Source organism: Glycine soja, chromosome 6 (assembly GCF_004193775.1).
Source record: "Glycine soja cultivar W05 chromosome 6, ASM419377v2, whole genome shotgun sequence".
Classification (NCBI taxonomy): Eukaryota; Viridiplantae; Streptophyta; class Magnoliopsida; order Fabales; family Fabaceae; genus Glycine; species Glycine soja.
This window is the reverse complement of record NC_041007.1, coordinates 37,893,838-37,965,926: the sequence shown is the minus strand read 5'-3', so window position 1 is coordinate 37,965,926 and position 72,089 is coordinate 37,893,838. Positions and strand designations below refer to the sequence as shown.

General features: G+C 34.0%; 6 protein-coding genes and 1 long non-coding RNA gene across 7 annotated transcripts; 2 read left to right on the top strand and 5 right to left on the bottom strand.

The window, feature by feature from the left end:
* Positions 1–8,761: 8,761 nt before the first annotated feature.
* Positions 8,762–9,293, top strand: LOC114416191 (pleckstrin homology domain-containing protein 1-like). Its single transcript, XM_028381057.1, has one exon. The coding sequence runs from the start codon at positions 8,772–8,774 to the stop codon at positions 9,291–9,293; it is 522 nt and encodes a 173-aa protein (XP_028236858.1). The 5' UTR covers positions 8,762–8,771.
* A 161-nt stretch (positions 9,294–9,454) lies between these two features.
* LOC114414281 lies at positions 9,455–10,121 on the top strand. Its single transcript, XR_003667173.1, has 2 exons — positions 9,455–9,711; positions 9,813–10,121. It is a non-coding gene; the product is annotated as an uncharacterized LOC114414281 (long non-coding RNA).
* A 15,245-nt stretch (positions 10,122–25,366) lies between these two features.
* On the bottom strand, positions 25,367–28,641 carry LOC114416886 (thioredoxin-like). Its single transcript, XM_028381927.1, has 2 exons — positions 28,313–28,641; positions 25,367–25,924 (listed from the first exon to the last, which is right to left on the bottom strand). Exons 1-2 carry the CDS (start codon positions 28,524–28,526, stop codon positions 25,611–25,613), a joined length of 528 nt encoding a protein of 175 aa, XP_028237728.1. The 5' UTR covers positions 28,527–28,641; the 3' UTR covers positions 25,367–25,610.
* A 6,485-nt stretch (positions 28,642–35,126) lies between these two features.
* LOC114416885 (3-deoxy-manno-octulosonate cytidylyltransferase, mitochondrial-like) lies at positions 35,127–39,321 on the bottom strand. Its single transcript, XM_028381926.1, has 8 exons — positions 38,920–39,321; positions 37,926–37,971; positions 37,216–37,302; positions 37,005–37,129; positions 36,564–36,703; positions 36,391–36,442; positions 36,160–36,270; positions 35,127–35,542 (listed from the first exon to the last, which is right to left on the bottom strand). The coding sequence occupies exons 1-8, from the start codon at positions 39,181–39,183 to the stop codon at positions 35,450–35,452; spliced, it is 918 nt and encodes a 305-aa protein (XP_028237727.1). The 5' UTR covers positions 39,184–39,321; the 3' UTR covers positions 35,127–35,449.
* Positions 39,322–46,367: 7,046 nt separating this feature from the next.
* Positions 46,368–48,862, bottom strand: LOC114416190. The gene is made up of 5 exons (XM_028381056.1): positions 48,653–48,862; positions 48,407–48,556; positions 47,656–48,262; positions 47,441–47,551; positions 46,368–47,206 (listed from the first exon to the last, which is right to left on the bottom strand). Exons 1-5 carry the CDS (start codon positions 48,860–48,862, stop codon positions 46,368–46,370), a joined length of 1,917 nt encoding a protein of 638 aa, XP_028236857.1.
* Positions 48,863–57,660: 8,798 nt separating this feature from the next.
* LOC114416884 (nucleolar transcription factor 1-B-like) lies at positions 57,661–58,277 on the bottom strand. The gene has a single exon (XM_028381924.1). The coding sequence runs from the start codon at positions 58,214–58,216 to the stop codon at positions 57,839–57,841; it is 378 nt and encodes a 125-aa protein (XP_028237725.1). The 5' UTR covers positions 58,217–58,277; the 3' UTR covers positions 57,661–57,838.
* A 2,370-nt stretch (positions 58,278–60,647) lies between these two features.
* On the bottom strand, positions 60,648–63,395 carry LOC114416189. The gene has a single exon (XM_028381055.1). The coding sequence runs from the start codon at positions 63,393–63,395 to the stop codon at positions 60,648–60,650; it is 2,748 nt and encodes a 915-aa protein (XP_028236856.1).
* Between the last annotated feature and the right edge of the window lie 8,694 nt (positions 63,396–72,089).

Below are 72,089 nucleotides of genomic sequence, written 5' to 3'. Positions count from 1 at the left end.
TCCTGTCCCAACAAGGACTTCCCATTGCTTTCTTTAGCAAGCCATTTACTTCCAAGCTTTTGCGATCATTGACGGCGATCACCACGGCGGTGCGTAAGTGGCACCAGTATTTGCTTGGCCACCATTTCACGATCCTCACTGACCACCGTAGCCTCAAGGAGTTGCTGGGTCAAGTGACTCAAACCCCAGAACAACATATGTACATGGCTAGATTAATGAGTTATGATTACGATATTCAATATCGTTCCGGTGCCAGCAATCAAGCAGCTGATGCTTTATCTCGATTACCAGATCAACAACCTTCAATGGCAATGTTACTTTCAGTCCCTTGCCTATCCTTTCTCAAGGAGCTGCGTGCTCAATTGGACGCGAATGAAGAATATGGTCAACTCCGCCGAAATATTCTGCTGACCCCTCACAATTACTCAGATTTTTCAGTCACCCAAAATCTTGTTCTCCATAAGAATCGCATTTGGATTCCTCGTGATTTGCCAATCATCACGACCCTTCTCTAGGAATTCCATGCCACGCCTACTGGTGGTCACGCAGGGGTCACCAAGACAACAGCTCGCTTGACTGAAAACTTCTATTGGCCTCGGCTAAGAGATGATGTTGCTCGATTTGTGGCTAACTGCAGGGATTGCCAAGTCACGAAATATGAAGCTAAGAAAACCGCGGGGCTGCTATGTCCTTTGCCCATCCCATATCGGTCGTGGGATGATTTATCGTTGGACTTTATTGTCGGGCTGTCAGCGTATAAAGGGCATACCGTGATACTTGTAGTGGTGGACCGTTTTTCGAAAGACATTTACTTAGGGATGTTGCCCATGGCACACACGGCTAATATGGTAGCATCTCTTTTCATGAACAATGTGGTCAAACTTCATGGCTTCCCTCGCAGCCTCGTCTTTGATCGTTCATAAGCCAATTTTGGCGAGAACTCTTTCGTTTGAGTGGGACCCTGTTGCGATTAAGCTTCGCTTACCATCCTCAGAGTGATGGTTAGACTGAGATGCTAAACCGCGTCATCGAGCAGTACTTGCGCGCCTTTGTGCATAGCCAGCAGGGCACATGGGGCAAATATCTTCCTTGGGTGGAATGGTCTCATAATTCCGCATGGTCTACAAGCACTGGTTCCACCCTATATGAAATCACGTATGGCCGAAAACCGTTTACGTTCCCGGAGTATCTCGCCGAAACTTCTAAGATTGATGCAGTGGATGCGTTGTTGGTAGATAGAGAGATGACATTTCAAGCAATACGCAAGAAACTTGCTAAGGCCCAGGAATCAATGAAGAAATATGCAGATGCCAAGCGTAGGGATGAGGTCTATCAACCCAATGATTGGGTCCAGGTCAAACTTCGACCATATCGTCAGTCCACTGCCAAAAGCTCTGCAACACGTGTGGCGAAATTGGCTAAGCGCTTTTATGGCCCCTTTAAGGTGTTAGAACGTATCGGGGCAACAACTTACAAGTTGTAGCTACCAGAAGGAACCAAAATACACTCAGTCTTCCATTGTTCGTTGCTCAAACCATTCACGAGACCACCAACCCAGCCAGAGTGCCCTGCTCTACCTCGCCAATTTGTGGATGGTCAACCTGTGATCACACCCCTTGTTATTCTCAGTTGCCACGAAATTCCAGGGTCAACACCAGTGGCTTGGGAAGTGCTCGTCCAATGCCATGGTCTATCACCTGACGAAACATCATGGGAGAATTGGAGCCAATTATGTCAAGATTATCACCTTCAGGACAAGGTGAATTTTCAAGGGGCCGAGGATGTTATGAGCAAACCTAGGATGCCAGAAACACAGGAAGCACCAGCATCAATGGTGCAGAGAGGAGAAGGGACCAAGAGAAGAGTGGTAAAGCCTGTATACCTGGCTGACTATGTGTAAGGGGCAAAATTGAAAGATAGAATTAACAGAATCAGCCCAAATCCTGCTTGTAGTGGTTGCTCCCTCATAGACAATCATATGAAAACAAAAAAACCATTATTAGATTCCTTTGGATAGAATTATACAATTCTGTTAAGAGGAATTCCTCTATATATAGCTATGTAAATAATGAAGCAGGATATGAGAAATAATATTTTTCCTTCTTACCTCTTGCATTTTCCTTTTCTTCTTGGAGGTTGTTGTCCTCGAAGCCAGCACAGGGTACCCACCCTAATAGGGGAGAAAATAGTGTGTTGGTGGACTTAAGTGTGGATAAAATTATTTAGAAAACAATGAGATAGCTATATATTAAGACTTACTAAATAATTTGAGTATCTAGAAACAATATACGATGGCTCAAAAATTTTCCAACTCCCAAAATTCAAAACTCGTGTACTATGAAAGAGTCTGATTAATATTTTAATCATCAGTATCATTAGAATAAGGTAATCTTTTTCAGGAAAATAACATAATTAGTAAAGAATAATATAATAAAATCCTTACATTTTTCTTAACTGGTAACTCACATTCACAGTGTATTCTTGCAATGTTAGTGTACGACGTAGTCCAATGATAAGGTATATACGACTCATGGATAGGTATTCTAGAAACGAATTGGGAAGAACTTGAAAGTTTATGTAGATGGTATTGTGGTAAAGTCCAATGAAACAGGGAATCATGTTGATCACTTAGCAAAGATATTTAAAGAAATCCGAAAACATAGCATATGATTGAACTGCGTAAAATGTGTATTATGCGTATGTGGTGGAAATTCGTGGGCTTCATATGTTAACCCATAGGGGAATTTAAGCAAATCCTAACAAATGCCAAGTTGTGATCCATAAGAGAAGTCCGAGAAATGTCAAAGCCGTTCAAAGGTTAGCATGCCACCTACCTCTTTATCTCATTTCCTTCAATTTCAAGATTGGCCAAGAAATCCAAGCCAATCCTGGACCTCTTAAAAAGGTCAAACTAGGAAGTACTCAAAAGCATGGGCATTAGAGAACTTTTATTCGATAGATATTGTTGGAACCCAACGTAGCTATTGAGGAATGTATGCAAGTTTCTGTAGCAAACAAGGAATGGATGATCAACATCCTCAAATACTTGACCGAACACACTTTTTCAGAAGACAAAATGAAGGCCAAGAAACTGAAAACTTAGGTTTCTCGATGTACTATCATTGTGGGAGAACTATATCGAATGGGTTTATCTACTTGTTTACTCAAATGCCTAAACAAGGAACAAGCCGAGTATGTCAAGAAAGAGTTTCATGAAGGAATATGTGAGATGCACTTTGGAGGTTGCACAATGGCCACCCAAGTACTCTTAGTGGACTATTATTGGCCCACTTTTGAGATCAGATTGTGCCGAGTATTTAAGAAATTCCTTTCATGCTATAAACATAACCTCATTCACCAACCAACTGATGAGCTTAGTAGGATTGACTCTCCATGGCCATTTGTCATCTGTGGAATGAACATACTCGGTCCATGTCCAATTGCAAAGGGATAATGCAATTTTTTGCTAGTCGTGAGCGACTACTTCACAAAATGGATAGAAGTAAAACCATTGGCTACCATATCGGCACAAAATGTACAAAAATTTCTATGGGAAAACATTATTACTCGCTTTGGCATTCCTTATGTTGTTATAACTGACAATGGGTTTCAATTTATAGATAGAAAGTTAAACGAGTTCATGAGGGGACTCAACATTTAGCATAGGGTAACGTCGACCAAACACCCTCAAACAAACGAGCATGTTGAATATGCTAACAAGGTAATTCTTAGCGAACTAAATAAATGGCTCAACGCGTCCAAAGGGGCATGGATGAAGACTTAATCGATGTGTTATAGGCATATTATTGTACACAACAATCATCAACCAAAGAAACTCCCTTTTGGATGACTAATGGAGTTGATGCCATGATTCCTATGCGAGTGGGAGAACCATCCTTTCATCGGCAAAACTTGGTTGAATTAAGTTGACAATAGTGACTCCATGAAAATCGAACTTGATGATTTCGTTGAAGAGATTAGAGATCGAGTTGTTGTCACGATTGAGCATGCAAACAAAGGATTACCTGAAGAATTAATTTGAAAGTGAACCCAACAGAATTCTGAGAGACACTTGGTATGGAGAGTGCAAGGTGAAGGCAGAAAATACACGAGAAGAAAATTTGGCACCAAACTGGAACGAACCATATAGAATTCGGCAAAATGTTAAGAATGGGGCTTACAAGGTTGAAGAGTTATTAGGAAAAGTCATTCTAGAACATGCAACTTAGTTGTCCTTAAATTTTATTATTTGATGCTGTACTCTTTTTCCAAACTTGATTTTTTATCTTTATAAAAGCGTAAAAAGATTTTTGCTGAGGTTGGTTTTAATGAGACATGCCATGAAATTCATCAATGCAATACAATTATTGCAAAAATCTATACTTGTGGCTATTAAAAGTTATATTGCAAACTAATTAAAAATAACCTTAATTATAAATTTTAAAATAATTATTACATAAATCAATAAACTTACCACAAATATTGGATAACATATAAAAATATTTTATATTGTTAATATATTTTAATTATCTTTTTATGTTACTAAACACTTTTCTTACATTTTGATATTCTAATATATCTATAAATTATTTAATTAATATATTTTTTTAATGTTTTTTACAATATTGAGCAGTTAATCCTAATTAATTAACTATCAACATATGGTTGGTTTAAGTAGAATTACACTTGAATTCATTAAGTATGATGTCATATTCGAGTCTATTTAGTTGGAAGGAAATGCCCCATTAAAAATTTCTTTACAAAGATTAGTTTTCAATAAAGCCTATAGATATTCTTAACCAATAATTAAAATGGTTACCCTAAATATCCTAACTAACTTTTCCTGGTAATTTTTTGGCCAGATAAAATGATAGTATTAATGGAATTAACTTTGGAGAAAAAAATTATATTAGTTAATTTAATATTGTACATAGCTAGTATGAAAAAAAAAACAATAATATATAAACAAACAAAAAAAGATATTTACTATTTTTGTTTTGTTTTACATGAGAAGCACTCTTATTCAAGTTGTGTAGGACTACTATGGGTGATAATATTCTTCTTAACTTGGAGTATTAAACGTAGGTACATACCAAAGACTAAAACTCAAGATCAGTGGTCTGGAAAACCTTGTGCTAATTAATCTATGCATTCGTTGGCAATTAATTTTTTAGAAGCTATAATTAAATTACGAACTCATTGTTTTTAAATTGTCTTAAATATGGTTTTAACCCTTAAATTTGAGATAATTTTGCTTTGGTACGGTGCTTCAATTTTAAAATTAATCTTTTTAATTCTTGTAATTTTAAAAAAAAATTATCCAAATACAAGCAAAATTAATACTTTAAAGAAAAACATACATGTGATAATATTAATTAATAAGAATACAAAATTAAAGTGAGTTGTAACATACGTGAATTGTAATTCATTAGCAATATAAAAGGGTCTTTTCTTAAATTATAGAAATTAAAAATATCAATTTTAAGTTTGTTAAGAGACCAAAAACACATGTTTCAAATTTGAGACTTAACAATTATTTAAGTTGGCCTATGTAGCCAAATGATCCATTAATATTTGATTATAATTCAAATTATTAATGAATTGAACACAATATTCTAAAGTTGTCCAATTAATGAAGAGAAAAAGGGTTATATACTAACAAAGTCATCCAATCACAATCTATTATATATAATAAGTTTATTAACTTTTAAAATAATTATCTTAATTCAAATAATGATCTATGATTGAATGACGAAATAAAATTATTTTACACAATTAATGTATAGATATTAAACTCATTCGAAACATGTTCTTAATTATTTTATTGTAAAAGTTACTTAATTTATCCCAAAATAATTATCATTTTATGTTATTTTACACAGATTAAGAAAAATTAATAAATAGATTAAAGAGGGTAATAGTTTTATAAAATTAATATTGTATCATCATTAATTCATTTATAGACTTTGTTGTTTATAATTAATATTATAAAAGGTATAAGTAGAAAAAAGTAATTAATGTTATATTGAGAAATTAAAATGATTATTATTTTGAGATTATTTTTTTTCTTTTACACGATGATTATAATGGAATGGACAAAATATATTGTAAGATAAATGTTAAACAGTTTAGATTCTAGAATCTTTAAACTTAAGCTCATGCCACCCGCAAACGGTAACAAATTGCAACGTACGTGTATATGTTTTTAAATGTTATGTTTCTACAACAATCATAATTAATGTAATCTCAGTTATGGAAATCCCGTAAGGAGTTTCATTTATGTTCACACAATTTATTTATTTTTATTTTTGACATAATAAAGCTCGCACTATTTAAACAAACACCAAGCAGAACAAATGCATCGAACTAATAAACATCTCTAATTTGGTACATTTTTCTCAAGTCTCATGGCAAGGCTTAGAAATTATCTTATTTTGGTGGTTTTCTTTATGGCTACCATAATAGTTACAATCTCAGCTACCAAGGAAGAGCCATTGACCGAATGTGCAAAACATATCGGACCACAATGCGGAAAAGAAATCCTTGGCAAAGTGTTGTTGCCTTTTGAGGAGCCTATAGTTTCTACAAATTGTTGTTATAAACTTATTCAAACGGGTTATCAATGTCACACCAGACTCACTCAATATTTTCTTAAATCCAGTCAACAGCTTAAAAATGTAAACCAGACTGAAATTATGTCCAAAAATGATAAAATTTTTAACAAGTGTGATCTACTTACGAAACCTCCAAGCCTCGAAATTTTGTCTAAGTGCGCAGAACAATTAGGCTATTGTGGTGAACAAGTGTATCAAAAGCTAATACATGACAAGAACATCACTAGACATTGTTGTAAAGAGCTTGTGAAAATGGGTAAACCATGCCATGATGATATGGTGAAGGCTTTGATTCGCGCCCCAGATTTGAGGAATGTTGATCCAATTCAACTACTGGAGAAGAGCAAGGAAACATTCGATAATTGTCTTAATGCGAAATGTACTCGTAAACTCTAATGCATTTTGTTTTTACATCATTGAAATTGCTTCCTCTTGAAATACATACTCGATGTAGTCATCTTTGTGGGCTGATCTTATAAGTGATCATGTGTGCTAAATTAAATACTTTCAAGAGGTGTTGATTTTCTTTTCATATAGAATTAATCACATGGATAATCTTTGAATGCATTTTCTATATATATATATATATATAGTTAAAGGTATATTTAGGATTCACTTTTCTTTCTTTACACTGTTGCTTGCAAATCTCACTATATCTTCATATGACAAATATTGTTTATAAACAATTTAATTTTCAAAAGTATTTAAAATTAGAATAGTATGTTATTAATTAAATAATAAATTAAATTACTATTTTTTTCGTTGAATATATAATTATTAAAGTTTTTCCCTTAAGACAATGATTTCATTGTCATTGTTTCTTAATAGTTATTTTTTAATTTTAAATACTCTTAATTCGTCAATTTCAAATTTCTGTCGATCTTTTCTGTATGAATCTAAACGACTTATATAATCAAAATATTTAAAATTGAATTTTATTTTTATATCGAACTTTTTTCTTCAATTTTGAATTGCTAATTATATTCAAATTAATTCCTTTCATTTTTTTATGAATATTTCGTTCTTTGTATCAATGACTGGACCATATATATTATATTAATATACATTATCTTGAGGGCAGCATAGGAGAAATTATTATGTAGTAAAAAATTATGACTTTTAATAACGGTTTCATAAAAAATCGTCTTAGTAAAGGATATCTTTTTAAAATAATTTTTCAGATAACTATCTTAAAACATCTTATTTTTTAAAAAATAAAACTAAAAATAATGAAAATATTATTATTAAAAATTATTATTTTCTTTATATTTTTTAAACCATGAAATTTCATATTTCATGTACAACAATGTATAAAAATTTCATATTATTTTTAAATAAAAATTTCATGTTAAATCAGTACAAATTAAGCAACAAATGAATTTTGTAAAATATATCAACTTCTAACAAAAAAATATAGTAATATTACTAGTTTTAAATGAAATTTTATGGATAATATAAACCGTAAAGCACTTTGTCAGGTCCATAGGCATATCTTTTCTGTGCCTAGACTTTGCAGCTTCTATTGACGTTGGTTTACTTTTTCATATATGATTTTAAGATATCAAGCTCACGGTGATTTAAAAGGGAAAGAGAAAGAATAAAGAAAAGGCACTGATGATTATTGAAGATAGTAACTAGCCATCACATGAAAATTCAGTCTACTTCATTTTAGTTTAATTTTGGGGAAAAAATAAAAGAAAAAATGAGTTCAAATTTATTCCTACACAAATTGACAAACTTACACTACCCAGTGAGAATAGCTTTCCCCATGGTTGTAGCCCTCGAAATATTCTCTCAAAGAACCTCCACTATTAGAAAAAAGGTCTTCTACGAAACTATTTTTACGTTGGTTATACAAAAATCGATGTAGTAAGTAAAGTGATGACATTTTTGTAAATAATTATAGCTTTTTAAAAACGAGTACCTTAAAACTGGCTTAAAAAATGCTTTATGACAACGGTTTTAAAAAATTGTCTTTGAAAACATATGTATTTCCACTCTCTATGCTGGCGTGGCACGTTATAATTGGGTTAGCTTAGACAATCCTACATCTTACTTTTTCTTCTACACTGACTCTTCCATTCTCATTACCGTCATAGAGAGCAGAGAGAAGAAACAATGAAGTACATATGTCTCTCTCTCTCTCTCTCTCTCTCTATGTCTTCTCATCTTCGAGCTCCGATGGCAAGCCTGTGGTGCGTGACAATCGGCATGACGGACAACGCCACCGACTACGACAGCGTCGAGTTCTGGTCGAACCCCGAGCGGACCGGCGGCTGGCTCACCAAGCAGGGCGAGTACATCAAGACTTGGCACCATCGCTGGTTTGTCCTCAAGCAAGGCAAGCTCTTCTGGTTCAAGGACTCCGCCGTCACGCGTGCATCTCGTCCACGCGGTGTGGTCCCCGTCGTCACGTACCTCACCGTCAAAGGCGCCAAAGACATCCTCAACAAGCCCAACGCCTTCGAGCTCTCCATGCGCTCCAACAAGATGTACTTCATCGCCGACTCCAAGAAGGAGAAGGAGGATTGGATCAACTCTATGGCAGGAGCAGAAGGGTTCGTTGAGATTTTTTTTGTTTTCCATAAAAGAAGCTCCTTTTCATCCTTTTCTATTAGTGCCCAAGTGAGAATTTTTGTATCTTTTTGCAACCTTTTATCGTGTCTTCTTATGGATTAATATGGGTCTCCCTCGGTTTTTTGTTTTGGGAGTTGGGGGTTAAGTGATAATGGAAATAGGCTAGTATATAATTTGGGTTCGATTAGGGATGTATGAATGCAGAATTTTATGTCATGAGGAACTGCTTGTTGATTTTTTCATGTGGGTTTTGAATTAGGTGGAGTCTAATGATGGTTCAGCTATAGTAGCCACACATGGTGAATCTGTGACAGAGGCTCTGAAAACTAAGGAGTGGGAGGTGGGAATGTTCCAAAATGAGGTTGCAGCTAGCCAAGGTATAAGAATAAGGAGAAGACCACCATCTAGACCCCCTTTGCATTATGTAGGACCCTTTCAATTCAAGTTGCAGAATGAGGGAAATACGCCCCGGAACATTTTGGAAGAGATTGTGTGGAACAAAGACACAGAAGTCTCGCATGTATTGTGATTGATTTGCTTGGTGCTCTATTGTTCTGTATATATTTTTTTTTCTTCAACCAAATAGATTGAATGTATTATTGGGGACTGTGTGATTTTCAGCTTAAAGAAAGAAAACCCCTCAATGTGATGAAGAAAGCTCTCGAAAATGCACCTCTGATCCTGCTAGGGATTTTATTGGTGCTCTAAAGGCAGCCAACGAACGAACTGGACTACCAGGGTTGATTGCTGAAGTGAAGAAAGTGTCACCAAGTAGAGGTATCTTGAGATAAGACTTCGATCCAGTAAGTTTGTGTTGTTTTCCTGTATCCTTTTTGTGGAAAGAATTGTTGTCTCTCTACTTTATTTGTAATTTTATGAAGTTGTTTTCTTTATGTAATGTGTGAAATGTTTTAACTAGCTGACACCCCATTTCTTCTTGTAGGTTAGAGTTAGTCTATACAATTTTATTTCATTTTAGGACTATTAAGGGGTTTTAGGGGATATTGTGTGTTTGTGAATAGAATGTAGAAGTTGTTGACGTTGGAGGTTGTTTGGAGTGAAGATGTTGTTGTTGTTCATAGAGGTGGGAGGATTCTCTATCATAAAGATGCATCAGTTGTTGGGCGGTTTTGATGGGATGAGTGTTTAAAAAAAATAAAAGGCTTAAATATTTGGATGGCTGGTGTGGAAAGATGGAAATTGGTAGTTAGCTTAGCTCAATGTCAGATTGCGGCATCAACATGTTGGCAGATGAGTGTGTAGTACCAAGTCGGTGGGATTACTTATATAGGCATTTAAACAAACACTATATGGGTACACTATTAATGTCAGGCTACACAATAAATTGTGAGATGTGTCTGATTTTAATTGTAATAATTCTTGTGACACATGAGTTTTACTCGTGAGGTTGTATAGCTTTTATTGGACTGTATTTTAGCCTTTAGGTGGGACGAGGAATATCTGTCTGTTTTAGGCTAGCTTTCTGTTGAGCTTTATATTATGCGGCATCATGTTTTGTATAGAGTCTTTTTGGGGCACCTTTTGTGCTGATCGTGTTCTTGCAATTGAGGGGATTGAACTTATTGGCATTAACAACCGTAATCTTGGTATGTCTTATCACTCTTCTCTCTCTATTCCCCCCTCCTACTTTTTTTCTTTTTTGATGAAATGGTATCTGGCTTCACTTAATAATAGTATTTCAAATTAAATGCTTTTGATGTTTGATCTGCTTATTTTCCAGTACCTCTCCAGTTGGATGTGTTTTCTATTTTTACTTTTGATTTCATTTTCTGTATATTTTTCCAATTTCTTCATTAATCTTCTTCATCTTTCTTATCCTTCTACATGGATACATTATCACTTTCTCAAATCCTATTTGTACCTTATAACAACAATCTTTTAGATCTCATAAAACTTTGAAATGATACATGTATTTTTATTTGTATACTTTATGTTATTGCTTCCCTCCGGCAACAATTTTTTTTTTGGCTTAATTGTGTACTTCTGGGCTTTTTAGTTTGAACTATGTGGGATTTTAATCCCTGAAGTTTTTTCTTAGCAAATTAATTTCCTTTATTTTTAAAATCAAGAGTACTATTAAGTTGTTTTTTGTTGGACAAGTGGCCTCAGAAATTTTAAGAAGGGGGGGGTTGAAATAAGATTTCGTTGACTATTCCTAATTGAAAATTTTCCCTTACTTAGATAACCCCTAGATTCAATTATTTCTTTAATTGTAATTTACTCGAATAAAAAATAAGAAGAAGTAACCTTAAAGAAATATAAACAAAACAGAAAGCAAAAGAGATTAAGGAAAGAGAGAATGCAAAACCAGATTTATACTGGTTCGGCCACAACTCGTGCCTACGTCCAGTCCTCAAGCAAATTCCACTTGAGCGTTTTCACTAACCTTGTAAAAACCCTTTACAAGCAATGAACCACAAAGGACTTCCCTCCTTTGTGTTCAGTGTTTACACCAAGAAGCAAATTCCACTTCTTGCAATGAACCCCAAAGGACCTTTCTCCTTTGTGTTCAGTGATTACACCAAGAGGCAATCCCACCTCTTGCAATGAACCCCAAAGGACCTTCCTCCTTTGTGATCAGTGATTACACCAAGAAAAAAATTCCACTTCTTGCAATGAACCCCAAAGGACGTTACTCCTTTTGTGTCCTGTGATTCAACCAAGGAACAAACTTGTTCCTTGAACCAAGTAGACCGTCTCTTGAAAACTTTTATAACCAAGAGTCGATCTCTTGAAAAGCTTTTTGTAAGAATGAAGGAGAGGAAGAAAATAGAATAGCACAAGTTTTTGCCCAATGAGCTTTTCTTGGCAAAGCAAATGTTGAACAAAAATTCTTAGAAAGATGTTCAGAAGAATACTTTTTAAAATTCGTGCCATGGTCACATATTTATAGTCATTTGATGGCTCTTGAAAAAACCATGTTAAAAGTTGTGACTCTTGGCAATTTCTTCAAAACCATTCACTGGTAATCGATTACCATAATGGTTTTGACTCTTCATGGTTGAGGTTTGAAATCTAACGTTCAGAATCACTGGTAATCGATTACAAATATTGTGTAATCGATTATACTATTTTGAAAATATTTTTGAATGTTACAAGACAATGGTAATCGATTACATGTCCATAGTAATCGATTACTACTTTGTAAATCAGTTATAAAACTGTTTTGGGCATCTGGTAATCGATTAATATCTTATGGTAATCGATTACCAGAGAGTAAAAACTCTGGTAAAAAAATATTTCTTAAAAAATTCTTTTGGACAATTTTGTATTGTTCAATCTTTTCTTTGAAAAATTCTTTTTAAACTTATCTTGATGTTTTTCTTGAGGTTCTTGCATATCTTGAGTCTTTTCTTGAATCTTCACTTGAATCTTCTTGATTCTTTAATCTTGTTTGAATGAATCTTTAATAATCTTTGGCATCATCAAAATACTCTTGGAATCTTTTTCCCTTTATTTCTTTGGTGAGAGCGTAAAGAGGATTGTTTAGAAAATGAATTTCATTTCTTCAAATGACATTGATGAAATTAAATAAAGTTAACTAACATTTTTTACTATTGTGAATTAATATTTTTTGGTTTATATTCGAGGCCAAAGTAATAAATTTTTTATTGAAAAATATTTTAATTAAATTCAAAATTAAATAAGATTTTTTATAAGTATATCCTATATAAACATGGTATAATAATTAGTCTTGTAAGTACTTACGGAAGACAAAAAAAATGAGTGCAAGATGAATTCGACTTTACTATAGATTAAAATTAATTATAAAAGTTTTCTCACCAACTTTTACAAAAAGTAATGTGTATAAGTTCATTATATATGTGTATATATATATATATATATATATATATATATATATATATATATATATATATATATTATTTTCTCTTAAGATTATACATATTAAAAAATTAAATAACTATATTTGGTAAGCATGAAATGATCATACAAAATGCAGAAATTTCAATTGAATGAAAAGAAGAGTACTTGGAGAAAAATTGGCAATATAGGCTGAAGTGCTTTTGGAAGACAAAATCCAGGTATGAGAATTGGTCCTCCCTGCAGAACAATAATACTCAATATGTGCAAATTAGCAATTAGGAACCTAAAAAATATCCGAAAGTCCCAGATAGGAATAAGTTTAATAGTAACAACCTCACCTTCTTCTTCCTTCGTTCCTTATCTCAGGATGTTGACACGGCATCACGGACAAGTTTTATATAAGAAGGCAACACCTCCTTGGGTACTGAAATAATGACCCTTGACAAAGCATATGAAAAGTCTATAAAATACAAAGATTTTTACCATATAATTGAAGCATCAAAACTAAAAGTGAACCTCCAATGTAACAGATTCGAAAATTGAAGGGCAAGTGAGAGGAGTCTGAAGTAGAAGCATTATAACTCATGGCAAATTCCCTGGCCTCTAAGACCACCAGAGGAGGGGGTGCTTGATGTTATAAATTCATTCCCTCCCCCCTCCTCCTTCTCAGGCTCGTGGGCGTTGAGACCTTGTTGTACTCAAGAAATAAACATACTCAATTCTAAATAAAGATATAAATATTTGGCTTTTAAGCTAGATTTGAGTACAAACACAGGGTGATACGAATAATGCTACTCTATTCTACTGCTACAGCTAAGGAACTAAGGAAAGCTAATTGAGATAATTGTTCTCTTCCTTTCTTATTTCCTCTGTTCCTTATTTATAGATTTTCTTACAAAATATCCTATAGTTTGTTATAACAGAATTGTGAATATTGCCACTAATCTGGTAATGATAATAAAACGTGCAAAATGCTTGTGTTGGTATCCGTTAAATTGCTATCATTACCCACCGCTTCAAAACAACCTTGTCCTCAAGGTTGGACAATAAAACAAGCGGAAACAGGGGTGAGTTTAGAAAACAAGAGGTACATTAGGGAAGTTACTTTGTTTGTTGGCTGGTTTGGGCCCAACATTATTAATGTCTAAAGCAGTAAGCGAGTGTGTGACTCGTGCCACAAAACTGAACGGCCAAGGAGAGGAGTGGGTGTGTGACCCACGCCGTGGAGCAATCAAGGGAGGTGTTAAAGATGGCGACGTAGATGATGGTGGAGGCAGTGGCTTCGGAGGTGGTGGTGGATGTGGTGGTGGCCGTTGACGCTGATGATGAACGGAGCAAAGTGGAGTCGCAGTAGCGAAGAGAATCCAAATCCAATGCAGATGAATCCGGTGCGTGACGGTAGCGTCCCCGAGCAGGAAGATTTCATTGTCGTAGGGGATCTTGCGGTAACGACGGGTGTTGGTGCGGAGCGGCAGAGGCCACAACTGGATGGACTGGAAGTGTCAGCTGATGTCGGCATGGTGGTGTTGCCACACGCTGACGGGGAAGTCGATGGTGCTGGAATCAAGTCCAATAATAAGACTATCTCGTTGTCCAGCCATGGGAGGAGGCACGTGAGAGCAAGGCGGAGGAGCTGGCGGTGTCGGTGGTGGTTGCACTGAAGGAGGAAACGGTGGCAGCGGCGGTAGCGGTAGTGATGGTGGTGGTGGTGGTTGTGCTGAAGGAGGGAACAGTAACGGCGGCGACGGTGGTGGTGGTGGTTGTGTTGAAGGAGGGAACAGTGGCGGCGATGGTAGCAATAGTGATGGTGGTGGTGGTTGCGCTAAAGGAGGGAATAGTGGTGGCTGCACCAGAGAAGGTGACGGGGAGCGTTGGCGGGAGATCAGGGTATCCAGTTTCAGGCTAATGAGATATATTTTGAAGAGCATGGAAGCGTGGAGCGCGTCTAAACGAAGGTGAAATGCATGGAGATCGGAATCCACTGCGGTGAGGTTGGCCATGGCTGCCTCGAGCCTGTCCAGGCTGGCGTCGAGAGGGTCGACATCTGCCATTGAAGAACGACAGAGAAGGGGCAGGTTGGACCAATTGATACGAATAACGCTACTCTATTCTACTGCTACAGCTAAGGAACTAAGGAAAGCTAACTGAGGTAATTGTTCTCTTCCTTTCTTATTTCCTCTGTTCCTTATTTATAGATTTTCTTACAAAATATCCTATAGTTTGTTATAACAGAATTGTGAATATTGCCACTAATCAGGTAATGATAATAAAACATGCAAAATACTTGTGTTGGTATTCGCTGAATTGCTATCACAAGGTTTCCCCTATAAAAGAGTTTCCTCCTTCAAAACACAAGGAATAACAATCTAACATCTTATTTCCTTTTTACTCTGCAACACTACTTATATATCACTATAACTATCACATCATAATTTATAACTGCCTAATACAAAATTAATATCAAAATAGATGCCTAATGACTTCCTAATACATAATTATAATAAATCAGGTTTTTCCCTATAAGACCTCCTAAGTAAACCTAAAAATAAAAAATAAAAGTAATGTGTCCTAATAGGAAAGCTGCTTACATATGTTTAGTATGATAGATTGAAAATTATATTCTCGTGTATCTCAGTCATAACTCCACTCATAGCTAGCAAGAACCACCCTATATTTTTGGATTGAAGAAAGCAGTTTAAGAAAAGAAACTACAAAAATTATCAGAATCATTTAGTATATTAGTTTATAGTAAACATTTTAAGGCAAAAGAAGAAAATAAACATTATTTAGTGCTTTCTCTTATTACACTGTCTTTTTCAGTAATTTTGGGATAACAAACAAATAATTTTACTATGCATTTCAAGTGCAAAAGTAAAAACATGTATCATATAGCACTTCAATTATATACTTTAGTCTTGAATCTGTTAATATATATTCTATTTGATGAATGCACTGGTCCAAGGACCAATATAAAAGAATTTACATCCAAAATATAACAATTCATGCATATGCACCTTCTAAATTGTTCAATACAAATCACAGCAGCTAGAGAAAGAACCCCACATGGTGTTCTGTGGTCAATTGTCTGCTCTATCATTAAAATCTCTTCCATAACTTGAAATCCACAATCATTTTCAGAATCAGGCTTCCTAGTTTGACCAGGTTTTGCAAGTGGAAAGGTAACTTCATTCCATAAATTTTGGGTCTTTGACATCAATACATTCAATCTTTCTTGGATAAAACCTTTGAAAAAGAAATGGAAATTTAATTATTGAAATAAAAGCCAGAATGAGAGAGAGATAAAGGAAAAAAAGAATACACTATAATTTGGAGAAATGTTATTTTCTTTTAACCTCAAAGACAAGATTGTGACTAAAACAAGAAGGCATAAGCTTAAAAAGTGTGGTACCACTGGTAGCATTAGAAGTAACAAGAGAAGGAACGTACTAGTACTTATGTCATTTAGCTTCCATTTATCCCCAAAGGACTGCGCCACAAACTTGAACGGGAACTTTTGCTCTGAGAATATTCTACTGGAATACTTGTAGTTGTATGCATTGTGGGGAGAAATCACATGAACTAAATAGATCCGCTGCCAAATTATTTATTGCTGTATAAGCAGTTATGTTTGAAAGTTGATACCTTAGACTTACTGGAAAAAAAAAAGTGGCAACTTACTGGAAAATTTGTTGTTGTGGTTGTTCCCCTGTATTTTAGTGCTGCCAAATCGTAGGCTCTAGCTGCCTTTTCTTCTTTATCATAACCACCTGCAAGTAGTGACAACAAATGATGACCAAATGTAAACAAATTTTAACATTCTCTTCTTACTTTTGGCCTAAAATAAAGGTACGTTGTAGATCATCATACCTTGCCTTCCTTTGCGAGTTTGTCTATCTCTTCTACAACTATTATCCCACAGGTGAGCCTCGTACCTCCCCGTCCACCTATGCCTTCAATTAAGTCAAAAACCCTAATTTCATAATCATTTCACAATTTTTTTTTTAAAAAAAAAGCAACAACGAGAACTGACTAGAGGAACTTTTTAACTGAGATATGAAGCAGTGGTGAAAGATTTGTGACAACTCAAATTTATATGCATAAACTAAATAAAAAAATATTTATACACATCTTTGTTTAGGTTATAAAATAAAAAACCTTGTTACACCACGGTAGATTGAAGTTCTCTGTCCAAAAGTGTCAATGGACTTTCTGGGTGCAGTTTCAATGGCTTCGATTTGGGAGGAATCAAGTGCGGCCGAGGTGTTTGGTTGTTTCTTATCAGAAGAACTCTCTCCATTATCCACACTAGCAATGAGAAGGGGCAGTGATGTACTTGATTTTGAAATAGTACTCATGGAAAGTGACGAGAGAGGAGGTTCTAGAAAGGGTCACTGTCCGAGGCGACAGAGGAAGAGGAAAAGTCACCGTCGGAGATCATGTAGTCGACGCGGACGACGATGTATTCGACCTGCGAAATGAGGGAGTGGAAGCGGCGCTTGCTCTTTTGAGAGTGAGGGAGTGGAAGCGACGCTTGCTCTTTGGAGAGTGAAGGAGCGTGAAGAAGAGTAGCTAGGGTTAGAATGTTCAGCAACGCGAAAGGGGACCACGTGGTGCACATTTTGTTTTTTTAATCCAAATGAATTAAGACGGTTTTTTTAAACAACCGGTCGTGATTCTAATTCTATATAACATTCTAAGGCGGTTTTTATCAACCGTCTTAGAATGAGTGTCGTAAAAGGCTCTTATTGTTACTATATTTACAAAAATGTCACCGCACCACTTTCTACGCCAGTTCCCAAACAACCGTCTTAGAGTCCCTGTCGTAAATTGTTGTTTTTCTAGTAGTGATAACATTGATCTTCTATCCCTTTAAATTTCAATTGTTAATTTATTATGGTATCAGAGCTCTTTGAGAGAGAGAGCTCTACTGCATGCATCAATGGCTGATGAAGCCACATACCTCTATGCTCTGCAAGATCCACAGAATGCATCGAATCCCCTATACATCCACTCAAACGAGAGCCCATCCACCATCCTTGTTTTGCCACCGCTCTTAGACGATAATTATCATTGTTGGTCTCGGGCGATAAAGATGAGCCTGTTGACAAAGAACAAGCTAGGATTCATTGATGTCATGATTGTAGAACCACCTAAGAATCATGCAGTTTTACCTTTATGGGAACAAGGTAACATGCTTGTTCTTAGCTGGCTAATAAAGTCGATGAGCATGGAGATTGTGTAGTCCATTCTTTAGCGTGAGAAAGCCTCAGACGTGTGGAAGGAGCTTCGTGAGCACTTTTCCCATGCTGATCTATTTAGAATCTCAGAAATTCAAGAGGAAATCTTCAGCCAGAGGCAAGGTGATAACTCTATCTCAAAATTTTACACTGCACTAAAAACCCTATGGAATGAATTAGATGTTTTGAATCCTCTTCCTGTTTGTACATGCAATCCTAAGTGTTCACGTGGTGCAATCAAGAAAATTGAAGAAGAGAAAAACAAGAATCAAGTGGTTAGATTCTTGCGAGGGCTGAATGATCAATATTCAGGTGTTAGATCACAACTAATGCTCTTAGATAATCTTCCCAATGTGAACCGAGTTTTTGCACTGATTGCTCAACAAGAACGACAGTTTGCCAATGAGAATGCTTCCGTGCCAAAGGCTCTTCTTGTGGCTGGTGATGATACATTAGACTCCAAGAGAAATCAAGGGAGTGGTAATGGTTGGAATAACAAATACACTTCCAAGAAATGTTCCTAGTGTGGAAAAATGGGTCACATAGTTGACATTTGTTATAGGAAACATGATTTCCTTGTTGGTTTTAAGTTCAAGAATTCTAAAAACGCTGCTCTAAGATCTGCAAATATGGTGATGGCTGAGAAAAATGAGACCAACTGTCCAGATGATTCATCAGGAAAGGATACACAAGGAGATGCACAATTTGGTTTTACTGCAAGCCAATATCAGAATTTGATGGCTCTACTACCACAACAAGATCAGAGGGACTCCACACAGCACACTGCCCATGTAAATGCTTGTACTCATTCAACTCCAACAATGGTAATATACTAATCTGTAGATGGATCCTGGACACTGGTGCCACAGATCACATCTCAAATTCCCTTAGTTACTTTACTACATACAAGCACATACCACCTATCAAAGTGTCCCTGCCCAATGGAATCCTAGTTTTAGCCACCATTTCTGGCCCAATTCATCTCTCACCCAGTTTTGTTTTAACTGATGTTCTATTCCTACCAAGCTTCAAATTCAATCTGATATCAGTTACAAAATTGACTCAAAACTTTCTTTGTAAACTAACTTTCCTTGATGACATATGTTTAATACAGGATTCTAATGCTTGCAAGATGATTGGCACAGCTAAAGCAGAAAGAGGCCTATATATTCTCACATAGATAGTTGAGTCTTCTCAATCCTCTGCTATTTGCAACGAACTCTCCAACTTTGTTTGCAACATTGTTTCAAAAAATTTATCTTGTAGCTTTTCTTCTAGTTTGCCCAATTTATGGCATTATAGGTTGGGCCATCCTTCTTTTGATAGAGGTCAAACAATTAGTGAAATGTTTCCTTTCATTCATTGTAATAAAAAAATCGTGTTCATGATATATGTCATATTGCAAAACAAAGAAAACTGAGTTTTCCCTTGGGTTCTTCCTTTACCACTACAATATTCGAGTTGATTCATGCCGATATTTGGGGTCCAATTTTTGTAATGTCAATACATGGTCATTCTTATTTCCTTACCATAGTAGATGACTACTCTAGACACACTTGGATTTATTTGTTGAAAAATAAAACAAAAGTTAAACCTTTAATTCAAGCCTTTTGTGCATTAGTGAAAAACCAAACCATTAGAATTGACAATGGTAAGGAGTTCAAACTTGACCAATTTTATGCTACAAGAGGAATAGTTCACCAAACAAGTTGTGTAGAGACTCCCTAAAAAACTCCATAGTAGAGAGAAAGCGTCAGCATATTCTAAATGTTTCCAGAGCCTTGTTGTTCCAAGCTAATCTTCCCAAAATATTTTGGTCTTATGCAGTTACACACTCAGTTTATATCATAAATAGAATCCCTACACCAACCTTGGGTAACAAATGCCTTTATCAACTCTTATATAATTGTCTTCCTGACCTGACTCAACACAAGGTCTTTGGTTCACTTTGTTTCTCCTCCACACTTGCTAGTCATAGGAGTAAATTTGATCCTAGAGCCACAAGGTGTGTTTTTCTGGGATACAAAAGTGGCACAAAAGGCTATATTGTCTATGATCTCAAAACCAAAGAGTTATCAGTGTCTCAGAAAGTCATCTTCCATGAAAATATTTTTCCTTATCAACTGAAATCATCCACCCACACTGCTTCCAACTCCAATATTCCTTTACTAACCTTTATTCCTATGGAGCCTTTTGATTACACTCCTCCACAAAGTGAGTTAGAAGCTGAAACACGACAAAATCCTCTTCCTAACAATCACACAACAGATGCAGTGGTCACACCACACAATCTTATACTAGTACGACAGTGTTCGACTACGAGAATTAGAAAGCCTTCTTCATATCTACAGGATTATCACTGCAACCTTGCTGCTGCCACTGCTATGCCACATCAATCTTCAGGCAAAGGTAATCTTTATCCTCTTTCTCAAGTGCTTTCCTATGATCGCTTGACACTTTCATATCAGTCTTTTTTTATGAATATCACCACCACACCTAAACCCACTAGATATTCTGAGGTCGTCAAACATGAATTTGGAAGGTAGCCATGGATCAAGAACTAGAGGTGTTGGCAAGGAACAATACATGGGTCCTAGTTGATAAACCACCTGATAAAAACCTAATTAGTTGCAAGTGGGTCTACAAAGTCAAGCACAAACAAGATGGGACAATAGAATGATACAAAGCAAGACTGGTTGTGAAAGGTTACAGTCAAATAGAAGGTATTGACTTCATGGATACCTTTTCCCCCGTTGCAAAGATGACCACTTTAAGAGTTGTGTTGGCCTCTTCCAAAAAGTGGCTTCTACACCAATTAGATGTAGATAATGCTTTCTTGCATGCAAATCTAGAAGAAGAAATCTATATGGCTTTACCGCAAGGTCTATCGACTTCCAAGCCTATCAGGTCTGTTTATTAAAGAAATCTCCCTATGGGTTAAAGCAAGCTAGTCGACAGTGGTTCAACGCTATTTCACATGCCCTGCAAGTTCTTGGTTATTCTCGAAGTCAAGCTGATCACACCTTGTATACCAAGAAGACAGAGACATCCTTCACAGATTTACTACTATATGTTGATGATGTTTTGTTAGCAGGAAATGACATTTCTGAAATCAATAAAGTTCATTTTGGGTTTAGAAATTGCACGGTCCTCCAAAGGCATAGTGCTTAACCAACAAAAATATGCCTTGGAACTTTTATCAGACTCTAGTATTCTCTGTTGTAAGGCAGCAACAACACCTATGGATACCTCTATCAAGCTTGGAGTTGTTATTGGCAAACCACTTTTTGATATTAGCTCCTGTAGAAGATTGATAGGAAGACTCCTTTATCTTACCACTACAAGGCCAGATATAACTTTTGCACTGAATCAACTTAGTCAATTCCTATCAGCTCAGATTGTCATCAAGCAGCTGCTCACAGAGTACTTCGCTATATCAAAGGCTCACTTGCATGTGGCCTTTTCTATCCAGCATCAAACACTCACAAACTCACAGCCTACAGTGACTCTGACTTGGCCGGTTGCATTGATTCTAGAAAATCCATTATTGGATATTGTTTATACATTGGTTCTTCTTTAATCTCATGGCGATCCAAGAAGCAAAATAATGCAGCAAGGTCCTCCTGTGGAGTTGAGTATCATGCAATTGCAGCAACAATGTGTGAAGTACAATGGATTTCTTATCTATTGCAGGATATGCAAGTCGTTGAACCTTCTCTTGTGTCACTCTTCTGCGACAACTGCTCAGCAATTCATATTGCTCACAATCCTAGCTTCCATGAGCATACCAAACATATCAAGTTGGATTGCCACATTGTTCGAGAGAAGCTCGACCAAGGCCTTATTCATCTTCTGCCCGTCCCCTCAACACAACAATTGACCGATATTTACACAAAGCCTCTGACGCTTGCACCGTTTGGATCTATTTTTTCCAAAATGGGAATGATTAATATACATTCTCCAGTTTGAGAGGGACTAATACACGTGGTCAAATTAGTTTCCAACTAATTAGCATCTGTTACAGAGCCAGTTACTTGCTAATCTTTAGCTGCTACTTATTTTGTTTCCTTAACTTTAGTTGTTGTTACCTTATTTCTAGCTCTGTCACTTATTTTTCATTTCAGTTTTCATGTATACATGCAACCCTCTGTATGTACCTTTATGAATAAGATTGATCTTCTATCCATTTAAATTTTAATTGTTAATTTATTATTAAATACTAGTATTTAATTTAATTTATTTAATAAAATATAATATATGATATTTTAAATTTTATTTAAAACTTAATTTTTTAATTATGCATATATTTTATACATTAATACGTATATTGTAATATCCATGTTTTTATAGATGAAAAAAATATTAATATATTGAACTTTTATAATTTATTGTTCTTTAATTCTATCTAAATTTCAAAATAACAGGAGTTACCAAATCCTTGTTGCCTAGCCTTAAGGGTATGTTTGGTTGTATAAAAGAGAAGAGAGAAGAGAATGGAAGAAAAATAAGAATAAATATTTAAACTAAAATAGAAACAGATGTGAGACCGAAAATATTTTTAAAAATTTCCCCTTGAATAGTAACTTCTCCCCCACAACCAAACCACCCCTAAATGCAGTGAGACTGACACTGAAACTTGCACGTAGTCGTCATAGGTTTTTACATTGTTTTGAAACCAAACTAGATTCACTGGTTTGACCGGTTAAATTGAAAATCGTCATGGTAAACAATATTTACCGAAACAAATTATTTGTTTTCAAAACCGGTCAAATCGACCTAAAACCAGTGAAAATTCACGTTGAATTGGTACTGAAAACTGGCATTGAACCGGTATTTTTTTTTCATTTTTAAATTTAATCTAGAATACTTTTAAAATAAATAAAAGGCATTTACAAATAGATATAAATTATGTTGTAAAAAGTATTAATTATTATTAATTTTTAATAAAACATATAATTAAGTCATTTGTATTAATTTAGTCATTTTTAAATCTAATCTGAGAATAATTAACCTCAAACGTAGGGATGATAAATAATCTTATACATGTAACGCCCAAACTTGTCTCCTACTTTTATGTGAAATACTCACTTTGATCATGCATCTGGTACTGATGTTATTTGAATTTTATATGCGAGAATGAAGATGTGGTTGAGAATGATTATCAAATTATATTCATACTCTTATTAATCACCATTATATTTTTTATAATTTTTTATCACAACATATATATGCATAATATATATATATATATATATATGAGATTTTATTATTATAATTTTTGAAAATATTAATTATTTAACTTAATATTTAAATAATTAAATAACAAACTTAAAAATATATATTTAACTAACAAATACAATTGAATTCTTAATTTTGATCTTTAGTTATTTTCTTATTCATTCTGTTGATATATTGTTTGAATTAAAATATAATTAAAAATTTAATATATAATTTATTTAAAAATATATAACTAAACTAAAATTATAATAATAAAAAAAAAGGTGCTATCCGTGCGTATATCCCAGTCCGATAGAACTCAATGGGAATGAAGATTGATAATTTTAGCCCACCTCTTTTACAATCGGACTCCTATGCCTAGCCTTCTAAACCCGTTCTCGACCTGCCTAGTTGTCATTTCTAATAAAACATTAATTCTTTAAAATTGAAAAAAATATTTAAATTAAAAAAAAAATGTGAAACTCACTATATTTTAAAATTTTCCTCATGAATAGTAATTTTTCCCCCACAACCAAACCAAGACTAAAGGTGTGTTAGGTTGTGAAAAGAGAAATGAAATGAATCAGAAGATAAAATTTTAAATTAAGTTGTGTGGTAGGTAAAATATTAATACTAAAGAAGAAAAATTAATATTAAGTAAAAATATATTAATTCTACCATCAAATGTAGCGCAACAGCAGCTGACATAGTATGATTTCCTCCCAAATCTCTTCATTCTACCAAGGAAAATTTTCTATGGATCCCACTAATTTAAAATTAAAAAAAAATCAACATCTAGTCTCAACCAAACCATCACCATCCGGGTACTTCTCCGCATTTCTCTGTCTTTCCTTGCTCTTCTGTAGCATTTGATCACAACCAAACCATGCCTAAAACAACCAATAACTATGATGGTGCGCTTATCTACCAACCGGTATGCCAAATTTCAAATTATTATTGCAATTTAAACCTTAGCTCCCCTGAAAGCTAGCGTTGTTCTAAATTAACATAAAACCGACCCTCTAATAAAGATGCATGTATCAAACTTCAACCAAAATGTACCAAAAAAAATTAGTTACAGCTCCCAACAACCCATTTTAAATATAGTTTCTTACGTGTTAGAATGAGAATTTGACTAACCTAAGTTGGTTTTTGTTGGAACAATAGTTTATGGCAAACCAAAAAAATTACTGGCTGAGTCGCGGACAATGTCGCGACACGGTCAAAAATTGACGTCCCCAGGATAAAACAGTCCAGACCACTGTATAAGATTCTCAATGCACTGAGGGAACCTTTTCTAGAATTACACCCTCTTGTATGACTTGAAAAGTCACTCTAAAGCCAACCGAAATTTTTAGAGCGACAGAAAGAGAGAGAAGTTTGTATGGGAGAGAAAAAGAAAAGTTGAGGAAATACTTCTCACCTGGGTAAGAAAAAATGAAGAAATGGGCTCTCTATATATAGGGAGTGAAACACTATTGAAGTGTTTATCCTGAGCAATGTGGGACTAGAAGTCTTTTTTTTCTTCTTTTTTTCTTTCTTTTTTTTAAACTTTCATCCACATTTGTTCTAACAGTTTTTAATGTAAACCTTTTTAAATACATTATCAAGGTGAAATTCTTATTCTGATAAAGAACAACACCCAAAATATCTAATGAACTAAGCTAACGAGACCTATTTTTTTTTCTTATGAAAGGCCTAAGCCAACGAGATTTTATTAAAAACAACCCGGATGGAACACAAGATGTGACCAACCAGACCCCACAGTAACATAACATGGATGAGACCCAACAAATTTAATATGAATTATCTAATTTGTTTTATACAGGTACCCCATATGTCATCAGTGTTGAGTGAAAGTTGAAACGAAACAGAAGCCAGACAAATCTGTAACAATCAATTTAAAACGTGCTATGATTCAATGGCAAATTCACTTAGCATATTGGTAACTAGAATAATCTAAAAACATAAAATTAGGTAGCATCTGATCACTGTACAGGAGCATAAATGAGTATTTTGGTAAACAAAATATCGAAACTTGAGACATGGGGCTCAGAAGAAAAGACGCTAATAGGAAAAACTGCTTTACTTCCAGCAAAGGCCTTCTTTACTTACCACCTCATACGAATTTTTCTATGCTCGTGGTCAATGTTGACTTGGGCACAGCACCAATAACTGTATCTTTCTTCTCACCACTCTTGAAGATCATAACAGTTGGGATGCTTCGAATTCCATACCGAGTAGCGGTTGAAGGGCTCTCATCAGTGTTGAGTTTGTAACACTTGAGCTTCCCAGCATATTGCTTTGCAAGTTCATCAATTATAGGGTGAATCATTCGGCAGGGACCACACCATGGCGCCCAGAATTCAACCAAAACAGCAGATTCGGATTCAAGGACAAGGGATTGCCAGTTTGCATCAGTAATAGGAGCCACTGCAATATACAATGATAGAAATGGTTTCATTCCAATTAGTATTTCTCTCCACCAAGCAATATTTTCAATTAGTATTTTTTTCTCAAATAAGTAAAATTTCTCTAGAAGTGTACAGAAAGAGATCATTAGGATATAATTTGATTAGAATAATGCAGTGCTGAAATGGAGAACATGCAAACCAGCTAAAAAAGCACAAAAGGCAAATAGAAAACACAAGTATAAACAAAACAATCTATGCTTATGTTTGTTGATTAATTGGTGTGAGTGATCCATGTTTGAGAACTGACAAGTTTTAGGTTTGCTAACAAGGGCCTAATACAACCCTCCTCCTTTACTTGGGCTCAGGCTAGGAACCAGCTATGAAACCACAGATGGAGTTTAATCTAAGGTTATGTTGATTAATTAAAGAACAAACATACCTAGCCAAAAACTAGACCTTCATATTAGGTTTATTTAATCAATGTTATTAGAATTTGGATTTAGGACCTAACTTAATCTTACAAAATTGATTTGTAAAGTGAGGGTTGTCCTTCACTAGTTAATATGGGATCTCCAACAAAGGAAACGCCAAGATAACAACAACAAAGGAAACGCCAAGATAACAAAACTTGTGAAGGACAATACCTTAAATAAAATAAAAGTTGGTATAAAAGGTTGACTTTGATTATTGAGAAGAAACTCTAATTTTAATCAGAGAACAATACTTAATGTAATCTACACCTAAGTTGTCCATACATCATACACAAAACATGTGGATCATGTGCATGTCTGAGCACATCACTATCTATTCACACACCAACCAAAACAAAAGCCATCGATGCTTCATCAATAACCTCAACATTGAAATTGGATATGCCAATGGCGTACATCAATGATCAATGCATCAACTCCATGAGGAGGTTAGCATGAGAAATAAACAGGGGAACTATCAAAACTAGTGCAACGCAATCAATCTTACACCAAAGAATACTTCCAATAGGACAAATTTTTTCCAACCAAAATGCGCCATTTTATTAAATCTTGGTTAATTTTCACAATAATCCAAGATCACTTCCTACCCTACCAAACCGTCTTCATATTGATGCATTTCATACTTTCTCAAACAAGGTTAAATATCAAATATCACTCAATTAATTTAAAGACAAAGAAAAAAGTATCAATCCATTAATAATAAAAAAGTAATTAGCTGTATTTCAACAGTTGACATGCATGTCCAGCGGCATTGACGGATCTACGTATATGAGTGATTTTAATTTTTATTTGTATAGGGGTAATAAAAGAAAATTCTGTCCCCATAAAAAATAGTATTGTCCTCATACGATATTTTTTCTTAAAATGAATGCAAAATAAATATAAGAAATAAAAAAAGAATAAGTTGTTACTAATTTTACTATGCTGTACTCTTCATTTAGTTTTTTTCAGTATTTGGATTTTTTGTCATGACGTATGTTTTTTTTTTAAAGCATGTGATATTTTTATTTTTGTGAAAATATCATATAAATAATAATTTTGGTATATCAATATGTAAATCAATGATAATTTAGTTTCTGAAAGAAAAAAAATTCTAATATAGTCCATAAACAAATAAAATGAGTGACAATTCCGGTTTATATCCACTTAATGTCAAATTGTTCATCTAATATCAAAATAGTGCTTAAACATTACAAACAAAATAATCCCATAAAATTTAGCGATAGGATATAGTTGTCCAACTTATTACATATTTAAGAACTAAATTAAAAAATTTGTTAGTCAGTTTACAGTACCAAAATGATAATTTATCAAAAAATGTTACAACCTATGTCTTGCCCCACTAATAAAATTTGCTAGATCCGCAACTGTGCAGCGGTGTTAGTCAAAACCGCATGTTCTAGCAGTGGACTTCATGGGAAACTCATACAAGTGGAATTTTGTTTTTTCGTATTTATTTTCAACATCACAAGTTAAACAATCACGCAAGAAAATCCAACATTTCTTTTATTCTATTTAATTCATTGCAACGACAATATAAGCCACAGAGAAGAAAGAAAAAAAAAGGTTAAATTTACTTTCACCTTTCGTTGTCTGAAAATGCAACAAATTTCTTATTTCATTTCAGTCTCTACAAAAACTTCAAAAATCACATGTAATTTTCTTTTTCTCCGCAAAATATATATCGTGCAACCTATAGTCGGACACTAATTTCTTCCGAGGTGTTGATATCATTGAAGTGAATTTTATCTTTCAACAAAATATTTCCCAAACACGTGACCAGAAATCAAATCCTTACAAACCAGACTTTTTTGGTTCACATGTATTTAATCGGCACTAAAAACGAATAACATTTTATAATTAAATTTTTAAGAATAAAAATAAAAATATTTGTAGCAAAAAAAATGGAAGCTGACCTTCCACGGCGGTATCCTGAGCCTCGCAGGCGACGCGCGCTGCGCGTGAAGCGATCCTGCGAGCGGGGGACGCAACTAGGCGCGAAGCGGCGGCGGGTCTGAGCCTGAGGCCAGCGCAGTGCGGGAGCATAACGGAGGTCCGGCGGGTGGCGGCGGGAGAGAAGGCGGCGGTGGGGAGACGCACGACGGCCAGAGAGTCGAAGAGTGTTGCCATCGTGAAATTAATGGAAGCAGAGAGAGAGAGAGTGAGTGTGTGGCGAAAGAAGAGTGAAGAGAGAAACGGAATAGTGATGTGTTGTGTTTGTGGAGATGAGGATGAGGTGGGGGGACTGGTGAAGTAATTTTTCAAGTAGGTTCCACCAATGAGTTCACGCCATGTCACCACTCCTAAATACTTGTTCAACCATATTTGCAACTTGTGGTGGGAATAAATCACACTTTCTTTTTTTTTTTTTACCTTTTTTTCTATGTCTAAAAACATTGTAAGACATCTTTTGTATTTTAGGAAATGAATTAATTTATTTATTGTAAATATCAAAATTAAATTTTTTTAATGAACACGAATTAATTTTTCTTGTATTCTTTATAAGATTAATAGCCGAATTCATATTATAAAAAAATGTAATAATTGAAATTAAAACTATAATGAAAATAACTTATCTATAAATATAAAAATTACAAGAGTTTCAAGTTAATTAAAAAAAATTATAACACCTAAAAATATATTTTTATCCATAAAATAAAATTAAAATTTATATAAAAATATCAAATGAATATGTATATGTTATTTTATATTTTTCAATTAATTCAATAGATAGTTCTATCTATTACTTATGATTTAATGAACATTATCTTGAAAGCTTTCGACTATCAGTTAATTTTTGCATAAAAAAACAATGACCTGACTTTTTCAATAAATAAAAAATAAACTATCCGTTAATTTTTTAGTTTCTAATTAACTTTATAGTTAATTTTTTCTAACATGTCCATAGTATTTTTTGGGGTAAAAACTATTTTTACTTTTTTCAAAATATATGGAAAATTTATTATAATTTTTAATCTTCATATTTATTAAAAGTGATGTGATTTTAGTTTATTTTTTATAAACTAAAAGCATTCATTTTTGTTAATTTATAAAAATTAAATATATATTGAATTTTTATAAAGACTATAATCGAATTTTGAAATATTATGAGGGAAAAAATATACTTTTTTCCTTTTTATCAATGTACCTTATTAATTTAAACTGGATTAGTATGCTTAAGAGATTGAATTTTATATTCTTCATTATTTTTTTAATTAAATCATTTTAGAAATCAATTAATAATATATTAATTGAACGAATTTTTTTAATTAAGTATTTAATTTTATTTTTATTTATATAATTTTACTGTTTGTAAATATTTTTTATAAATCTGAATTTAATTTAAATTTAAAATTTATATATATATAATATTAAATTGAAAATGTATTTCTTTTCAAATAAAATGAATTTTATAATTATTTCAATTTTAATTAATCCTTATTTAAAGTACTCTTTCAACTTTTGAATTTAAAAAAATCATAATAGTAAATATGATATATATTGATTTTAGTAATTTAATTCCATAATTATTTATCAAATTTTAAATTATTATCTCTTTAACTTATAAATATTTACTATTATTAATGAAATTATATATTATATTTTTTAATTTATTTTTTATTTTTATTTAATGAAAAGGTAAATACGAAATGAGTTCAATTCTGTTTTGTTATCTTTTAAAATTTAATTGATGGATCAAAAATTTTAGTTCAGAAACTTATACAAAATTATACTAATGGGCAGTCTTAGGACAATAAAATCATTAGGAACTAAAACAATATAGAGAAAAATCTTGAAGGAAAACTCTTGTTTAAAAATACTTCACTAGTTAATCATTTCTTCAATTAGAAAAAAAAACAAATAGAAAGATAAAAGGAAAAAAAGGTCAACACATAATATTTATACTGCTTCATCTTACATCGCATACTACACTCCGTGTTTGATACTTAGCCAAGATTTTTAATTGATACAAAGATACTCTTGATTCTCACTTTATGACTATTCTTTAACAAGTTTGTCCAAGTTCAAACACACATATTGTTGGTTAATTTGAAAATCGAGATAATACTGAATAAATCTGAAGTCGTGTATAACACTTTCAGATTGAATCAAATTTCGGGGTTCAACCAAAATTGTTCAATCGGATAAAATCAGAAGATTATAATTCAAGAGTTTTATTTTGGTCTTGTATGTTTTGTCACCCGTTATGCTTTCTGAACCAGAATGATTATTTATAATCAAAGAACAGGTGGTTTTTGGCGGTTGATGAAAGTTTTTTCTTTTTTAAAAACTGCCGTTGATGGAAGTTTTAGTAACTTCCATGTAACTTCCAACCCTTGATGGAAGTTTTAGTAACTTCCATGTAACTTCCAACCTTTGCCTAAACCGAACATCTCGTTATTATATTAAAATAAGCGTGCACTCTTATTTTAACATAATAAAGAGATCAATTACACTAAAATGTCCAACAAACCTCCCCCATTTTAGTGTAATTACTGATCAAATCACCAAAGTCATAACATACCACAAACTACTGCATAGATGAAATATCGTGACGATTGAATTTCATCTTAGCAAATTACACGTTTCAAATATTCGAATATCAAGGTGTCACTAAGGATTGAACCATTTCTATTCATAATGAATACATGAAGATAATCTCCACAATAGTTTATAACATTACTCTTGTTCGACACTAATTTACTAGCCTGTGTCCCTATCCTTCATAAGCATATCAAAGCCAAGTCCCAGCTTCTTGAAGCGGCTAAACTTCATGCTTATATAGGTAGTCCTTTTCTTTCTTGCACCTGTAAATGCAATTTTTCAAAAGAACCATTGAGAAGTTATACTTCAACCTCCTTAACTTACAGAACCGAACACATACCTTTTGAGATACTTTCGATGATGTGTTCCAATCTCTACATGTTAAGCTTTCCACATTGAATTCAGCACCTAATGTCATATTAGATGGGAATTGGGTATCTTAACATAAGAGATTTCAGATGAACTTTAATCCTAATCCCACAGCCGACCTTTTCACGAGATCTCTACTTAACCCTTTGGTTAAATGATCGGCCAAATTATGCTGAGTTCTCACAAACTCCACTGATATCACACAATGCATGATTAACTCCCGAACCATGTTGTGTCTAACACCCAAGTGTCTAGACTTCCCATTATACACTTGACTATATGCCTTAGCCAAAGTTCATATGGGGTAACCTTATTCCTTTTGTTAGGAATTCGGTTCAACAAGTAACAGGTTGTCAACATAGCCTCACCCCAAAATCCTTCACTTAAACCCGAATAGGATAACATGGAATTCACCATTTCTTTCAAGGTTCTATTCTTCCTTTCGGTTACACCATTCTGTTGTGGTGTATAGGGAGCTATAGTTTGATGTATTATTCCAGTATATTGAAAATAAATCGGATCATAATACTCACCTCCCCTATCCGTACGAAGAGTTTTGATTAGCCCATTTTGATGAAGTTCTACCTCTTTCTTATAAATTTTAAATTTATCAAGAGCTTCATCTTTTGTATTTAATAAATATACATAACAATACCTTGATGCATCATCAATAAAAGTAACAAGATATTTTTTATGACCAAATGATGGAGTAGCATGCAAATCACACAAATCACTATGAATAAGGTCTAAGACTTTAGTCTCACTTTTAACATCCTTAAAAGGTTTCCTAGTGATCTTGGTCAACATGCAAGTTTTGCATTTTTTAATGTTCATATCAAAAGGAGGAATCATACTTGTTTTTGACATATCTTTTAATCTTTTGTAATGAACATGTCCTAATCTAGCATGCCAAATTTCTGATTTTGTCATATTAGTTATAGAACTACACGAGGCCATACAAACAGATTCATGAACAAAAGGAACATCAATGTTTAATTTAAACATTCCATTACAACGATAACCAAATCCAACAAACGAACCATGTCTTGATAAGATGTACTTGTCACTTTCAAGTACTTGCTTGAAACCACAATTATTTAAAACCATACCAGACAATAAGTTCTTACGAATACCAGGTACAAATAAGACATTATCCAAATACAAAATTTTTCCGGAAGTAAAAACTAAATTCACACAACCTAATCCTAAGATTGGTTCAGTTGCAACATTGTCCATCTTCACAATAGAGCCATCATCGATTGGTCTAAATTCCTTGAACCAACGACGATCTTTGCACACATGGCTTGTTGCTCCCGAATCAAACCACCAAGCAACATCATCATCCTTGTTGCTTTTCAGGATCATTAGACCCACTTGGACCAGCTTTGTTCTTTCCTTTGAACACCCGGCAATCCCTCTTTAAATGACCAGGTTTCCCACACTTCCAACATGACAATTTTGTCTGTTTGTTTGGACCTTTGTTCTTATTTCCTTGAAATTTTCGTCTGTTACCTTTAGCATTGTAATTTTGCTTAACTGTTCCACTTTCCTCTACCATATTAACGGAAGAGGAACCTGCTACGTTTTTATCATTGACTTTGTCAATTTCCTGAGCCCTCAGCGACTCCTCAATCATGAAATGACTACCGAGTTAAACCAGAGTCAACTCTTCCTTCTTATGTTTCAAGGTATGCTTGAAGTCTTTCCAAGAAGAAGACAATTTATCAATTATAGATGAAACTGCAATGGATTCATCCATTTTCAAATCATGTTGAGTAAACTGACCCAAAATCCGCAGCAGTTCATTATATTGTTCCATAACAGGCCTCAAATCAATCATTTTGTAATTAAAGAAATTACTAACTAAGAATTTGTTACTTAAGGCATCTTCTGTCATATACTTGGATTCAAGAGAGTCCCATAATTCCTTAGCAGACTCAACATTTTGATAAATATCAAAGAGAGAGTCAGACATACCGTTCAGAATGTGTCCACGACAAATGTAATCGTCGTCCTCCCATTTCGAACGCTTCCTTGTTTGATCCAGAGTTTCGTCTTCCATAAACACCGGCATCGGTGTACTCAGCACATACACCACCTTCAATGTTGTCAAGAGAAAGTGCATCTTCTTCTGCCATCTTCTGAAATCCTGCCCTTCAAACTTGTCCAACTTCGCAAACTTGCTTGTCATCTTTGAACTATCATTCGTCATCTCGAAAGATTTGATTCAATCTTTTGTTGGTTAATTTGAAAATCGAGATAATACTGGATAAATCTGAAGTCGTGTATAACACTTTCAGATTGAATCAAATTTCGGGGTTCAACCAAAATTGTTCAATCGGATAAAATCAGAAGATTATAATTCAAGAGTTTTGTTTTGGTCTTGTATGTTTTGTCACCCATTATGCTTTCTGAACCAGAATGATTATTTATAATCAAAGAACAGGTGGTTTTTGGCGGTTGATGGAAGTTTTTTCTTTTTTAAAAACTGCCGTTGATGGAAGTTTTAGTAACTTCCATGTAACTTCCAACCGTTGATGGAAGTTTTAGTAACTTCCATGTAACTTCCAACCTTTGCCTAAACTGAACATCTCGTTATTACATTAAAATAAGCGTGCACTCTTATTTTAACATAATAAAGAGATCAATTACACTAAAATGTCCAACACATATCAAAACATACATATATATTAGAAGATCGGAGCAGAAGATTAATAGTATTTTTCAAGAAGATAATGTAAAACAAGTACAAATGCTATCTTTGTCTATATTCTTGTGTTGTGTTTTATTAATCTCCTTTGCTTGATAGCATACAAAAGGTCATCACAATCTATAACCCAAATAGGGGGGAAATGATGTCTAAAACAAACTAGGGTGATGCTAGGTGCATCCAGCATTTTAAGTGAATGGACGAAAATGTCCTTCACTCAAGTTGATTCGTATGACTCATATGGATCAACTTGATCCGTATAAGTCATAATTTATCCGTATGAGTCATGATTGATCCATATGAGTCATACAGATCAAGTTGATCCGTATGACTCATATGAATCAACTTGATCCGTATGAATCATAGTTGATCCGTATGATTTATACGAATCAACTTGATCTGTATGTGTAATTTTAACTTACGGATCAAGTTGATCCGTATAGATCTTACGGATCAACTTGATCTGTACTTATAACTTACACATACGGATCAACTCACGCACACCCAACAAAATGCATCAAAATGACATACCTTAAATGTCGACGACGACGAAAGCAACAATCACCACCGACCCGTAATACTTTCACCTCGATCCAAGCGGCAACTCTCTTAACAATGAAAAACCAACACGAACCAACAACAGAGGGAGAAAGCGAAGAAAAAACAATGAAGGCGTAAAAGAAAAAGTAACACTGCAACCAACTTTAAAAGCAAGAAGACACCAGGGGTATTTAGGGAATTAAAAAAATTGTTGGATGCACAAACAATAATACTGGTGTACCTACTAGCATCACACAACAAACTAGCCCAACCTTCTTGATGAAAAAGCATGAAATATCAACCTGAAGCCCAAATCAACTGGGACCCCGGTTGTGTTTGAATTAATATTAAAATCATGTTAAACGTAAAAATTACATGTTCCAAAGCAAAAATTCCGAAATAACTATATTGTAACTTTCATCTAAAAACTGTTGACGTTGGATTTAACTGCTTCCCAAAAATATAAGTTCACAACTTCATTCTCTTTTAATATTATTAGTTATTGCAACATTTTCTGAACTGTATAATATTGTCTTTAATCACATGAATTTTGAGCAACACCAATGTCCTCAAAACTAATATAAATATCTTCCATGGTGCTATTTATGTTAACCTTCACTGTTGATAAAGATACATACACAGCTTACATTATGTGTGACTAAAATTTTAATTCTCTGCACATATTAATTGTACAAGAAACCCAGAAACCTAGTCATGCATACTGCCGATGCTATAAAATAAAATACATCATAAATAATAGCCCGCATACTATGTTGTAAGCAACAAGAAGGTTTATACAAAAAAAAAAAAAAAAACTTTTTCTATATGTGATGTGGTGGTGTGCTAATGATTAATTTGCATATATGGTTTCACTGCCGTGGCTGAGAGTTCAAGATAAGTTCCTCTCACGCATTAGAGATTCTATCTTTCCAACATCTTCAGGAGTGTCAACACCATGAGCCTCATGATGAACTTTTATCACCTATAGCAGAAAATCAAAATAAACAATTTTATAAAGTGTCCAGAAATGAAATAAATAATGTCTCCCACATCAGACCAGATGAGTAAAGCCCAGCCATCAACTACAAGTACGAGTGTATAATAATGATTCAGTTTTTAGTAGTAGCTACAATCTTGATACTATTCTTTTCTTTATTTTGCAGTTGTGTAACCCGCTTTCTATTAATATTTGTTTATACTTTTTTTTTAAAAGCAATATTTGTTTATACTAAAACAGATTTTCTGCTATACTACTACAATGTCTCAGGGGTTAGATCACCTGGTGCTCCCCTATTTCTCATTCTTAACATAGACTCTCTTAATAGAGGGTTTCCTAACAGCATCTTACCAACTAGAGCTGTCACCAAGTGTTCAGTTCAATAGTCAGACAGAGACAATTTTATTAGAGAACCTGAATATACAATGGTTTTTGGACTACTCACATCAAATGGCAAGTTGGCAACCAAACCCTGGTTGAAGGCTATTTGATTATAATTAGGAGATTATAAGGTCAGTTTAGAATAATCAAGTAAAAAACATGCAAGTCAATTGGATAAAGATGAAATAATAATAAGAGCTTGAATAAATAACTTAGGGTACCTTCATCTTGTAGCCATTCTCAAGGACTTTAAGCTGCTCCAAATCCTCCTCAAGTTGCAAAGGAGTAGGTCGAAGATTAGGGTATATATTCAAAAACTTTGCATCATAGCTCTGGCAGATGTGTAGACGGAAAACTATTAACCCAAAATGAAGCAGATAATGGTAACAAACAAATGAAGCACAAGCAATGATTGTTATCAAGGCCAATTAGAGGGAATTTAACGTTAGTACCTGAATCCCAAGATGAAGCAAATACGGGAACAGTTGATTGACCTTCCCTGACCTACAGTATGAGTGCAAGCAATTATCCAGTTTTACAAAATGTTAAACAATTTCACAAGATATTTTGGTAATGGAGGAACAATTAAAATTGAAAATCTGAACTTTAATTATTTCTAACTTACTTGTTGAATGGGATTAATCCTCGTGAAAAGTAAATGGCATAGCCACGGTTATCTACCACACATTTCACTCTATTTGGATCATGGGCATCTTCAGGCTTCAAAGATGTGACTGCTGTGCTGAACACTGCATCTGGAGCTGCCTGTAAGGATCAGGAATCGGGATAGATAGTATAAGGGAATAATAAAATGCAATGCTCAGAGATATGTAGTAATATTTCCTTTTGGCCATAAAGTTACAATTCTTAAATGTGAAGATTTTCAAGATAACCTGATGCTATATCAAATGAGTGATTTGGACCAATTGATTCACCATTTTGTTCAGAATAAAAATGCACATAATGATCACATCTAAGCAGGCAGTCGTTAATTTTTTTGCCAATGGAACAGTATTTGCATTTTCTGTGGTAGGAAAAGAATAAATTTAAGAAGAAACAATCTTACCTGCAAAGCTTTCACAACACCATCGATTATCTCAGGTTCAATAAGTGGCTCATCACCCTGAATGTTGACAACAATATCATATTTTTTCCCAAGTTTCTGTAGGGCTTCATTGCAGCGCTCCGTACCTATCTAGCAAAATAAAGAGTATGAAACATAGTAAAGAAAAAAAGCTTTGAATGGCTAAAATACATTAAGCAACCAATTTGCTTACCATTTCTGCAAGATTCTGAGGTCATTATAACATCAGCTCCAAATTGTCTACAGCAGTCAGCAATCTTTTCATCATCAGTTGCCACAACTAGAAACCAGAGAAATTTAGCAGTCAGACATCAAAGAAGCTAGCTAGATGTCCACATGCATTTACGCATCTAGCAAATAGTAAAACTGCTTATTACTTTATTTTCTTGAATATGAAGCAACAATTGGCATGCATACGGAATGCATTAAAATCTTGTGTATATTACAATGCAAACTTAGTTTGCCAAGAAATTCAGAAAGGAAAGCAATGCCTTGTAAACATTGAAAATTTCTCGTCTTCAAAAGACCAACAAGAGGTTTTACATGCATGAACAAATGCAGAAACAGTAAAAGCTGAAATGAAATGTAAATTTATTTACTTGTCCATTTCAAGGATGTGTTTTGTGCATAAATTGTGTCTGTTCAATGCCCCCAGAAGCAACACATATTAGACATGCATATGAAAATTGAAAATAGAATTTGAACTTCAGTTTACCCTCTAAGCAAAAATCTCCATATGTCTAATTTAGAATCTCTGTGGCAACGTGTAACAAATAAGATGAGAATCTTAGTTTAACTTAGAGGCATATATTTTATAACACTACTTAAAGATTATCATAAGACAAAGTTATGTATTAAATCTATTAATACCGGATTGGAGGAAGATAATGTGGATAGACCTACCAACATGATCTAATGTAGCTGCCAGCTTTGCCCTTTCCCATGTTCTCTATAAAATTCATCCCAAAGCAGGTAAAATATGTCATAGTTTGACCATTAGAGACCATAATTTAAAAGAAATAGGTGCTGGGAAGGTTTACTATAATGGCAACAAGTCAACTGAAAATTTCTAATGAACTATATATAGTACAAACTACAAACAAAGTTTTTAGCTAGTTGAGAGATGCAAAAAAAAAAAAAAAAAAAAATCATATTTGCGCATCAACTCAACGAATATGGCACTCTTCCATGGGTTTACATACAAAACTTAAATGTGGTTCATTAGGTACTTTTAGTACTATTCTCCTATCAGAATTGGAATATGTAAATGTTTAATGCATACGTTCATTATGTTGATTACCGAGATAAAACTTCAATTCTGATTTGAGAATAGTACTAAAAGTACGAATTGCATCTATGTTTTGCCCTTATACTTGACATACTAATTTTAAGATTTAATTATTAAGGGGTCCTTTTTTTAATCCCGAAAGAAAATTGGCATTTTTTAGTCCCTCAAATTTGACAGTGGACTAAAAATAACATTTTTTCGAATTTGATGGTAGAAAAGGCGTGTTTTTACAAGGAGGATTTAAAAATCAGACCCCTAATTTTTTTTTTTGTAATCATGTTATTGGTACAGACTAATCTCTGTTAACTACCTTTGATGGAATTCTTCCTTCATTTATAATGCTTAAGGGATCCAGTCCAATGCGACTTGGACCTCTGGACTGGTGGACTAAAAACATAATTAAGCTTTATTTTAGTTAGTAGCAAGAAGAGTAAAGAGTGAACCATGGTAGCTCTAGTGTTGATTAGCCTATTAATTATCATTAAAATTAATGAAGCCAAGCTATGGATGGAACACAGACGAAGGAAAAGTACGCACACTGCAAAGGAAGATTCAAATTTGAAGAAAAATAAAAGAGTTATGGGAAGAGTAGAGGGCAAAGGGGTGGACCTGGATCATGGGCTTGCCCAGGATTTGAACGAGAGGCTTTCCCTCAAAGCGCGAGGAAGCGAATCGGGCGGGTATGATGCCCACGACCCGGCTCCGAAACTTGCTGAATCGGGTCATGTAAGCGCGTGCGCCCACCGCCGCAGCAATCGCCACTCCGGCCACAATGCCATGGATTATCCACGCCTTCGCGGTGTTCGAGGAACCAAACGACGACGTAGAAGAAGAAGATGACGATGACGATGATGGTGAGGAACAAATTGCCATGACCCAAACAAGAGGAATAAGCGAAGGATGAATGAAATAATGAACTCAGTGACTAACTGTGGCGAATTTTGGGCAATTCACTTCAGTCTTCAGATCTATGATCTATCTTGCCTTGGATTGAAAAATTTCGTCCACGTGTTTTTTCTTTTCTGACCCCATAATCCTTTTTTCACTTTTTGCAATTTTACAGCTATATTTTAATTGATCAATTTTCATGAATTAACATGTCGTTTTTTCTTTTATTACTTTTTTTTTAGTAAAAATAACTCTTCCCGGGCAAGCAAAGAAACTATGGCATTTTTCCTAGGGACGTTCGGCAGAACCAAAGTGTTAAGTCAAAAGTAACGTTCTCCTAGCTGGATCCGTGATCGAATAATTAAAGGCACGCTTAATGATTTAATTCGGATTCAACCGATTTTAATAAAATGTTTTTTAATATTTTAATATAATATCCTAATAATATTACATAAAAAATAATATAATATCTATAAATTAATAATAATAAAAAATAAATTTTCCGAAAAGTGTAAGTTAAAACACATAATAAATCTAATCCATAGTATCTAAGTTCACTAATACCAAATAATTTTTTTTTGCAAAACCATATGGATGTTGTTTTGAAAGTTTATAAAAACAATTTTAAATCAGATTATAATCTATCTATCTATCTATCTATATATATATATATATATATATATATATATATATATATATATGCATTTGAAGTTTTCAAATAATATACTCATAAGATAATATAATTTGATATAACATTTAAGTATTACATTTAAAATCTTCATTAATACACTCTATTTGAAATTCTTTTATAAAAAAAACATTTTCTTAACATATGTTAAAGTACTATGAAAAAATAAATAAAGTCTTGAAAGATACTAATTCTCATCAAAAGATGCACTCTTATGAAATAAGTGGTTTTCTTGTCGAAGTAGAGGATACGTTATATCAACATGGACTTTACATGAAGAAGAGACGTCCATTTAAGAGGAGCATTAAATGTTCAAACGGACTTAAGACTTCTCAGGGTGAAGAATTCAACTATTATGGGACAACAAAAACTTGGAAGTAAATATAGAAGAAACAATTGACGACAAACTATCTACATGAATTATTCTTTCATTTTTTCAAAAATTTTCTGTAAATTCTTGTAAAGATACAAAACTTTCAAAATATCTTGTATACCTTGAGAGAAAATACTAAAAGTGTGAGTAGTATATATGTCTACTAGACAATCATACTTTAGTCAATGAGAAAACTTTCAACAAATCTTTTTAATTTATTTAGAGCTAGCAATGACTAGGTAAGACAAAGAATACTGAGGTTTAAGTTAAACTTGAGGTAGAGCTTGCAAGTGTAAGAGTTAAAAAGTGATAGTAAACAATACATGTAATTTTGACAAGATAGTAGAAACTTGATGGTTGTCAAAAAGTGGATGTAATCTCATATGAACTAATATAAATTATTTGTATGGTTCTTGTTGTTTAACTAACAAAGGGTTTTGACTTTGTTTTTAGAGCTTATATCTTCTTTTATTTGTCAAAGAAAACTATTTTCTCATAGTTAGATACAATTTGTATCAAAACTTCTCTAAACATTTTAGATTTGTATTCATTAGACAATAACACATGTTTTTCCATCTTAAGAACAGTTTTAAAATTTCTAGAAACACAATTCAACCTTGTCCTTGTGTTATTTGGTTCTACACAAAAAAATTTCATATTCGATAATCATGATTTTTGAGAATCTTGAATCCTGAAATAATGTTTCCCGAAATGAGTAAAATTTGTTTGATTAACCATTAAAAATCTTTAGATACATTTTCTAAGAATCAAAGAATTAACATATTTTTATGACTGTTTCAATAATTTACCACATATAATTTAATAAGAATAACATAATATTTTTACCAAATTAAACTTAGAAAAATATATTCTCACCTCCCCATGATCAAGTTTTTGTGGAAACAAATTAAAAAACATTCAATGGAAACATAATATTATTTTTTTAAAATGCATATCAAACATAGGAATGTAAGTTTCCCAACCTATGATTCCCATAAACCGAAAACTTTCTCCTAGCAAATGATCCCTTATGTGAACTTCACCCACAAATCAATTTTGATTTAGGATAAATAAATATTAAAATATTTTTTTTGTTATTATAAATATAAAAATATTCAAAATTTATCTTTGTAAAATTTTTTAGTAATTTTTTGTTATTACAAGATTGAAACATATTACTTTCTTGTTCAGATTAGGCTTCAGATATGCATATAAATGACATATATTTCTTGTTTACACAAGTTATATCCATAATTAATGTTAAAATTATGATCATAAGGTTTGGATTTATTTAAACTTACATCCGGATAAAAAAAAACATATTTCAACTATGAGAGGACGAAAATAATACTCAAATTTTATTAAAATAAATTTCAAATATTTTCATATGAAAATGAAAAAAGATATTTTAGTTGGAAATACATGTAAGTGTGATTGTCTTTAATTTGTTATTGTTATTGAATGTAAATTAAAAAACAAACATGTTTAATATCGTAGAAATATAAAAAATATTTTGAAAAAATGTAAGAAAATAAGGCAAATTTATAATTATACGTTAGATTTGTCCAACCATTATTTTAAGCACACGTGTTAAGAAATCAATGATAATTTTTTTAGGCAAATTATGCTAGAAATGTATTAAAAATTATGATATGATATATTATCTCCATCCCAAAATATAAAACCTTTTTTAGTTGTTTTTCTATTAATTATTTTTTACCAAAATATTCTTAATTACTTTTATAAGAAATGTTATGATTAAAATAATATATTATCTCCATTATAAGGATTAGAGATCAAATAAAATTGACAAAACTAATTAATTAGCTAGAAAGTAATTAAATGGAAATTTAAAAAGAGATGATGAGTCCTAATAATTTTAATGACAATTTTTTTTAAAAAAATTCTTGCTAAAAATTAAAACGAAAAAAGTATTTATTGTTAAAATTATTAAAAAAGAGTAAAAAAGTCATAAGTAAAATTTTATATATTTTAATAAAGTATTTTTTATTTTAGTTTCTTAATTAGTGTTTCAAAAACACTAGATAGCATTTACATTAAAAATATATATTACAAATTACTAACAAATTTAATATTAGTAACTAATTTAACCAATTTCTTAAAATATGTAAATTAATTAAAAAAAGTCTTATATTTAAAATCATAGACAGTATTCATAATAACTTTTAAATAAAAAATTCAACTTCATTTCATTAATAAGTGACTTTATGACATTAATCAATGTTTTCTTTATTCATTTATAAAGTATTTTAGAAGATTCATAAGATAACGTAATTACATTTCTCTTCATAACAGTAAGAGCTAGTGCAGGCGTAGATCCTCAGCTGGCTGAACAGTTTTCTCTATGATCTATTCGCCCGTTATGCCCTTACTCTGATTAAAAAAAAAAACAAAAGAGTTTCCTCTATGAATGTGTGCCTTAATGTTCAGCAATCAAAAGAAGACACATGTTTTTACAGTGTCGAAGAACATCTAAAATACATAATTCTTTAGATAAATTGTGTATTATAATTTTATGACACTTACAACACTGCTAGAAAAAAGTCGTTCTACGTCGGTCTTTGTCGGCGTTCAACGACGGTGCACGACCGTCTTTAAATGTGACGTCGTTGTAGACCTCCGACCAATCTACGACGGTCACTAAGCACCGTTTTAGAAGGACGTGATTCATGCGATGGGGCTGACGTCACGGTCATAGTTGAAGCTTCGCCTTCGAAGACGTTGTCGACGTCAACAACGACGTTGAAACATACGCTCTTAAGGTCGGACTTTGACGGCACTGACGTAGTAATATATAATGTTCAAAGACGTTGTCGACGTTAGCAACGACGTTGAAACGTACCCTTTACTATGTCATTGCACCCGCAACCACCGCCGTTGAATGCATGTCCAACTACGTCGTTGTTGTCGTAAGCACCAATGTAGATTAATTTTTATTTACTATTAAAAATGTTGATTATTGTATTTCAAGTTAAAAATAAACGTAATTAATATAAACTCGAAATTTATAAATTATTATTGTCAACTAATTATTATGATAAGTAAATATAATTTTTGTGCTATAAATTATGGTTTTACTTAATTTAATATTGTATAAATAAGCAAGATAATGATAAATCATTATCAACCAGTATTTGAAATGTAACCTGATGAGATTAATAAATAACAATAATTAAACATAATATAATATAATAATAAATAAAGTAAAATCTACTAATAAGCTGAAAGCATATAAATTTGTGTAGTATATATTATCATTTTACTTAATTTAAATTTATATTAATCTTAAGCAACAAAATGATAAATAATGGTTATGAATACAAATAGTCATTTAACAGTTGTTAAAATATTGTAACTTAATTATATTAACAATTAACAATAAACATAATTAGATTTATCAGGTAACTTATTTATATTAACAATTAACATAATTATATTTAACAGGTAACTTTTGTCACACAACCTGAAGAAAGGTTAAGTTAATTGGTTATAATAATTTATATCCTTAAATATTGTTTCTTTTTAATCAAAATCCAAATTGTGTCAGCACCTGCATTGTCCACAAAAAGTAAAGCTCTTCTATGTGGGGGTGGTTTCTTGTCCCCAGTTCCTAACATTCTTTGTTTAAAGGCATCAAAATCATCCACCTGAATGGCAAAAAATTAGGTCAGTATTCAACTATCAACCATGCACGAGATTAATACCCTCATCATGAATATGTTGAACTACACCTACTCGTCAAGGTCTCTGCATTTTGTTGCGACTCATTTTGTAAATTTCAATAATAGTACCTTTATGATAGAGATCCACACATGCACGAGATCCCCAATAAAAAATGTTTGCAGCAAGAACACCTTCAATGAGAGTAAGTAGTGTTGTTTCTTGAAAGAAATGAGGCTTTCAGATTAATAGCCAACATGATTTATGAGAAACAGGAGTGGCATAGGGGCGCTATGAACCAAAATGCAAAAAGGACTACTGACATATTGAATTTAAACTCTGCATGGCATCAAAATGAAACTCACTGGTACATTGTCACTTCTACTGACTTTACATATATTGACTTGATAAAGGAATAATGTAATAGTTGCATATAACATCTCATGTACTACACGAAAAGGAACAAATATTGACTCCTCCCACCATGTTAAATTCAGAGGATTATAGTAATAGTAAGGCATACCTCATCCATACTATCAAGCTCCATCAACAAATCAGGTAGGACAACAAGTGATGCCTCATTTTCCCTAAATAACAAATTTAAGTGATCAAGAATAAGGACATTTTGAGGATAATATAGGTCTAGAGATGACATGAACTACATTAACATTGATAGAAGGGAAGTTCTCTTCTTTTTGTTTTAAGAGTTGAGTTGTGTATCTAAAGCTTGTATCTTTTATGATGAAGCAGCCATCAAGTATTTTTCACTAGGTGAGGCTAGCTGCATAAATCAAAAGACACCATTGGTTTCTATCTTGAACTAAACCCTTTGCTAGTCCATTTAGATAAAATATAAACATAAAAAAATCCAGGTTTTCATGTCTACTCTAGTCATGATGATCAGGTTTTGGGTAATGAAACACAAATAACTGTTAAATTTTTTGACAGAACTAAATAAGAAAAATCCTAACAATAAGGGGAAAAAAATAATTAAGAAAATCAAGAGATGTACACATTACAGATGTACAAGAAAGCAGGATACTGAGACCCCTAGATCAACCAAAAAAGGATATTTAGATTTCCAAATGTTTTTATTATAGGGTTTAGGAGATTCAGATTTCCAAATGGTTGTGCCCCTAATGTTATTCCTATTGAGTACCATGGTCAAGTTTACGATTTTACCTGAGAAGAAGATTTGGATTTTCAGGTAGGTTTGTGAAGAAGAGACCTCTCCTAATTAGGAGAATGAGTAAAAAAACAGAAAACTAAAGTGTAAACACAACAGCAGGGTCAAGAGGCCTTATTCTGCCAGTTTTTTTTTTATAATTATAATGAAGAAATTAAAATTGAACACTATGTCCTTAGATAACCATCTCATAACAGAGTGGAACATTGCATTCTGCACCTTTCAGTGAGACATAATAATGGCATTGCATCATATCACACAACTAGCCAACTTTTCTTTATCTAAGTAAATTGCTTTTGTGGAAGTTGCACATGTAAATACACATATAGTGGCTTAAAAAACCAGTTACAAAAATAGACATGTAAATAGACATATAGTGGCTTAATAAACTCAAGTTGAAATTGCCATTAGTATTAATAGCATGTCTAATCAACAATAACAACAAGCTGATTTCTCGGAAGATGCAAATACAAAAATTGTTTCAACATGAAGGGCAATTTCTATTTTAACAGAACACACATGGCAACACTCCCAAACAAATATAAAAAACCAGTTTGATGTGGTTACTCATACAAACAAAAGTATATCAGATTATCCAAGAAGGAGGTGCAAAAGTAGTTAAAAGTTTACATCGCCTCTGGTTGCTGATTGGACTACGGAGGGGATACTGGTGGTGTTGCCATGATTCTATCCAAATAAAACAACTAATAGTTAACATTGACAAACAAATAGCATATTGTAATATAAATGGAAATATGAACATATATAAATTACACAAGTTGAAGGGAAATAGGTTTTTACATTAGTATCCTAGGGTACAGTTAACTGACATTGTTTTCCCATAGTCCTTCATCATGATCATTACGATTTGTTTGCACCTCATCAACGTGTAATGAGTCATTGGTAGAAGGAATTTTTGTGGAAAAAGGTGTAGTTTCACAAATGTCAAGTGTGGAACCATCATGTGTGTCATTTAAACCACTTGGTCTGCCTTGAAAAACCACTGAATATCTTGAATCGCAAGGATCTTGGACGTAAAACATCTGTCTTGCTTGTTGTGCCATAATGAAAGGTTCGTCCATATAACCCACCTTATTTAGGTCTACTAAGGTAAATCCAAATTCGTCTTGACGGACACCAGTATTGCCATTGACCCACTTACACTTAAACACAACAGCTCTAAATTCAGTATAGTCAAGCTCCCAGATTTCATGAATAACTCCAAAGTAAGGCATGGATGCTCAAATTGGATTGTTGTCTGATGCACTAGAAAAGTGATCGGAGTCAGCATCAACAGTCACACGACTGTTCTGCATTGCGCTTTTGTCATCTGCTGACTTTGTGTATAATGAATAATTGTTGATATCATACCCTTTCCAAGTAGGTACATTTAGATTTGGCCCAACAGCTAACAATCTTAAAGTCACGGAGGTGCCGTCGTCAGCAAATATAGTTTCCCTGAACCAGTTAATGAAAGCTTTATTATGCTCTTGCAAAATCCTCCTCATGTTCCTTTTTGGGTTCATTTCAGTGAGTTTTTTTTTGTGAGCATCAATGTATGGAATGACCTCTGCTGTATTGTTTAATACATAAAGATGCGCTTGTGAGACTTCATGTCGAGTCATTGTGATAACATTGAATCCTCGTGTACCCTTATCCCCCAGTGTCCGACCATGATGACTTTCGAGAAGGCCGACGGGTTGAGCACATTCAATGTATTGGGAGCAAAACTCAATACACTCTTCAGCAACATACCTTTCGATAATCAAAGCTTCGGGTCGGTGTAGATTCTTCGTATACCCCTTTAACACTTTCATGTAACATTCAATTGGATACATCCACTGTAGGAAAACAGGCCCACACATTCTGATCTCCTCCACTACATGAACAATTAAATGCACCATTATGTCAAAAAATGATGGAGGAAAATACATCTCCATTTGACAAAGGACAATGGCAGCCTCCTCCTCCAACTCATCCAATCTTGCTGGGTCAATGACTTTTCTACAAATAGCATTAAAAACAAAACACAGTCGTGTTATGGCAACCTGAACTTTGACAGGCAAGATTCCCTGAATCTCTACAGGTAATAGATGTTGCATTAGTACATGACAATCATGAGTTTTCAACCCAACCAATTTCAAATCATTGACCGACACAAGGCTCTTTATATTTGAAGAGTATCCTTGTGGAACTTTAAGCATACGCAAACAATTACAAAAACTCCTCTTCTCATTTGTTGACATCATGTGACATGCTGGGGGTAGATATGTTCGCAAACCTTGTGATATTAGGTGCAACTACTCTCTTATACCTATTTCAACCAAGTCCTGACGACACTTCAAACCATCCTTTGTTTTGCCTTTAATGTTAAGAAGGGTGTCAATTAAACTATCACAATCATTTTTCTCCACGTGCATCACGTCTATACAATGTCTAACATGAAGATCAAACCAGTATGGAAGATCAAAGAAAATGGATCTTTTCTTCCATATGTTTGTGTCAGTTGGAGGTTTTTTTGTGTCTTGCCAAAGATATTTATGATGTCCTTCACGCGATCATAAACTTCTTTGCCCTGTAATGGTTTCGGCGCAGTTTTGTGTTCCTGAGATCCATTAAAAGCTTTTTTCAGACACCGATACAGATGATACTGTTTTAGAAATCTTCGATGCCTTGTGTGTACAGTCTTCTTTCCATGTTTTAGTTGGACGAAGGCAGTACTTTTCTCACATACAGGACATGCATAATGGCCTTTCACACTGTATCCACTTAAGTTGCCATATGCTGGATAGTCATTTATGGTGCAAAAAAACATTGCACGCAACGTAAAAGTCTCCTGCAAATAACCATCCCAGACATCAACCCCGTCTTCCCATAATTTCCTCAGGTCTTCGATCAATGGAGCAACATACATGTCAATATCATTCCCTGGCTGTCTTGGACCCGCTATCATCATGCTGAGCATTATGTATTTTCGCTTCATGCACAACCAAGGAGGGAGGTTGTAAATCATGAGCAAAACAGGCCATAAACTGTGATTGGTACTTAAGTTACCAAATGGATTCATTCCATCCGAAGCAAGAGCAACCCTTAGATTTCTAGGCTCATTCCCAAAATCAGGATACAAGGAATCAAACTATTTCCATTGCGGACTATCAGCCAGATGTCGGAGCAATCCATCACTTTTCCTCCCGCCTGCATGCCATGTCAAGTTTTTAGCATCATCTCCATTAGCAAACAACCGCTTAAACCTTGGTATTATTGTAAGATACCAACAAACCTTTGTTGGACGAGTGTTATTAGGGGAAATATCATCAATCAAGTCGTCAGTGTTGGGCTTGTAGCTTGATACACCATATGTAGGGCAATTGCGCATCTCTGCAAACTCATTTCTGTACAAAATGCAATCATTTGGACATGCATGGATTTTCTAGTACGACATTCCCATTGGACATAAAATCTTCTTTGCCTCATATTGACTCTTTGGCAACGTGTTTTGTTCAGGAAGCAATTTTTTTAGCAGGACCAGCAATTCCGTGAAGCTTTTATCACTCCAGCCGAATCGTGCCTTCAAGTTGACCATAGCTAATACCGCTGACGACCTTGTGAAAGCTGTGCACCCTGGATACAAAGGCATCTTCGAATCATTTTCTATTTTGTCATACAAAGGAGCATGTGCTTGTTGAAATCCGTCTTGTCCTAGATCGCGAATCATGTCTTCTATACGGTTTCCCATGTCCACGTCAACTGGGTTAGTCTGAGAGATTGATGGGTTCTCTAGCAATTCCCCATGCCATATCCATCTTGTGTAAGTTGGAGTGATCCCGTGACATATAAGATGTGTTCTTATCTCAGCTATTACATGGTGTCTCCTATTCGCACATTTCACACATGGACAAAAATATTTACCCCGCAAAGATGGTGCATTTAATTCAGTAAATTGGAGGAATTATTCAACTCCATTCTCATACTCATCACTGATGCGTGATGCTTGCATCCAACTTTGATCCATGATTTCCCTTTGTTGTCATACATTATCATGTTATGTAACATGCATGTAAACCTCACTTTTTTCATTAGAGGTGTGACCCTATCCCATTCAAGAAGACATCTTTTATTAGTAGATTAATACGTATATGTTATTTGTCTTTTCTAAATTTGTTGAAATTTCGGCAGCATTTCCCCTATGTCTCCAAGTACACGAGATGAAAGTGGGTGCATGTATTCATGCTACACATTCAAGTATGCACTCGGAGAACAAAGTGAAATGTAGCATACCAAAATTTCAACTAATTTAAGAAAAGACAAACAACATATAAGTATTAATCTACTATAAAAGATTGTCCTCTCAAACTGTCCAAATGGGCAATTCAAGATTTCATACAGTGATTAATCCAAACTATCCATATTAATCGTTGTATAAAATCTCAAACGGGAAACTACGTTCACTCAAAATGCACATAATTGGTTATGTAACACAAAATTTATATATAAATAACCATGAAATCATCATTGCCGAGTCAAACGAATACATACCACACAAGTACGGTCAACAAGAACAAGTACGGGTGGGATCACAGCAGCGACAAACCAAAACACAACTCCAAAACTCCGATGCTTGTGAAACAATAATTAACTTCGTAACTTTTTGCGCGAACTTGGCCTACAACAAAGGAAATTTGTAAAATATTCAAAGTCATTGTCAGTAATTGAAGTTGGATTGTAGTTGTTTTCAAAACCAAGATAAAATGGGAACCAACAGAATTAAAAAGGGTGCTGACGTTTCAACAATTGACATCACCCTAACATATGTTAGCATTTGAATTAGTGGTCAACTCAAGTTTATGAAAATATTTTTAAAACTCAGAATTATTGATCACTTGTTTAACTAGGCTTGTCAACAAAATTATAAATGTTTTCTCAAAATTAGTGGCGTTGATTGTACTTTTTTTAAAAAGGAAATTGAAATCAAATGTAGTGTGTGTATAAGACCTAAGGTATAAAAATTGAAGAATGAAAAGTAGTTTCATGAATAGTTTTATTTTTAACAATAAAAACAAAAACAACACCAACCAAAAGCCAAGGAAATTGACGAACCTGATTCCAACATAAGTCTTTAAGTCATGTAATGGAGAATATTCTAGCTACCAACATACTTAGTCAGCAAATTATTATTTAGGTTACATTGATAGCAACAACAAATCAGAGAAGCAGGACAACACCACAGGCCCTATAAAAGAAGGTAACAATAACTATAGCAGGCCAAGAAGAAATACAAGGAAGCCCAATTACCTTTGAGAGGATATCTTAAATGCCAAGTCTGGGATAATGTATCAGCAGCCGCGAGGCATTAGCAACGCACAATTACAACCAATTCCACAAACTTGTTATTTCGACTAGGCAGCAAACAAATTATGTCATAACAGAATTGCATTCAATTACAATAAAAAATTAACATAAATATATAGATTACGAATTAAATATGCATGTATAAAGAGAAAAAAGAATATCAATTTAGTAATCTCTACGCTTCAAAAATTAGTTAGTTTTTGATCATGTATAAGGAGATAATACTGTTACAAAGAAAAAATGATGATAATGTAATTTTGTCACTTTTTGGAATGTGTCTCATTCAATTGTGTCTTCATTTAGCATCTTCTGTACTTGACGCTGGTTGTGGGGTACATGAAAAGTGAGTAAAGGTTAGAGGGTAACTGAAACCAATCAAACCATAGCATAATAATAATCATAATAATGCTCACTTTGCTACGAAACTTGACGGTGTTGATAAGATAAGATACACTAATGTGTGCCACTGCCACTACGGTTCAATGCTTATATATGAACACATGAAGAAGCAGCGAAAAACTTTCCTTTGGGTGAACACCTTTTAAGGGACTCTTTAACATCGAAGGTCAGTGTAAAAATCTGTTTTTTTGTTGTCAAAAGTTATTCCTGCTCTTGCTGTAGACTAGTTTCCTCATCAATTGGTGGGTTGTTGTTGCATAAACTTTCCTGGTTGTCATGGCAAAGCAAAATACAGTTTTTTTACTTTGATATGCACTACTATCAATCAAGGATAAAGTAGTACTTATCAACTGATATTATGGGCTTATGTAAGGTATGGTGTTTCATTTGACAGGTTTGGCTTTGTTGCTCATTGGCTATTTTACTACAATCCATCAAGAGAATGAATTGAAAAATGATATTCATACACTGGTTGGGTGCCTACTGCCTAGTGTATCTCCTGGCCAACAATTACAGACTAATTTCTTGAGGTATGGGGATCCAACCAAGGGCCTGAGTTCTCAACATATGTTTTTTCATACACAAACTCGAGAATCGAACTCCTAATCAGATGCTTAAATATAGATGTAGAAAAAAATAAGTAACAAATGCATCTACATATAATTAGTATTTACCTCCTCTCATTTTCTAGTTTTACATTTTCACTGTTAATTAAGGTTATCAAATGCCACTTATGAACACCAAACAACTTGGTCTCTTAACCAAACCCAAATTTGGACAAGAATTTATTAGAAAGGTGCCTATAAAACCTTAAGAATGGCCAAATGTACCCCCATCAAAGCACTTCTGGTCCTATAAAAGCTTAAGAATGGCTATACCCAAAACTAATTTGTTTCCCTACCAGCTTTCACAGAGGAATGCCTTCAACAGAATATTACAATATGCAAACAAATATAGACTCCCGGAAGGCTTAAAAGAGCAAATGTTAGCACACATGCAATTAAAGTTTAATACTGCAGAGTTACAACAACAAGTCTCTGCAGCGTTTATCGCCCAGCTGCTAAAGCTTTTTCTTTGATTTTATTTTCTTTTTGTTTTATAGGTGGCGATTGAATAGATTCTAAACATGTCAACATTGACTAAAAATGACATCATCACACTGAACAGTTACATATAATTGTTTTGGTCAATACATACTTTTGTTTTGTTTGCTGGTTGTTTTTCTGAGTTTGGAAACCGTGTGATTTTTCGTAGCCAACATTGTGAATAGATTTTTAGGCAAATGCCAAGTTACAAAATCCCCCTCTTTTCCATGCTGGAGTTGATTTTTTTGTATCAGAAACTTATAAGGGCAAAAACATACTACTCAAATATCTTATTTGTGAAAAGAAAAATAGTTAAACAATTTTTAATGTTAGAGCATAGGGCATTGCTATTGAGTGTACATCTTTGTCAGAGTTGCCAACCAAACTGATGCAACAAAAAATGGGGTAACACGGGATTTGGCTTGATGAATTACACATCACAAATTTGGGTCTTGCTGCAGTAAGCTTAGGACTACCCCACAATGGAGCCTATGAAGTGTTACATAACTGCTGGCTTCGCCTCACAATGAAAATGGGACAAAGATGGATAAGCTAAGATTATTAGCTAAGAGGCCTAAAACATGTCGAATGATGGATGATGGACAATGATGAATGGACAACGTTGATGATTCGACAATGGACTTATGACTTGTGACTGCAACCATGTAAGGCTTTTCTGAGTTTCATACAAATTATTTTGGTAGTATGCTGACATTTGCCCATGGATCTCAATCTCCTGAGGATTTAGGATACTTTCATCTAAATAAAGCTAATACATGACCACTCAACCAAACGGGATACTCAAGGCAGATACTGTTCAACTTTCATGTCTTTTTAGTTTTTCCATCTATATGTGCAAATTTATCACTGCTACAAACTCAGAAAGTCAGCAGGCTGATGCAAGGAGGAAACATACATTATCAAAATGATACAAGAGTTTTATGTGATGAAGATAGTATGCATAATTAGAAATCTGTCTCCTAACCCCGCTCTTTATTTTATTCCATATAGATATTATTTCTAATCTCGAGACATGAGTGTTTTTTTTCGTTTTTACTTTTTTCTCTCTCTCTTGAACTTACTACATAATCACAATTTAGCTTTAAGAACTTTAATGTTGCTCGCCACGAGTTTCTCCAAATTAGTAAGATAGATTTTTCTTTTCTATGCACTAATGTACCAAACTAATGTGAACTGATTCTGAATTCAGTAAAAGTGCCATTACTTCCATGCTTTACTATTTCCTATCCCATGACAAATTAACCGTTTTATCATAAATTGTGGTATTCAGAAAAGAAATGGTGTTGTGGCAGAGTGAGGTACTTAATAAACCTCTTAAGTTGAGTGACAGGGAACGATTTACTTTACACTTGAATTGAAAAAAAATCACTAACTTAGTGATCATATATTATTCCTTTTTAAGCTTGCACTCAATGGTATTTACTATTTGATAGATGGGAACATTACAGAAATTAAATTAAGGAACTTTTGAAAAGGGAGACGATGGCCCCAACGACATCTGCAAAATTTGGTCACACTGTATAACCACTAAGGGAAAAGCTATATGTCTCTGCAGTGTGCACATAACGACCATCATAAAAGCCACATGGAAACTGTACCATGCCGCCTCCTCCTTGTGTGATACAATTTGGTAACATATATATGGATAAAATGCAATTATAAATTCTCCCAAGCAGTGATGCAATGCAAACATTTATATGTAACTGATATTATTATGTAACTATAACATATTATAGTATCTTACCGTAAGTTGTTCCTTTTGTACAAGGTTCTTTTGGCAAATCCTGGGCCAGCAGTGACAGACAAGCTTTATGCATCCAGTTTTGCCAACACGGTTGGTGAGGACAAGATCTTCCTCACTGTTGCAGAGGCTGTTGCATATTATTCTCCAAAGTTGGTTGAGAACCCTTGAAAAATATATATGAATTTTGCTGTTGGTCTACAAAAAAAATATGGGGACACATATATAGATGAAATAGAGACAAAAAGTTTTCAGTTTACTTGAGTTAGCTAGTGAACGATATATGAAGAAGAAGGTGTGAAGGACAAGAATTCAGATGACATTGGTCACTACAAAAAGCTATAGTAGAAGAAAGGGGCCTATCCGATTCTGCTACTGTCTGTTAGTGCTACTACTAGCTCCACCATTCTTATCTTAAAAGTGTTGAAATTAAATACTGCAACATAAAATAGAGATAAAGTTAAGGTGGATGCGCCAGATAGGCATCAACTCGTTCTCTTGTTGTCCTTAGAATCTAACTCAGGTCTATGTTGTGTGAAGAATGGTCTCCTACGTACTCTCATTTTCACTAGGGATCGAAGTTGTTGTAATGTTGTTCTTCTTCATGACTGCTACCCCTCTCATTGAGCCATTGTCCCATCATATAAAAGAGTATAGAATAGTAAAAAATTTGTAGAGTATTTATTGTTCTATTTTACCATGTAAATGGTTTCAGGTTCGAGACATGGTCAAGATTAAAACCAAACCAAACTAGGGAGCATAAACACGAAAACATTACCTTAATGGGTTCCTAAACGCATACATTCAAACATTACTTTGTTAGGGCAAGGCAAAATTTGCACAACAACCTAGTTACAACAACATTCCAACTTCACTAAACCGTTAATAATTACTTCTTCAATACCAAACAAGAAATTTCAAACATTGACAAGCTTACCTTGAAGACAAGTTGTAGGGCACGACAACTCTGAAAAGGGAAACTCCGTGGCTTGCACGGTGGCGCGACAAGACGAGACGCCGAACGCGCGACAATGCACTACGCCCTTCGGCTGAGGTCACGGGGGTGCGACGGAGATGCAGGCAAACAGAAGAGGTCACGACGAGGTCACGGTAGATCGAAATTTCAGAGAAACGGGGAAGCGGGAGCTCGAGTGCGAGTGTTCATGAATTAGCACGCAAAACCTTATAAATCTCAATGTTAACAACGATGGCTCTAGAAAAACATCGTTGACATTCAAAATTTCAACGACGGTGTTTTCAAATACACCGTCTTAACTTACTTGCTGCGCAACCTACAAAGACGGACACCCCGGTCAACGTTGTTAAATGTGTCACGTGCCATGCACATGGCACATAAAATGGTAACATATTTACGGAATTGCCACCGTTACTCCTACTATGACGAGTATGGCGAGAACGATGTGGATAGCGCGTCATAAAATGACTTTTATTTAGTAGTGCAATTTCATATAAATTTAAACACTTTACATAAAATTTATTCAAATGTTAAGATTGTTAATAGAAGTGAATAAGGTACATATTTTTATGGATCCTATCATCCTTGAAAAGTATTTTATTTAATATATAAATTTATCAAATAACAATTCTTATATAAGTAAAAGTACTTATATCATCTGCTCCATACAAAAAAAGTTAAAAAATATTACTTAAAATTAAATAACTTATATAGGCATATTACTCTCTAGAGATTATAACTCATCATTTAGTTAAACAATAATGCAATATACGTGTGTTGTTAATTCAGATTGTCTATTAGTTCTTAATTATATGTGTTCGTTTCTTATGCTTCACCAAATATATTTATTATATAAAAATATTTAATTTTAACATTTAAGACACAACATTCATAAATAAAAATAACTACAATTCATGAATTGAGAAATCCATGAATTAAAAACAAAGACCTATCTATTTTTTTTTGAGTTAGTTAGGTAAATCAATGATTCATTGGAGCAGATGATAACAATCAATGATTCATATAGGAAAAGTTATTTTTTAACAATATTTTTATCATTTGATCCAATAACGCTTATTCTTTAGATAAGAAAAAAAAATAATAAATATTGATAACTTTCAAATAAAATATTAGAACAAAAAATTCATTAGATAATGAACTATTGATTTTAAGGAGTCTCATTATCTATCGTTGAAGTACTTACATAGACAACAAAATTCAAAATCATACTTGTGGAACCAGTCTTCACATTCTATTTAATCTCCCTAAACCAATGTCCCTTTTGCATTCAAATAAGAACAAACCATGCCAAGCTTTCAAATCTGTGCTCAAACAGTCACATCATGGACCACAACAACAACAACAGGGTGCCAAGAATCCATGCATTCTCATCACCCGCACCACCTTCCCCTCCCATGCTTTCCTTCATTGTCGCTCTTTCCCTCACAACACTAACCTTCATGTGCCTCTACGTTTTCTCATCCATTGTTTCCGTGGCCATTCTTCTAGCCCTTTGCATCACCATCCTCTTAGCAGGTTTATGCATGATAGGAGAGAATTGAGAGAAAGAACCTCTTTTCATGCACAAACCCCACAAAATAACCAAAGGGTAGTGAGGGTTTTCAATAAGTTTTTTTGGTTGTTGAGGAAAAAATAGGTGGCAAGAGGCAACAAGTGAAGAAGCTGTTAGGATCGATGTATATTGTGTTTTGGAAGCCAAGCAATGCCATCATCATGTGTAAGTAAATGTGCAATTTGCTTAGAGGATTTCAAGAAGGGAGAAGAGTGCCTTGTTTTCTCTGTTTGTGGCCACACATTTCATTGTGATTGTATAAAGCATTGGTTAGAAGAAAAGCCCAGTTGCCCAATTTACCGTCATTATATGCCATCATCAGTCACCATGAGCACCAAATCTAGAAGCATGGAAATCTTGAGAATCTAGTTTAGTGTTTGGAAGTAATTGTTGGAACACATGTTTGTGTGATATTATACTTAAAAAATAATGGGTTAAACTATTGATTTGTTACTTGTAGTTATCTCCTTTTAGGTTCCTATACTAGAAAACTATAAATTTAAGTCTCTACATAAATTTTTTTAATTAGTAATTTATTATCATTTTGTAGTAGTTTTATATTTTCTCTAGATTCATATATAAACAAAAATAATTTATTTAACACTAGCTAAAAAAATTAATTTATTTAATTTTATTAATCTCAAATAAAAAATAATATTATTCTTAAAATATTCTTGATTGTAACTAATTATCATAAATAAAAAACGATCATCTAAGTATCTACATAGTTTTTTTAATTAGTAGTTATTGCCTGTCATGAGTTAATCTTTCTTTTTCCATCGATAACATTACTAAATTTTATTGGTCAAAACTTAACACATTTATATCAGCATAGATGATTTAAAATAACTAAAAGCGTGAGTTGCCAGTATTTACCGAAAGCTTTGCGATGCCAAACCAGTCCATGAAACTGATCTTTGCGATGCCAAACCAGTACCAATATTTTGTGTACTTACAATAGGAGCCAAAAAAAAAAAAATGACGTTTTACCTTAGGAGCCATTCGATAAAACTATAGTCCCAATGTCTATAGTTCTGTATCTTTTTACACCTACGTTCACTATTAAGATTCTTTCCTTAATTCCAGACAAAAAAAAATCAAATCTCGCTTTAGAATTGGACAATTGGTTATACATCGCTCAAATTTTTTTCCTAGCGTAATTCTTAGTTTTTTTTTCTCTTTCTTTTTCATTCGTTCCAACAAAAAACACAATACAACAAAACAAACCTTCATTTGTACTGGTACTTTTAGATATATTTTCTTTAGAATTGGTTTGATTAAAGAAATAAAAAACACCAAACAATTTTTTTAATCTTCAATTTCAATTTCAAAATTCCCTTTCTATTTCATTTTCCTCCCTAAAGAACCAAGAATGAAGATTCTGCAAGGCTTAAACGAAGCAACAGACAAAAATAAAACCGTATAAATAGAGAAGATACAAAGATTGAAGTAAAATTCAACACTGGGAATTCACATACACACCAGAGACAACCCTGATTAATCCGAAACCGATCAAATACCGAAGAAACAAACATAAAAAGATTTTATTTTTTATTTTCATAAAAAAGTCACCATGTCTTCTTCTTTTTTCCCTTGGGTTTCTCTTCTTCTTCCTCGTCATCAAAGCCGTCACCATCATCGGAATCGTCGAACTCATCGTCGAGATCGAATCCATCCTCGTCATCAAAACCATCATCATCATCATCATCGTCCTCCTCCTCCTCATCGTTCCTTTTTGAAGCGCCACGTGGCGATCTCGCAGTGACCATTTGCCTTGCGAGTATGCCCGGGAAGTGAACGGTGGAGGGTTTGAAGAGGGATATCGAGGGGGATTCGGGTCGGGCAAGCGGGCCAAGGGGTCGGGTCAGGGCCAAAGTGGAGCTGCGGAAGAAACGTAACGGAACGTGGAGACTTGGCTTTAGCTTCAGCAGCGTTCTCTTTGCCATTTTCGCTGTGAGTGATGTTTCTCTGTCAACTCTGTTTTCTGAGTTGAGGAACTGAAAGGTGGCTACTGGCTAGTTTTTATATAGTGGGGATTAGGGTTTTAGGGTTTTAGGAGTGTCGTGGCGCGGTGATTGAAGGACACGTGTCTATGTTTTTCTTTTTTTGATAAAGAAGGTTCTGGTTGTGGAGCTGGTCGGCTAGAAGTGCTTGCTAGACCTGAAATGAAAATTTGAATCCTTTGGAACCAATAACTATGTGGGAGAGTCTATTCTCACTTCTAAATTTGCTATTCTCACCACCCACATGTTTGACTTTTCTCTATTTTGAAAATGCCCTTCCGATTAAATTAAAATTTTGCTATGTAACATATACAGTACAGGAGCATCATGGTTTTGTTATTAATTTTTTTCTCTCTCCCAAAACACACAGTGAAATCATGATTTGGTATTTTTTAAAAAAAGATATTTATTAAAAAATATGAATAATAAAGGATTGATATTTTAATTTTTGACCGAGAGATCGTTTTTCGTTACATTATTAGGCTATGTTGTTTAACTCGTGGATAAAAAAATGCAATTTGACCACAACATAAACTGTAAAATATAAGTTCATATAACAAGTTAAATAATAATAATAATGGCAACACAACTAAATTGCCTTTTTTTGGCTACTGCCCTCGCCCTTCCTCTGCTGTCATGAGAGCTGCACCAAACTGCTAAGCCTTCCTGTGCTATCAGAAAAATAAAATTAACTAAAATTTTACGAAAATATAATTAAGACGGCAATAAACATTAATTTATAATAAAATTAAATAATTAATTATTAACAAAATGATTAATAATTAATTTTAAAATTTCATAAAAAATTAAATTTGTAGAAAATAAAATAAAATGGAAATACATAATGGAAATACATTTTTGTTGTGTATCTCAACCGAGACAACAACAAAATGTAAAAAAAAACGCAATGGAATTTTCATTGTGCATCTCAAGAGAGACAAAAGTGAAAATGTATTTCTGCTGTGTGTTTTAAAACATACACAATAGAAATATAATTTTGTCTTGTATCAATAATAACGAAATCATGTTTTCATTTGTTATTTGATGGGAAAAAATTAACTTATGAGGGGGAAGGAGAAGGGAAGTAGAGGGTGAGAAGGAAAGGATACTGAGTGGGGTGGGAAGAGGGAACGGGAAGGGAAAAGGAGACCGGCTGGGGTGGGAATAGGGAAGGGGAAGGGAAGTTTTATACTTTTCCAAAAATTTGAAAACTTAAATGTGTAAATAGCAATTGTGGAGTGAGAATAGTAGCCCTAACTACATGGACTACTGGACCAGAATAAAAAGCTTAAGAAGGATTGGCCCAAAACAATAGAAATATAAAAGGGGTACGGATTTTTTTAAAATTTATATCTTTTGTTTAGGGATAAATTAATTAAATTAATATATTATGTATTGAGGTCTTTGACTTACTCGTTTAATATAATTACAAAATTTACTTGACTCTGGCATTTATTTAACCTGTCATGTATTCATGTTACATTAATTTTGTTCTTACGAGTTTTTTTTTATTGAATGTTACTTATTAATTATTAGTTTTTTATGAAAATAATCTAACATATAATCTTTTCCTTCCATCCTTCTTCTTTTACCATCAAACCAATCTTATAACTCCTTTATTCATATAAGCAATAACTTTTGTCCATGGCTCCATCCACAAAAGTGATACACTGATTTGAAAAGTGCCAAATCATGGATGAGGTTATTTTATACAACAATTTGTTTTACTCTAGTTTTTAAGGACATACCACTCGCTCAAGTTGGTTCTAGACAACGTAGATATACGTAGTTGTGAGACAAAACTGTACTAAATTATATGACTCACAGTCACAACAAAAGGAACACATCAATTTCGGTTTTCCTAACTTAAGCCAGTAGTTAAGAAATTAACAAATAAGTTTTTCTTATTAAAAATTACAGTGAAATGTGACAATAACATTAAATACCACGCTTCTTAATTAATAAAAACTATTACTTTCGATTCCTTGTTTATTGTTCTTAGGGAAATGGCGATTTTGATATCTAGATTAAAAAAATTAACAAAAAAAACCAAACATTTGATGCAGCAATGCAGTTGTAGCTATAAATAATCCTAGAGAAAGAGAGAACTTCAGCATTCAGAGGCTATTCCCAATCAAAATTTTCCTTGACAAAAAGTAATCCTAGTGTGCTTTTGAATCCAGGATTCAACATCCATAATTGAGTCTACACATCATTAATAGTAGTAACATGGCAATTAATAGATTGGAAATCATTGATGAAAATCTGAAATGCTACAAATTTTGTTGCTTATAGAAGAGGAAAAAGATATGCCAAAGGGTGAGTCATTCTGTTTTCTCAGCATCAGCATATAGCACACCACATTTCTTTGGATCTATGCTTCAGTTACCACAGGCACTTTTTTATATTCTTCTACACCCTTGGTATTGATTCTCCAAGAAAGAATGCTGCAACCGCCAAACTGTTGTTGCAAATGGATAATTGCAGCAAACATCAGGCTTACCAAAGGAATGATTATATCCCAAGCAGTGGAGTAATAGTCTGCAATCTCATCCTCATATAAGGATGAACCATCAACATATACAAGAGCCTCAAAGAGATCATATGCATGAGGAATTAGTCTGACCAAACTGATTCCAAAGTAAAATGAACAAGAAAGAGCATTCCCTTTGGAATTCATGAACAAATTAAGCAAAATTTGAGGCAAGAGAAAGCCATCTAGCACCAAACCTGAAAAAGATTTCAAGTCCTCCCAAAGTGAGTGTTGTTGTGAAAGGCTAGATGAATACACCACATCACCCTGCAAGGTATTGCTTTGGTGTACAAGCAATGCAATCAAGAAACCTGCTGCATATAGGGTTAAAATCACGTACAAAACCTTCTTCTCAGCAATCCAAAGGTCCTTTTGTTTTGTATAAACCTTTCTTGCTGACCAAGTTAGCTGCAAGAGACGGAATTGCAACAAGAAAGCCACCATTACAATTAGCCTTACAGCAATTTCATTCACTTCAAGCCATTCACTTCCAAGCAAAATTCTTTTCTTGTCATGATTTTGTGCAAAAAGGGATTCAAAATTCAGAACAAGAGGTACCATATTTCCCAAAGTCAAAATCAATGACATGACAAAGGAGATTAAGGGAAGCATGTCAGGATTTCTTTTCACATGGTAGAGTTGCAAACCCACAAAAACACATGCTAGTGTGGTGCAAAGCAGAATCATTATGACCTCCATATCTACTTTCTTCGATATTTGTGATGCTTCTGCTGTGTAAAATGCAGCTGAAATCACATCCAACTGTTTGAAGTAAAGAGGGTCTGAATTTTTGCGCACGCTTTCAATACTTCCTTTAATGTAACCTCCATTGTTCTTTGCATCAAGCGGGGGGAACTGAAACTTGACTATAACCTCACAATCCAGAGAATTTGATGATGGAATTTGGTTCTTTGAGCCAAGGTTTCTGCAACCTACCATACATAAGATTCCAGCTTCAGCATCATAAATTCCCTCAGCTGAAACATTCACTGGCTCAGTTACATTTGTTGTTGTGTTTAACATAGACTTCTCTTCACCTAACTTGACATTAGGTAGTAGCTTGATGTTGATTTTGTAGCTAACATTGTACAAGCCAGTGCTGCTAGAGTTTGGAGAAATGGATGGGAGTGTGTTGCTGGAATTAGAAGGAAAGGTTTCTTCTAAGTTCAACTGTTGGATCTGATCATTAACAACCAATGGAACAGAATAACCCCATGCAACTCTCCTCTTAGAGATTCTAACTGAGATGTCAAATCTCATGTCAGAAGAATAAACATCAGGGTACCTTATTCCCTTGTTCTTCAACTGTTCGTGTCTTGGGGACACCTTTCTCACTTTGTCAAGCTGGCTATACTCATACTTTGTGCCAGAAATTTGAACTCTTTGGTCCTCAAATTTTCTTAAAACCATTCTCTTGAAATAACCTGAATCCCCTACAGTTTTGTTGCTCCAAATTTGGCCCACAATGCTACTTGCATCTTTGATTGACCAAATCTTTGGAAACCTCAAGATCATTCTTGTTGAGCAATCACCCACATAAACACTAGTCATTGATTTTTCCATTCCCAAGAAATGGCAACCAACTATAGACAATTGGTTCTTTTCCTCATCCCACCACCCTTCTCCAACTAATGTAGTATTAGGATTGAAAGACCATCTATCACCACTATTGCGAAATCCAATCAATACTCTCACCCTTTGCTTAACATCTAAACAAACCAATTCTTTCAAAGACACAATATAAGGCAATTGGAAATCATATTTACCATTAACAGGACTGCAATACTTTGCAGAATTGCATTCACTTTGGTATTGCAAATCATATTTACCATTAATCATTGGAAAAATGTTTGCACAAAAACTAACCGGATTAATGGATAAACCCGGTACTACTTCACCTTCATTAGAGAACTCAGTTTTTGCTTCTATAGTATCCAAACTATATTCATAATCCACTCTAGGAAAAATAAACAGAGAAATGGGTTCAAAATAACTCACCTCATTCTTAGAACTCAAGCTCTCCAAGCTTCCAATAGCCAAGGTAGAAATAGTATTACTCGAATTGACGACATTGTAAAGCTTGAGAACAACCTCCAAAAGTTGCATGTTATAGCCACTTCCTGTTCCAACCATGCAAATCTTGCCTGAATATTCTGACCAAAACCCATCAAGACTAAACATTATTGAACTTGGAAAACGCTTGCGGTTCTTTAATCTTTTGCCACGTGTGAAGTTTCCCACACGGTAATAGGAACTGGCAGTTGTTACTAACAAGGTAGCTCCAACTTTGTGTATGCCAAAGACATCAGTTTCATACACACTCTTGATTCGAAGGGTAACTTGTTTCTGTCTCAGTTTCTGGAAGGTGTCAGCACCAACAATTTTGTCACCACCAAGGTAGTAACCAACTTGGAATCTACCATGTGGGAAGTCTTTGAACTTGGACTCATTGGGGTTTGAGTTTGGAACCATGGAAGCACAGTGATCTGTGTAAGTGAGTTGAGAAGCATAAGATGAAAAACTGTTAAGGGAGATTATGGTGAAAAGAAACAATGTAATGTGGAGAAATGACAATGCTAGAGATTCCATGATCAGGGTAAGAAGATTTCTCTGTAGAAGAATGATGGAGTGAAACTAAAGACTCATGAAACTCTTTTATAGGACTTAGAATGTGAGCATTATGTACATTGATAATGGTAGAGCATTTTCCTACATCCAACTATATAACATACTATCAATTATGTAAGGTATTATTTCTTTCAGAGATTTTAATTTCTATATCTTATTATCAACTAATAAAGAATTATGCTTTCAAAATATACTTACCACAAGTGACAATTAGTGATTAGATGTAGATGTAAAAATCTTTTACTATGTCAGGTATTTAATTAAAATCATAAAATCAACAAGGTCCTGCACTTAATTAGATTTCTTGAGCATGCTATTAGTCTCATCACTTTAGATCATAAGAATATTTTATTTTCAGCAAAATAATAAATAAATTAAATTCATAAACAAATTAAACTAAATAATATTAGTATAAGCAATCAAAGTTAAAAGATAACTCATGTTGAGAATTGAGATCTAAAATCATACTTCATGTTGATGACGATAATTGATTTTCCATATCTATTTAATTTGTATTTTATTGAGAGTAACGTTGCTGCCACCTTGATGAGTGCTTCCTTTGTTTTTTTCTTTTTTCAAAAGCTTGATGAGATCGAGTGAACGAATTTTGACTCTGGGGACTCGACATTCGTAATCGTAAGCCATGACGTCAACCAAAAGTAATTTGAGCTATTTCCTTTTCCCAACAAAAGAAGACGAAGCTAGCTGAAGCTACTACCAAGGGATCCGGAATAGGCCCTGAAGATTTCTCAATTATTTTTTTTTCTTTCATTCTTTGAAAACAGTCTTATAAGCAAACTAAAATGCATGTTTAATGTTTTATTGTATAAACGTAAGAATTAAAAAAAACAGTGCCATTCTTTTCACTCTATTGTATCTATTTTTTTTTTGACAATTTATTGCATTTGGACGGCAGCAACTAATGTTTTTTTTGACAATTTATGGAGGGGGCGTGTTGAGGACAGAATATGAGGGGAGGGGAGTAAGTAATTAGTGCATTTGGACCGTCTTTACAAAACTCATGCTTCTATTACCGGTAAGTCATCTTTATAAATTTAATAATGTTTTTTCTTTCTCAAATTAATAGTTGAAGTATTCAAGAGACAAATGTTAGAAATACAAATAACCGCTAACAATGACATTACAATCGGTGAAAAGTTAATTTCTCTTGGAGGTGTAATGAGAGTGTATTCAATGTTCCAAAATTTTCATAATACATACTCGACTTGGACTTCTTTTTGGTCAAAAATACACTATTACAAACAAAAAAGTATGGATAACACCGACCTGATATATAAAATTTAACTTACTATAGGTTGACTAAACTTATTGTACATAAGAAAACATAAAATTTACATAGCAAATAGATTTATTATATGCAAAATATAAAAAGTAATATCCATTCTAACAAAAAATGATGTTACCAAGATTCCAGCAACCTTGGATTACAAACTATTTGCTCTTTAAGCGTAGGAATCACTTATTGACTAAGTATAAAAAAAAAATTGGAACAATAAAATATAAAGTTAGAAGAGCTCATGCAAATTATCATGGTAGTAGCGGATTTGCATGCTTGTCCTTCTTTAAAACAGGTCTACCGAAATTTCACCTCTTCATTGTATGAGTTTTCCTCCAAATTCAACGTGCAAGAGTTCTTCAAAAAAATGGCTTCTCAAAAACCAAATATTTTGCACAGGAAATAATTGTTATTAACATATATATTATGTAGTAGCAGAAAATACCAGAGTGCATAAACTTTGTACTAATCCATGCTAGCAAGATTACCTTCACTTCCGTTTCTTTTGCTTTTATATTGGATGGAGTACTTCCAAAGCCATGTTGCTTGAGTTTCTTTGTTGGAGGAATTGTTATTGCATTAGCCTCTAATTCATGAATTGCCCTACTTCTCTTGCATCTTCAAAGGGATATATCCATTGAAAACCGCACTCTTTTATCACTACTTCCTCATCATCTAGAGTTTGAGCAAAGAATTTAAATGTAAGCTCTGGATTATTTTACCTGGTACTCATGTCATTGATGACTTTTATTTTTTTAATCGCTTCCATTATCTGCTTGCAGCATTGTGCATCATACCATAAAAACACATGATCTGACATCATACCACAAATGTTTGAACATAGCTATATTGTAGTTGGGGATTATGTAAGTATGTTTGTGTATCATTCAATAATTATTGATATTCGTGATGATATTCATCATTTTTATTTTTCATTTTACATGTTCAAAATAGGTTTATGGAAGAGTGGAGTTCAAGCTTGGGTCATGGTTCAGTTAATGGATTCCTTGAGCCTTAGTCCATACACAATGCAAATGATAGACGTGTTGAATGTCAAAATTACATTGAAACATGGGTTAAGGAATCCCAAATAGAGATCTACCTAGGAGCTTACTTGAATCAGTAAGTAAAAACTATGAAATGTATGTTAAGTATGTTTGTGTTATACATAGCTAATTATTGTCGAATTTAGGGGCCATTGGCAGCTAGTTGTGTTGTGTCCTACGAAGGACATTGTCATCTGGTTTTGTTTGTTGTGTAAGAAGTCTAATAGTCATATCAAAGCTGCAATTAACAAGTAAAGTTTTATATGATAACTAATTTAATATATATTAACCGTGGAAATATAAATAGTTTTTTTATATTTATATACATTCATCTTTTGTTTAAAGCAGTGCAATGAAGACATTAAAGACTACTTTGGATGGTAAAACAAATCAAGCTGCATCTTAGTGGATTGAAGTAAAGGTTAGTCATATAATGAATGTCATTATGGGAATGCTCATGTTTTCTAACTTCATAATTGTTACATTCAATTATTTTTCATATTCAATGTAGAGTCATGTTCAAAGCGGAGGCTATGAGTATGGTTATTATGTCATGCATTGGATGCGGAACATAGTAACCGGGGGATTGAAGAATGATTGGACAATGTTATATTTTGTTTTTCAATAAAATTATTAAACATTTGACTATCACTTGTTAATCACTTTACATGTAACTCACTAATTTGTATATTTGATAATTTGTAGTGGTTTCTTGATGGGACGCCATTAGACATCGAGACCATGACAACAATTCGGAAGAAATGGGCAACATATTTTATAAAACTTAAAAACATCCGATGTAGAAAGCTTTAGATTTCATAGGAAGAACCACTATGGCGTATTGGATGTTTACTTTAAATATTATAAACAAGTTTGTAATATATAGACAATTATTTGAGAAATAATAGAATATTTGTTGACATGGTTTTGTCTACACCAATGGCCTTGGACAATGCATTGTATTCGCAATGAGATGCAGCCCAAACAAGATTACTATTTTGTGTGCGACAAAGATGGACCTTTTGTAGGTCATTGTGAAGCGGAGGATGTCTATATTGCAAATAATACTTAAGTTTATGACTAAACACAGGGCAAGTCTTTGTTGTGTTGTCCCTACTAAGCTGCATACACTGTTGAGGTTTAGGTCCAAGCTGCAACTTGACAAGCTCTTCTATGGGTTTTGAGCCTTTGTCAAAGGTGTTGTCTCATGGATCTACATCAAATTCATCATCCAAGTTTGCTTGGTAGACGGACAGGGCTTGGATTGGAGGCCCTTCGTCCACGCTCATGACTTGAGTACCTTTAGTCGCTATGGGGTGAGGCTTGGCAAGCTCCCTGGGGGGAGGATATGGTGCTACCTTTAGGCTCTCTACATAATATTTTCGTGCTTGCTTTTGGTCTACCTTGACGGTTACAATCTCCCCGATTAGGGTAGGGAATTTCATTTTCAAATGGGGCATGGAGACTATGGCTCCAAGCTCATTAAGTGTCTTCCTGCCGATCAAAGCAAAATATGATGTGTCTGCATCAACAAGTAAATAACTGATGGTGAAGCTCCAGGAGAGCTTGCCTTGACCAAAGGTGATCATTAAGTCCATGAAGCCTCTAGTCTATACTCTCTCGCTTGCAAAGCCGAGGAATGGACCGGCGTGAGGGTGGACAGTGTCGGGGGAGACCTCGAGTCTTTAAAAAGTTTTGCAATACAGGATGTCAGTGGAATTGCCCTGGTCGATGAAGACCTTAGACACCATGAAGTTTGCAATGATAATAGAGACAACCATAGGGTCATCCTGGTTGACGGGGTAGATACTATTGAAGTCCCTATCCGTGAAAGTGATAGGAGGGAGACTTTGCTGTAATGGTGTGTTAATAAAATTGATGTCGATGTCTCAAATGGCGTGAAGATGACATTTTTAGGTCTGGCTGGATTGTCCTTCATAGGAAAATCCTCCTGCAATGGTGTTGATTACACCTCTAATATGCTAGGGGGGTTCTTGTTCTTGTGGCGGTTGTCACTCATGCCGCTGTTGCTAGATGTGGAAGCAATGACTTCCAAGATTATTTTAATGATGCCAAAGAATCAAGAGTTAAGCAAATTCCAAAGATTCAAGAATCAAGTTTCAAGAATCAAGATTCAAGAACAATCAAGATCAAGATTCAAGAATCAAGAGAAGACTCAATTAAGATAAGTACAAAAAAAGTTTTTCAAAATATTGAGTAGCACAAGAAATTTTTACAAAATCTTTTACCAAATAGTTTTACTCTCTGGTAATCGATTACCAGTAGCCAGCATTGTTTTCAAAACTGATTTACAAAGCTGTAATCGATTACCATGAGCATGTAATCGATTACCAATGTTTTAAAACGTTAGATTTCAAATTTCAAGAGTCACAACTAGTGATAAAACATTTTCAAATCATTTTAAACTTGTGTAATCGATTACACAATACTTGTAATCAATTACCAGAGTTTCTAAACGTTTGGATTTTCAAATTTAAACATGAAGAGTCACATCTTTTGATGTGTAATCGATTACCAGTGACTGATTTCGAAAAATAAATTTCCAAAAGTCACAATTCTTAAAGTAACTTGTTTCTGAAATTTTTTTCAAAAGTCACAACTTTTTAAGTGACTAGTTTTCCAAAGAGTCACAATTTTTAAAAGGTGACTAGTTTTAAAGAAATTGCCAAGAGTCACAAACTTTAACTTGAGTCATCAAATGATTATAAATATGTGACCATGGCATGAATTTTATAACAAGTTTTTTTTATAGAAATTTTTGATTCATTTCTCAACTTCTTTCTAAGAGTTTTTGTTCAATACTTTCTCTTCCTAGAAAAGTTCATTGTTCAAAACTTGTGTTATTCTTCTTCTTCATTCACTTCTCCCTTTGCCAAAAGAATAGAAGGACTAACCGCTTGAATTCTTTTGTGTCTCCCTTCTCTCTTTCCAAGAGAATTCAAAGGACTAACCACCTGAGAATTCTTTTGATTCTTCTCTTCCCCTTAAACAAAAGATTTCAAAGGACTAACCGCCTGAGATATCTTTTGTTTCCACTTACAAAGATTCAAAAGACTAACCGCCTGAGAATCCTTTGTCTTAACACATTGGAGGGTACATCCTTTGTGGCACAAGTAGAGGGTACATCTACTTGGGTTGTTGTACTGAGAACAAGAGAGGGTACATCTCTTGTGGATCAGTTCAAGTGGAGGATACATCCACTTGGTTGTTCAAAGAGAGCAAGGGAGGGTACATCCCTTGTGGATCTTTGGCTTGTAAAGGATTTTACAAGGTTGAAAGAAATCTCAAGAACCGTTGGTTGCTTGGGGACTGGATGTAGGCACGGATTGTGGCTGAACTAGTATAAATCTTGTGTTTGTCTTCTTCTTCCCTACACTCTTTAATTTCCGCTGTGTACTTTTAATTGCCTCTTTACTTTTGGTTAAGTTATTGTTCTTTACTTTCTTAACTTAGTAGTAAAAGCCTAATTGAATCTAGTAACATTAAGAAGGATAAATTTTAATTAGTCAAGGCACATTAATAATTAATTCAACCCCCTTTTTAATTATTCCGAGGCAACTTGATCTAACACTAGTGTCTCTATCTTCCTCGGTCTTTCACTGTATCTCTTCTTTTATCTGCTTTGTGATTCCTATGCTACTCCTCTAGGTGTCCTATAGGTCTTGCTCTTACTTGGTGGTTTTTCGACCTTTTGACAAATTGGGCTGGGTACCCAACTTGTATAAGCTCTTCTATCTTGTCCTTTAGGGCCTAGCAGTCTTCTGTGTTATGACCAATATCATGATGATACCTGTAGTATTTGGTTGCATCTAACCCCAGCCTGGGAGGTTTCATTGGGGGTAGCCTAAAGGATACCTCCAAGTTGAAAGCTTCTTCTAGAGTTGTAATGTGATTGGTTGTTAGGGGTGTGTAACGCTTGTAAAATGCTAATATTGTTAAAGTGATTGTTTAAATTAATTGTGTGGCTTTTATGATGCTTAAAAATATGTTATTTATGGTATAATGTTGTTAAACAATGATTGTTTATATAAGAAAATTCACATCATATATTTTGGTGAGAAAAAAAACTTAAATAACATTATTTAATGTTAAACAATTCATGTATAAGCACCTCCATTGGAGATGCTCTTAGATGTAAACAATTACAACATGTGGAAACATTATTGTACGTACAAATTTGAATTTTTTATTATCAAGAACTAGCATGCGTAAAAACAATTTACAAGAATAAATCAAGCTCCTCTAACATCCTACCATCTGAAGTAGTAAAATGACAATCTATTTATAATATATAAATCCTAAGCCACACAATCATAAGTTTTCACATCCCTATATTTTACTTTGTCATGCCATCAAATTTGCTTATATGTCATCATTTCTCTACAATTTCATCTTCTATTACATCTTTTGTCTTCTATGTTCTTTATTTAATTGCACTCTACATTGAGGGCTTGCTTATGCTCTCTATATCTTTCCTTTACACTACACTCTTCATGTCTCCCAGCTATGCTATCTTGCATCTCTCATCTATGTTATACTCACTGCTCCTCTCATTCTTACTTTTGACCTAAATTAACCTCTTATCCCATACAACAATCCTCAACAAAAACAAAAGATGTTATTCTTTCTTCAAAATGAGAGGAGCAGTGAGTAATTTTGTAACCCATTTTGTATGGTCATCAACATACCAACGACTAGTAGACCATGGTTGTCAACATATATGTGGACATATTTGTGGATGACATGGTTGTTGTTAGTCGTCTTATACGACTAACTTTTGTATAGAAAACTTTTCAAAATATGTATAGTTTCCCCCAATTTATAGTTCTTTTGTAGAAATTGTAAATAAACTTTGTTGTGTTTTGATCTCTGTCATTAAGGTCTCTTTTATTGGAATTAATGTTAAAATCTATACCATTTCAGGTAAAAAGGAGCTAAATTCTTGAAGTGCCAAAGTGACTGTCGCGCTAAGCGAGCTCAGTGGGCTTAGCGCGGCTTCGGTGCGCTTAGCATGAAGAAGGAATCTGGAAGAGCATCTGAAATGAAGCAGCGCGCTAAGCGCGAGATCAGCTCGCTAAGCGAGTCGTCCGTCTCTTGCCAGGCTCAGCACAACATTGGCGCCAAGCCCAAATCCACTTACTCGCGCTAAGCGCGACAGTGGCGCTAAGCGTGACGACGCGATTTTAGAGCCTATTTAAAGCCTGAATTGTCAGAATTAGGGTAACAAGGACAACAAGAAGGAAATTATTACGCTCTTGCATGGAATTTTACACACTTAAAGGAGGAAGCAACAACAAGGAGCCATTTGAGAGTGATTTGAGAGTGTTTGAGTGATTGTGAGGTGCCAAGAAGAGGAGGAGGAATCCCTCTTCCTGTGTAAGCAGCAATTGCTCTTCATTTTCTTTCTGATTTGTAATTTAGGTCTCCTTGTCATGGTTTGCTAAAACCCTAGTTGGGGATTTCTAATGAATAGTTGATGTAAACACTTCTCATATCTAATTAATTTTGTTTTGCGTGTTCAATGCTTCTTTCAATGCTTAATTACCACATGCTCTTGGTCTGATCACCCACTTGTGTGTATTGTTAGGTGACTTTAGCATTGGGAAATGTACTGTTGCCTTAGAACTAGTTAGAAGCAGTGCTAAATAACTGCATTACCAGGGATGGATTGTGAGGTTTTAGTTTTATTATTATGTTGTGATGATAATGTTGTTTAAGTTAAGCCTAGTCCAACAAGAGGGATCTGAGGATGAAGCTTGAGTTAAAATAGTCTAAACTTATGAGGGATCGAGGTTTAGTACTTTAGGCTTCAAGAACATGATCAATTAGAGAAGTATTTTCATATTCATCAACTCGTTTGTTAGAAAGACCCAATGCTTTTTACCTATTGTTGTCAACTTTTAATTACTTGCATTTACTGCTTTTTAACATAGAATATAGTTTACTTTTCTTTCTATTCACAATTATCAATGTTTGTCTGTACAATGCCTAATTCCTGAATAAAACTCTGTCTAATAAACAAGTTTCCTGAGTTCGATACTCGGATCACTCCGATGTAATTTTAAATACTTGGCGACCCGATGTGCTTGTCGGTATATCACTTCCCCTTTGATATAAGTGCTTGAAAATTTAAGAAAAAGGAACTGTGTGGGGAAGCGAACAAGTATTTATGGAGCCGTTGCTGGGGAACTTAGTTCATTATAAGAGCTTAGTTCAGTTTTAAGGCATTGATTCATTTTTTTTCTTTGATTCTTTGATTATTTCTGTTAATAGTAGATACTACAGATTTTT

What these genes read in the sequence shown, in the direction of transcription:
- LOC114416191 (XM_028381057.1), top strand. Translation starts at nt 8,772, where the DNA reads ATGTCTTCTCATCTTCGAGCTCCGATGGCAAGCCTGTGGTGCGTGACA.
- LOC114416886 (XM_028381927.1), bottom strand. Translation starts at nt 28,526, where the DNA reads ATGGCAACACTCTTCGACTCTCTGGCCGTCGTGCGTCTCCCCACCGCC. An exon ending in TCAGGATACCGCCGTGGAAG is followed by an intron (nt 25,925 to 28,312) that starts GTCAGCTTCCAT and finishes TGTATATTGCAG; the next exon opens with TGGCTCCTATTACTGATGCA.
- LOC114416885 (XM_028381926.1), bottom strand. Translation starts at nt 39,183, where the DNA reads ATGGCAATTTGTTCCTCACCATCATCGTCATCGTCATCTTCTTCTTCT. An exon ending in TGCTTCATCTTGGGATTCAG is followed by an intron (nt 36,271 to 36,390) that starts GTACTAACGTTA and finishes CACATCTGCCAG; the next exon opens with AGCTATGATGCAAAGTTTTT. An exon ending in AGAATGGCTACAAGATGAAG is followed by an intron (nt 35,543 to 36,159) that starts GTACCCTAAGTT and finishes TTTCTGCTATAG; the next exon opens with GTGATAAAAGTTCATCATGA.
- LOC114416190 (XM_028381056.1), bottom strand. Translation starts at nt 48,862, where the DNA reads ATGGGAAACCGTATAGAAGACATGATTCGCGATCTAGGACAAGACGGA. An exon ending in ATAACACTCGTCCAACAAAG is followed by an intron (nt 48,263 to 48,406) that starts GTTTGTTGGTAT and finishes CAATGGAAATAG; the next exon opens with TTTGATTCCTTGTATCCTGA. An exon ending in GGACATCATAAATATCTTTG is followed by an intron (nt 47,552 to 47,655) that starts GCAAGACACAAA and finishes GACATTGTATAG; the next exon opens with ACGTGATGCACGTGGAGAAA.
- LOC114416884 (XM_028381924.1), bottom strand. Translation starts at nt 58,216, where the DNA reads ATGGCAAAGAGAACGCTGCTGAAGCTAAAGCCAAGTCTCCACGTTCCG.
- LOC114416189 (XM_028381055.1), bottom strand. Translation starts at nt 63,395, where the DNA reads ATGGAATCTCTAGCATTGTCATTTCTCCACATTACATTGTTTCTTTTC.